The following is a 71,591-nucleotide window of genomic DNA, read 5'->3' as shown; positions in this document are numbered from 1 at the left end:
AGTCCGTTGTTGTGAAAGTACACTTGAGCACAAACATGTTACTATTTTTCACAGACCATTCTGTGTTTTCTGTGTAAGAAAAACTGTTTTTAAAACAACTGACAACTAAATGGGCTCAAGGGAAGCTAGAGTGCTGAAAAACACTTCTTTGGTTACACTAAATGCCACCAGGGGGCGTTGCACTGCATCACAATTTCCTGCAATTGTAACAGGAAAGTCTGGCTGTCCTGCCCATGAAAAGTACATAGTGGTTGTTTTGTTTTTTTAAATGAATCACTTACATAATTTGAGAAGACATATCCTGGGAGAAGAGCACATCTTAATTGTTTGCTAAAGATTAGACTAATCCATATAAAATGTCACCTGCATGATCATACCAGTGACTCATATAATCCCATATACTGTATATTACATCACAAATAACAGTGTTGCAAACTATGCTGGTGTGAACTTTGGTCAAACATTGTCATTGCTCGGTAATGCAATTTCATTGGATATTGGTTTGGACTGGTTTACTCTGCAGAAGCAACTTTGACCAAAAACGATGTCGACTTGATGTTCACTGAAGTTAAGCAAGTTTCAAGAGCCTGCCATTTGATTTTCATGCCCCATGGAAATTAATGGAACCAATGGCTGTCTAGAATAGTAGTAAAATTACAATTCAAAATGTAAAAGTATTCAGCATGAACTTTGAAAATGATCACCAAAAATGTAAAGTACACCGTATATAATTTCTAAAGCGTGATGACACACTGGTATGGTTCTTTGAGTAGGCTTCATCCTCAGTGACAAAGTCGTGGGGCTTTACCTCAGGCACCTCCCAACTTAAATTCAAATAAGTATATATGTATATACATATATAATGTATATATACTGGTTCAACTGAATTGTCTCATCAAAGGTCTATAATGTTTATTATTAAAAAAATACTGGTGTACAAACTGGTGTACAGTTGAGGTATGTCTACAATTACCTCAATGTAACACTAAATTTCTCCAGCACTTGATGTAATTTTGTACCTGTATGTCTCTGTGTTTTCATGACTGTTTGTTAAAGTGTGTGTCCTCAAAGTATTATTGATCAGATAGTCTCTCCATCTTACACGTCTTTATTTTTTTTAAACAATGCTCAAAGGTCAGCAGTCCTTATTCACTTCATCACACAACATCCCCTGAGTGTTATAGAGAATATACATGAACTGTTTTTCTATCATTACTCCACTGTGGTGAAAGCCACCAAAACAAAAAAACTGACCTACCTTCTTCTTCTTCCTTTCACTGTGAAAAACACCTGAAATACATATCAACATTTAAAGCATATTCCTGTGAGTCTGAGCTCATCTGGGTTTTTTTTTTCTGTTTTAACACTAGCCGGAAAATAAAAGGTCCTCTGGAATTCAAAGAGGGTAACACCGAGAGGAAAACACCAAGGCAAAGAGCGACAGGGTAGTTAATTACAGGAGGAGAAAAGGGACTGATGGCAGAGACATGGGTTTTACCATGCAGAGAAAGTACCCAAATATATCACCAGATGCACCAAACTACTTGAACCATTTGTTTTGACCGCCATTCATTTGACTGCAAACACATTCTCTGCAGTTTTCACTTCCTCATGCTGATCACTGAAGTGGACTATGTGTAGTTTACAAACTGGGAAATGACACACTGAGAGTGAGAGGAGTCCTAAAATCACGAGTCTGCTCTCAACCTTTTCAGAGCAGAATTGAAACCTGGCTGCCCCAACTCAGACCTATATTTAGTTTAGATTCATCCCACGGAGATGACGTGAATGAATTTATGTGGACATGAATGTGTTATGTGTGAGAGCTTTTCATAACGTTTTGCTGTAATGAAAGTCAACCAGTATCTTTGTATTCCATCATCTCAGGCCACTGGGTCTCCTGTGATGACAAATCATATTTCTATAAAGAAATCAGCCAATGTTACACTTCAACAGCTGTGAGATGCCACTACAGTAAAAATTCATGTATCATCTCTAGCTCACAATACTTCAATCATATCCCTGCAGTAGAGTGGCAGCTAACGATTATTTTCATCACTGATTAATTTGGTGTTATTGATTGTCAAAATAGTCGATGATAAATCGACTAATCATTTCAGATCCACCCTGTTGCCACCCATAGAAACACACATGCACACACTCTTGGCTCTATTGTTACTTTGTTTATTCCCTATAAACTACTGCAATTGTTGATATTTATAGTTTTTTTTTTTTAAATATTGTAGTTGTATGAGTACTGACACCTTACAGATACAGCTTTCACTACAACTATATACTGGGCCTATATTAACAGTAGAATGCACAAATACTGTGCCAAGACAATTCATTACAACAAATGTATTTAGCCTCAATAACTGTATTTATTGCAACCCCTTTGGTTTTTCCTCCTTGACGCTTTCCCCTTGTGTGCACACTGACACAGGTAAGGACGCAATTAGGTGTGTGGCAGAGGTGTTGGTTCCATTACTGTGTGACGGGACTTTTGCGGGGTTTTTTGCGGGGAGCAGATGTATGCATATAGCGGACCCGGAGGCGGAGTCAGATGATAAATGAGCAGCCAGCTGAAGGGAAACTGTGAGTGTAGCAAGGTTCTCCTTCCGCCGTCCGTATGTGCAGAGAGCAGTCTGATATCGCTGGGAGGGTAAGCTTTTGTTTGTTTTACGAACGGAAACATGTATTTTACCGACTTGTATGTGTGTCCTTTTGGAAATGTAAAACCCTTGCCACGCAGAGGTGCTTGAATAACGATATAAAACGGCGTTTAATGCTTCGATGTGGCTCTCGCAGTGGAGCTGGCGCACCGAGCCTGTGTGAATGCGGTCCTTTGTGTCCTCCATAGCTCTGGTGACAGATCAACGGTCTGTTAGCGGAGCCAACTGCAAGTTCACGCGGTACAACCCCTTAACAAACGGATAATTAACGTTATGCAACTCTCAGACTACAGTCTTATGTGTATCGGTTTGTTAGGCTATTACGTTAACGTATCTATATTAAGCCTCCACCATCTTGAAATAACGTTAACACAAGCCGTCTGCCGTTCATTACGCCATTGCTAGCGTTGCTGTTAGCTGGCTGTCCAACAGCACTGAAGTTAACTGACGCTAACACACCTTGTCAGGCTGTTGATTTGACACCTGGCTTAACTTAAATATAGCGGTTCAGAAGCTAACGATACAAGTCTTTACGGCCTTTTTGTTTTTAGAATAAAAAAACTGAAATTGGCCAGTGTTAATATAAGAATAACGTTAGTAGGTTATTTCTAAGGAAAGCTGATGCTAACTATAAACCGGGCACAGCTAATGGGTAACGTCCTTAATTGCAGGAAGTGCTGATTGGAAGTAACAGTTAATTGGTCTAAAGCTGAAACAGTTGATTAATTGATTAGTCAATTGGCAGAAAATTAAATGGCAGTCATTTTAATAATCAACTAATGGTTAAGGTCGTTTTTCAAGGGGAAAAAAAGCCAAACAAATGCCGACGTTTCTGTTTCTTTTTCATTTGAAACTGACTATATCTGAGTGAACTGTTGGTTTGACCAAACAAATAGTTTGAAGATGCCACCTTGGACTCTAAAAATCATGAGGCACACAGTTGTCTTTTATAGACCAAACAAATAATTGATTTGACATTGGTGTTTGGCAGATAAATTTGATAATGAAAATAATCATTAGCTGCAGCCCTAAACTGGCTGCTCTTTGTTTCTGTCAAATCAACAAACCATATTTGTGGTTCTTCATAGCAGTACAAAGATTTGGTGCTCACAGCAGGATCTCTTCATTTATTTAGTTGAGCGAATTGTCTTTTTTTTTTTTTTCTTTCCCCCTGGTAGAAAATGTCGTGTGGGCTGTGGAAAGACACCCTGGCCCTGGCAGAGGACTACCTGTCCCTGTGCTGCACAAGCCCACGGCCAGCCCCTCCACCTCCCAGCGAGTCAGCCGCTGCCATGAGGCGCCTGGCCCAGGACATGGAGACGCAGCACCAGGCTCGCTTCCACGCCCTCGCTCACACCTTCCTGAGGCAGTGCGGGCCGGACCCCTGCCCCGGCCTCAGGAAGGTGATAGAGGAGCTGGTGGGAGACGGGCACATGAACTGGGGGAGGGTAGTGTCCCTTTTCACCTTTACTGGGGTGCTGGCCAGACAGCTACTGGAGCAGAAGGACGTGAAGCCGGGGCTGGACCCTGGGCAGGAACTGGGACAGGGGTCCGGAAACTGCAGGGGACTGGCAGAGACCATAGCTGATTACTTGGGAGAGGAGAAGAGAGACTGGCTGCTGGAGAATGATGGATGGGTAGGTCGTAACAATATGTCTGCTCCTAAAGTGACTCAACACAAACATTGCAGATAAGAGAAGTGTTTTGATTGTCTCTAGGGCGGCAAGCATGTTTAAAGAAACTGTAAAAAACAAACAAATAATAATTTTAAAAATCCCAGAAAGTCTGTAAAAGTTAAAGTGATGTTTTTAGGCTTTTGGCATTGAAAACCACCTCATTTGATAGGATCATGTTTGCTTCTTGCTCGGGTATATATATTCAGATCTATGTGTAAACGTGGCCATGGTTTAGTTTAGATGCAGCCTTTTTGACTTTGCTGTTTCCCGATGAGAAGAGGGTTCGGACGTCTCATGTGGCTGCTGTGATTATATGAATTGTGGAGTAGCAATAGGCCAGATTCTGGGGAATGTATGCTACAACAAGACAAACCTCAGCAATGTAAATTCGGGGCCATGATCAAACGGTGTTGGGCTTTAGATTATCAGAGTGTTTTGTAACAGCTGGGCAAAATCTGCATTGTCAGATAGTATTGGACTGCATACTTGTGAAATCAAAAGGACAAAGCTAATTTTAAACCTGCTTGGTGTGGCTTATTTAACTGGAAATGCAGGGATAGTTACGATGGACTCCGGGTAGACTAAGGTCCCAGAAGCCCCATCAAACCGAACACAACTACAGTTGAATGTCTGCTTTTGTGAATGGGTTTGCCCTGGCCCACTCCCAAACACCCACGTAACACACACACACACACACACACACACACACACACACACACACACACACACACACACACCCTCTTACCCCTCCTTTCTTCAGCTGGCAGCTGGTTTCAACAGACACGTAACCAGCTCTGCCAGATGGACTTTGTAGTAACAGTCAAAGCTTCAGTGTGTTGAATTTGGCATTAGCCATATTGAAAGTCGGTGTGGTATGACTAGAAAAACAAGCAGCTGTAAAACAGCGAAACACCTGGAGCTGAGAGCAGGTGCACTCACTGGTCAAATGTGTGGCTTCACTTTGAAAACATGTTTGAAATACAGCTGCTGGGGGGCTGAACAGCATCTGAATACCCAGTTTTTACTGTATGGTCTTACTAATAGAGCAGAAGAAGATAAAACTGGTTCATAATTAATAAAATCAAATTGAAAAATTTCTGTATAATTGCTAGGCATACTGGCACATTTTTCTATAACTTCAGGTTGAGACGTATTTTTTGCACTTTGAAGAACTGCTTTGCTGTCAGGAAAGTTGCAGATATCAGCGGGACCCTCGGAGTGCAAATATTTTTCTGTGTTTGTGGAGAAACACGGGGCTGTCAGTGACTCTGACATACTTTCCAAAATATATGGTATAATTGCCACCAGCCGTCAGCTCAGCCACTGTTAGTTGGAAGTCGTTTTGGCAGCTAATACTTGCTCTTTTGTTTTTGTAAAACCTACAGTATATGGAAAAAACCTGAAAGTAGCAGATAAATATTCTCTCTTGGTAGTAAACAAAGTTTCATGCTCTCAACTTAACATTTCTCTTTTTTTCCCTCTTATAGGAGGGGTTCTGTAAGTTCTCCCGCAGTGCCAGAGAGGTGAGTCAGGACTCGTCCATGAAGACGGCGCTGTTTGCTGCTGCGGGCGTGGGCCTCGCTGGACTCACCTTCCTCCTGGTGCGCTAGCGAGCCTTCTACATCCTGAACACATCCTCACCCATGTTCTCCTCCTTTCATTTGGCACAATTATGTAGACCTTTTTTTAAATTCTAACATCAATGCTGCAAAAACAGGCTTAATCTGTAGTGAATTCAGGGTTGTAATCTCAAATCATCAACTGAATGTTTGCACATACTCGAACCCCATTAATACTGACATTTTGTCACTTGCTCCTTAAGATTGTAAAAAATGATCTCAATGCCTTCAGAAATTTTGGAGTAAGTGACCTCAGTTTGCATATCTTAGACAAGTTAATTAATTACTAAAGGTTTCTCAACAGAGTCCTCTTGTTTTCAAAGCTTGTATTTTCAGCGTTTAGCTAAAAGACTTGATTTCAATTTTCCCCACAGCTTCTGGTTTTGATTTTTCAAATTGTCCGCTGCCTTTTATTCACGTGTTTACCTGAGTTGTGTATTTGATATAGAGCCATTCTAGTGTACAATGTATAAATTAATATATTATATTTATATGAAATGAAACTGAAAGCGGTGGCCCTTTTTTCTAACTGATCCACAGCTTATTCAGTTGTTTCATTGTTTTCAAGTCTGTCCTACATTCGTGTGAAATGTCTGTGATTTACACGGGTCAGCAGCTGAATACAGAGCTGGTGACCACACAACGGTGCTATGAAATGTTGTGAAATGTTTTTCATATCAATCTAACAAACCAGGGACCAATCTGACTTAAAACATATTGCTATTAGAACAAACCGTTGCTATGGCATCCCCCCCCACAGATCTCTTAATTAAACATTATATTTTTACATTGTTTTGTTCTATTTATTTGTCACAGTTTTTTTTAATAAAAACAAAGCTATCATGGAGTTTGTGAGTCTTGTGATTGAGTGCAGTGAAGTCTGGTTTTGTTATTTATTTATTTTTTCCCTAAATGTCTCCGCAGCAGGTCAAGAGTGTGTAGGCGAATATGAATAGTAAATGATTCTCCCTCCTTTTTTATTATATGCAGACATATTGTCATGAATAAGATATGACCTGCCGTCTGTCTCTGTGCTCCTCTGACCGTCACAGTGCTCAAGTTACACAACAGGGGCAGCATGCACAAGTCCTGAGGCTAAAATGAACTTTTAAAAGCATATTTTGATGGCAGGTCAGTTAATAAGACTCAAATCAGCTCACCAACAGATTTGAAATGATCCAAAAAGACCCGAGATGAGCTGGATCAACTCTCCACTACAGGAAAAATACACTTTGCAGTGCTGATGAACTTGAAATATCTCAGCCGTCTGTGAAAATGATTCCTCAAACCAAAAATGCATTCTTCAGATCAATATTTGTTTGACAGTTCAATTAAAAAAATAAAGCTGATTTCATAGCCATCGATGGATTACATGTAGAAGATGCACGAATTAGAAATAGTAGAATTACCCCATCGAAGGTTGAATATTTGTTCGGTCAAAAAAACCCACCAATATTTTACTTTGTTCATATATAAAATTTGTGACACAATTTAAAAAATATTTAAAACATTTGTTAATGACATCTATTTTAATTTAATGTTTAATTTGATCTGAAATTTTCTATTGAATCTTTTTAAAGTTTGATTACATTTTTTTAATTTAATCAAATTAAATTTTTATCTAATTAAATTTTCATTTTCATTAAATTTACAGTTTCCACAAGTGGCAGTTTTATAGTTTCTTTAGATGTTGACTTTATTTGGTCTATTGACAAAATAATCTTAACTCAAGGTCCATTTACTAGCTTTTCTTGAAGCTTTCAACCACATCTCAAGGTCCTCATCAGCAGATGAAGTGTAGTTTTTTGTATCCACGTGGTGTTTTGTGATTTGCACAGTTGATGTATACTGAAAGATTTAATTTCATTTACAATGTTTGCAGTTGATACGATACTCAGTATATTATTGACGTACAGGTTCACAGCAGTTTTTTAAATAAACCTCTCAAAACTAAATCAATTAAACATTCATACATGATTCTACAGGCTGTAAACATTTTTACTGTTGCTAAGTTACATGAGGCTTTTGATTGACAAAACAACATTTTGTTCAGAGTGGATGTTCGATGTTTTTGCTGCCACCCAGTGAAAAGTGCTGGACTCCACAATACCAGAGTCGCCCAACCAGATCACCTGTTGCTGTGCCTCCGCAAAAGAACCGCCTTCATCACTTTAATAGAGAAAGAAAAAGCTGCAGGCTGTCAAACCAAATCAGCTTTCTTTGCTCCACCATACACAACAAAATCAGCACACCAGCTACAGAAACACACACCATCATCTTCAAAGCACCTTCTGACACAATCTCTCACCTGAAGGGATCTGATGGATGATTCTGTCGCCCTGTGGTCTACCAGGCATTCAGGTTTATATTGACATATGAACGTCTGTGGAGAGGTTCCACTTAACATTATCTTCAACAGTTATTTAAGAAGCGCACATGCAAACAGGTTTAGTATGCTGAATGGATTGCAATATAAACAAATTACCATTTTATTATTTTTGCTAAATAAGCTGTGCTGGGAACATTTTGTCTTCAGGCCATTAAGCTGCTTTTACAGTTTTGCGAACAGTACATTTAATCAAGTACTGTCCTTAAACACAATTTCAAAATAATTATACGTAACTTTATTCTTCTACTTAGCCACATTTCAGAGGAAGATATTGCAATTTTTAACTCCACTACATTTATTTGACAGTTACTTTGAAGATCAGGATTTTTCATAGAAAGCATATGATCAGCTAAAATATGATGCACTGTTATAGATTTAACCACCCAAAAGTGTATAGCTAATACTAGCTTGACTTTGACCAGCTACAATTGTAAAGTGCTGCTTGCACAGTAATGCATCAGTAATAGTAAAACAATAACACAACAATCTGAAAGAGGCCATTTTGCCACATAATGCACCAACACTTTGATACTTTAAATATATTTTGCTGCAAATATTTTATTCAAGTAAAATCTTTCAGTATTTCTTTCACCACTGTTACGCAGCCAAATAATGCTGTACAGTATAAGATAGCCTCCAAACGTGGGTTGGTTATCTCTAAAACTGGTTTGTACAAATGCAAAAACAGCCTTCGCTCTTTGGCCACTTCCTGCCATGTAGAGGAAAGCAAAAGCACTCATCACCTAAACATAGAAGGAACGTTAAAACCCCAAACTCACAGAATATGAAGTTTACTGTAAATATCAATAAAGCTTTATATCTCACCTGCATTTAACAAACTGCTTCATAGATAAGAAAGTAATATAGTTAAATAATATATATTTAACTGACAGATAAAGTCGCAAACTTGTCTGTTGCAAATGAGGCCATTGTGTGTGTGTATGTGTGTCATGACACTGCAATGAGGCTATTGTGCCTGCATCTCTCAGACAAAGAGCCCATGTGTTGGTCTTTTCATTTAGTTGGAGCACTGAAACCGGGCATTTCCTAAAGTATAGGGGGTAGTTTCAACACACACACACACACACACACACACTCCCCCATGTCGAGTATTTTCTCCATTACACTCACAACACTCAGTTCAGTTCACATTGTGAAACAGAGAACCACGACTGCTTCTGATGTGGGTATCTGGTGCTTCCTGTTGATAGAGTTTTACTCTACCAGTGAAACACAAATGGCAGACTCTTGTTATTACCATCATTACCATCTGTTTAGTTTATGGGTTATATGGTACAGAGACATGACAGCAAGGACAAGGACAGCAGTCCTCTGTAACTGCTTTAAAACTCAATCTAGAGCCACAATATATTTGCTTTTCATTGTGTCATTCCATAAGCTGAATGATATCTGTCCCTTTAAATGATAAGGTGATATTCTTCATTTCTATTATTGTCAATAAATCCCCTGAAAAGACTAAATCAACAGTGAACTGACCCTATTAACAAGCATTGTCTGTGTATCCAAAGCCTGATACAGTTTATTTCTGTGTCACAGAGTTCCATTGATGTCCTTTGTTATGACGAACAGGGGCACTGTAGTTTATTCTGAGTCAGTCCCATATTCACTCTTCTGCTCTTCCGCACCAAACCTGTGGTGGAAATCAGTTCCCAACATATACACTGTTTGCTCCTGTTTGAGTAACTTCTGCTAAAAACTACAGCTGTTTTAGGAAATTGTTTAGCCTTTAAAAAGTTAAACTATATACACATGACCCGTTTTTAAAGATGCATGTCTTCAGTAGGAACCAATGAGCTTGGGGCTGAGAAAGTATTGAGAGTTGGACTGTCACATTGTTGGTTTTGGTCTTTTCATAGGATATCGTTGACAATAACAAAATTATTATAGAATATCGCCAGTGTCATCCTTTAACATGATGATAGGCAGGACACACAGCAGCTGCTCATCAGAGATCAGTATGGCTGGGGGCCATCAATTTCCACATGGGTTTTTCAGGACCAGACCAGCAGCTTTTGTCACATCCTCGTCGATCTGATGTGTTTCTGTGACACCCTCCATAAGAGTACTGAGGAACAGGTTCAACTCTGTGACCTCGGGGCTGACCAGCACAACAACAGACAGACAGCGGGTCGAGTCACAGAGGTTACTGCTCAGTTTTTTCACACATAGGTAACAAAGTACACTCATTCAAGTACTGTACTAAAGCACAATATTACTTTTTCTACTCCACTACATTTCAGAGGGAAATATTGTACTTTTTACTCCACTATATTTATTATGCAGGTATCATTAGTAGTTACTTTGCATTCAAATTTAATGAGAATATTAAATATTAATTGTCTTTAAGTACATTAACCTAACTGACATTATATAAAATAGTTAAAACAGGAAGCTCTGTATTTCCATCCCATGGTGATTTCTCAGATATGATTTGATTTTATCTGGTGGAAACAGAGGGACAGTTCAGGAAGTCTGGCTGATCTCTGTTGAGGTGGATGATCCTGTCAGTCGGTCAGACACAAAGCCGGTACTGTCCGCCCTGATCACTACACAGAGAGAAATCTGAGTACGTCTTTTCCTGAACAACTTAGCACTGTTAAATAAGCAGTGTGAAAATCATCGGAAAAGAGCAGATCATTGGTTTTTATTTTATTGCATTTCAGGACATTTATTGTTTTTTTGTTGGAATCGATGACAAATTAGATAACAAAAGAATAACAGTACAGTAAGTCATTTAAAAAGTAAAATAGTCATGTTTTAAAAGTTTAAAATATGTAATGATGATTTAATGTCGCGGGTGACTGGAGCCTATCTAAACCGGGCCTTAAAATGTCAGTATAGTAACATACCTCATGTCTTTCGGAGAGAACCCACGGTAACACGGGAGGACATGCAGACTCCACCCAGAGAGATTGTGTGATGTTGGTCCGGTCCGGGAATCGAACCCAAACCCACGATCTCCTTATTGGGAGGCATGCCAGGTAAAATCCATTTATATTTTATATCTCATGTATATTTGAAAAAGTAGGGCATACATGGCAGGTATGACTATAAAATAGATATGTTAGAAAATAATGAGTCTGAGTATTTAAGAGTAATTCAGGTGCCAATCTAAAAATACAGACAAAAGTTGAATGGGGTGGTCACCTTGCACACCTTAATAATGGTGTAAGGTGCTTTGAAAATGTCCTACATTAAAAAGCTCAATTTGTTAAAATTTGTTGAAAATTAGCAGTGCATATTATATCTGACTACACAAAGATTAAAAGCATGGTTATTTAGTTCATTTTGGGAAATACATTTATTCGCTTTCTTGCTTAGAGTTAGATGAGAAGATTGATACCACTCCTTTGTCTGTACCTGAAATATGAAGCTACAGCCCCGCAGCCAGTTAGCTTAGCTTAGCATGAAGACTAAAAACAGGGGGAAAGAGCTAGCTGACTCTGTCCAAAGGTAACAAAACCTGCCTACCAGCTCATCTAAAGTTAACTAATTAGCATGTAATATCTTGTTTGTTTCATCCGTATACAAAAAACTGAAGTGTAAAAATGACAATTCGCCAGTTTACCGGGGCGTTATGTGCGGGACTATTTCTTGGCCTGGACAAGTAGCGGAGACTCCAGGAAGTTACTGGTACCGGCCAAGAAGTAGTCCAACACATAACTCCCCATCAAACAGCTAATTTTTACACTTGGGTTGTTGTACGGATGAAACAAACAAGATATAACGTGTTAATTAGTGAGCGTTAGAGGTGCTGGCAGGCAGATTTTGTTGACAGGACAGTGCCAGACTAACTATTTCCCCCTGTTTCCAGTCTTTATGCTAAGCTAAGCTAAGCAGCTGATGGCTGTAGCTTCATTTTTAATGAATAGACATGAGAGTGATATCGATCTTCTCATCTAGCTAACTCTTGGCAAGCTAAGAGCTAATAAAAGTACTTCCAAAAATGGCAAACTATTCCTTTAAGTTTGTGCCCAATCATGTCACAGACCTGAAACTTTATCGAAACAGAGAAAAGCTAAATATGAAATATATATGTGGCTTGATATAGAGTTACATTTTCTGATTTTCCATTCCTAAGTAAATGCCGCTGCAGAGACGTTTTATTTATGAGCACTTGCCAGACGGACATGATGAGAGCAGTTCCTCAGACTCCAGTCGGCTGAAAAGCTTCTAGACTTGCATCGTGCACACACTACATGTTTTTCAGCGTGAACATTCATAAACAGAAGTGCAGATCAGTGCCTGGCTCCTCAGAGTTGTTCTCATCTTCTTCTTGTCTGTATTCACAGTGAAGACGATATATGGTCTGATCTTCTTCTATGGCCGACGGTGAGACTTAAACGTTTTGATTTTGGTCAACAGTTATAATTTGTTTTAAATGTTTTAATGTCATATTTCAATGTTTGAATTGATTTTTGCAGTCAGATACGCGTGCATGAGAGAATGCAGTCTGAGCCACAGAAAACAAACCACTGTTCTTGCAGTGTGAATACAGCTGTTATTTTATCCTCCATCTTCTAATGGTAAGAGCATCTGCTCTTCAGACGCATCAATTTGGAGGTTTTCTCCACTTTTTCTCCATGGACAATCTGCTTCACCATCTCTGCCACCTGGTCACATGAAACACAAAATTCACCATGAAACTTGGTACAGACATTTATGGTCTCCTCAGGATGAATCGTAATCACTTTGGTGATCCTCTGACTTTTCATCTAGCGCCACCATCAGGTCACATTTTTTATTTGTCCAATACTTATGACTAAATGAGCCTCAGCTGTACTTTGTGATTAGTGCTAATTAGTAAATGTTAGCATGCTAACACTCTAAACTAAGATGGTGAACACTCTTGACATCAGTATGCAAGCGTTGTCATTGTGAGCACGTTAGCATGCTGGCGTTAGCATTTAGTGCAAAGAACCGCTGTGCCTAAGTACAGTCTCACAGAGCTGCTAGCATGGCTGTAGACATTTTGGGAAATAAAATAAAATAGAATTAAATTCTGATGTATACTCTAAACATAGAAACATATTCTGATAAATTCTCTCTATTCACGTGTGTCCCGTGAAGTCAGTAACACGAATGGTGACCAAAGACACTCAATCATGGTATTTCTATTATTATTTCTTTATTTTTCTGCCTGAATGAAAGGGTGGCCCAACCAGTTATTAGGTTTAGAGGGCAATCACTATTTCACACAGGGTCATGTAGGTTTGGATTTTGTTTTCCCTTAATAATAACAACCTTCATTTAAAAACTGCATTTTGTGTTTACTTGTGTTATCTTTGACTAATATTTAAATTTGTTTAATGATCTGAAACATTTAAGTGTGACAAACATGCAAAAAAAAAAAAAGAAATCAGGAAGGGGGCAAACACTTTTTCACACTACTGTATGTGATACCAAAACGGGAACTGTCTTCTTATCTGTAAGGTTTTTGTGTGGGTGTGTAGCCCAAACCACAACTTGACTCACTGCTGTGAAGAACACACTCATAGAAAGTATTGTCTTATTGCATTATGTTTTTGTACTAAAAGAGTTTTCTAGATGTAAAAAATCACATTATTACTTGAGATGCAAATGCTATTATGACCCTAACCCTAAGTTTTTAACTGTTATAAGCAAATTACACAGCAGTCCATTAAAACTAAGATCATCTGTTATTTTTAATGCCATACTGTAAATAAGATGTCACTTATAATAAATAAATAATATAATATATGTAATAAAAAAAATAGTGGATATCTATCTCACTAACACACTAACCTGTTCAGGAACAGGAAACGTTCCTGTATTAAGCTTGGAGTAGATCAGTTGACCATTCACTGACACCTCAAAGCTGTCTGTGGGGGTGAAAAACAAGATAGCGAAAATGAAAATGCATCCATGTCAATTGAATATAAAGTAGTCCATTATGTGTATTTACACATATGATCTGTGTTTGGATTAAAACCAGTAAAACAGGTTTCTCTGACAGAATGGGCACAGTACAGTATGTCAATGACACAGCTGAAAGGCAAAGTTAGTACATTTTATTATAAACTCCCGTCAAGGAAACCTAAGGACAAATACAGGTAGGCTATACTTTCACAATAGTAATAATTACATGTTTATTGTCTTAATCTAAGTGCTTGAAATGTTAACCCAGGTTCATGGTGTTTTACAACCACAAACTGAACGTTTCTGTTTGAATTTTTAATATTTACTGATTGTTAGTATAGATACATCCCTGGGTGTAGTATCTGGTCGAAATGTAGGCTGATATGCATGGAAACTGACACTGTGTGACTGGATTACAGAAGACCATTTCTGCCAGAAAGAAAAAACAACAAAGAACAAAACAAGAGTGAAAAGTAAATGCTAAAAATAAAATTACTCATGGTGAGTCAAAATAAGAGCTAGACAGTAAAGGTGCGCAGTGATGTAGGGATGCACTACGGCTAAGTGAGTGACACAGACAGACAGACAGAGAGAGAGAGAGAGAGAGAGAGAGCGAGAGGAAAAAAAACAAAACAAACACCAACACAATGACATGCAGATTTTGCTCAGTAGATTATGTTGTCGATGTAGTAGGCAGAGTCTGCACTGGGTTAGCGGATTCTTACGGATAGTGAATGTACTGTACGGTACAAATTCCTTTATTTCGAGTCAGTTAATACCTGTAGCTGCTTCATTCATTATTTTAACTCTGACACAGCACTGGGATCTAATTTCCAAACCCTATTTCTTCTGGATAATCTACATAAATTCTTGGTGTTAGCAGGATTTTGGGGCGTTCACAGCCACAGCCATCATCTGTGCTTTTAGATCAGGCAGTGGAGGTTGAGGGAGAAATGAATAAATCAGACCTCAACCACCGTCTTTTGAAAATATAAACAAAGTTTTTTTTCCCCCAACTGATCCAAACACACAATTATTATTTATTTACATACTAACTACTAGACCAACAAGTGTGGGTTTATGTAATGGACAGGTTAGCTATAGTCACCCCAGATCACGAAAAGGGAAGGATTTTGACATATAAACACTCAAAAATGTCTTTTGGAAATATATGACTTATAACAAGAGATAAGTGAACAGCTGGAACAAAGAAACAGGGTTGGAACTTAAAAGTCTTTAAAAAGTCAAAGGTTATTTGAACTAATAACAATAATAATAATAATAATAATAATAATAATAATAATAATAATAAAAATATAATCTGCCATGAGAGGGATATTTTTTATGTTTCTCACTCCAATCATTTTAGTTATATTATTATATTTTCGTGGCAGAAATGGGCCTCCATATTGGACTGTGTGAGTGGAGAAAGAAAAAGCAGCTTGCCTGGCCTCCCTTTGACTCCCGTCACCTGCACACCGGGAACCTGCCGGACGACACCGGCCATTTCCTGGTAGCGGTACGCGTAACTTCATCCTTTACTGTAACACAAAAAACACGACGAATAGACACATTAATAAACCTACTTATTGGCTTGGCTTCAACTTCTGATTCAACTTCTTATTTTGAAGTGTGCAGAAATCCTTTCTGGGTGTGACAGTTTCTATGCAGAGAAAAATTCTGTCAGGCTATTTCTGCATTTCTAGCCAACATGAATATGATGAATTCAAGTTTACAGAAGTTTATTTCTACTTCCTTAATCCCCCCCCCCATGAAGTTATTGCAGTCTGTCCTCCACTAATCAGCAGAAAATTAAAAACTTACCAGTATTCAATGGTGACCGCAGCCATGGTTGTGACTTGTGTTAGTAGATGCAGAGCTGTAACCGTTCAGTCCGAAGATGAGCTGAATAAGATACAGAGTCATGATTAGTGTACTTATAAAGTAAACCACACCCAGGGGGAGGGTAGCCAGTCGGTCCAGTTTAGGCATCACAAATACATTTGAACTGACTACCTGACCAACACTTTTGTTTCAGTATAATTACAGCTGTAATGAATGAATTTCACATTAAAATAACCGACTTTAGAGGAGACCAACTTGGTTTGACCATCTCAGGCTGCTGAAGCCTCATGTTGGCTTCAGCCGAACATTAGAATATTTGGAATATTTTTTACACAGGATGAAGCCTGTGGATTTTGTCCTCCATCACTCACATTAACATTGCTTTAGTGAGGGATCTCTTTATGGACAATTATTACAGCAACTAAAAACTCTTGCAATGTACATATGGACGGGGATGAACTTGTCTTTTAAGGTTAAGAGGGAAAAGTGGCAGCAAAATTCAAGCCAAATTCACAAAAACTGTACAAAATAGATTGCAGAGCAAAAAGCTCAGGGTAAACTCTTATTCTCCCTCCCAAAAAGTTAATATATCCACCACTACATCCCTCCTGCTGACCTTGCAGTCAGACCCCTTTCTCCTTTTAGAGCCAAGAGATAACCAGCACAGTGTCCTTAGCTCAACTATCACACAGGTGCACAGGTGTCACTTTGACCAGAGGCAGCTGAACAGAGGTTATTGTGTGTGGATTCAAATACCAGCAGCTGCTGTCCAACTGAAGAATCCGAGGCCTCTGTCCAAACACCAGACCCACTGTCTCCTTCTGCAGGCAGACATCCAAGAATCTACCAGCCCTTTAATCTGCGGGACGACGCTGCTCTGCTGATGACAGGCTCAATGTGATGGCAACATTTTGAACAGTGATAGGCTTTTCACAGCTTGTGAAAAAGTTTGCATGCATGAAAAAATGGGTTGTTATAGACAGACCTCAATGTGGAGATATTTTAAGGCAGCAACATTTTTACAAGGGGCAGCAAATAATGATTGTTTTCTTGATTAATCTAATAATCGTTTGTATATAAATTCTCAGAAAATAGTGACAAATGCCGATTATAATTTCCCCAAGACTAAGGTGATTGATTATTATATCCGACCCACAGTCCAAATCCAAAATATGTCTGGTTTACTATCATAAGTGACGAAGAAAAGCATCGCAGCCATGAAGTTTGGCATTTTTGCTTGAGAATAAGTGAAACAATGATTGAATTGATTGATGACATTCTTGCAGGTTAAAAAGTCGACCAACTAATCAATACATTTTTTACCATAGTGAACTTTGGAATAAAATCTTCCAGATATAAGTGACTGTTGTTTCTTCTTCTTCACAGCCCACTTGTTAAAAGCTGCAGGGAGAAATATCCATTTGATTTGAAACTGAAGCGAGGCCACACATTGAAACAGGCAGTCTTGAGCGATGTTGCTAAAGCTTTTTAACATTTTATTTTGTTTAAAATGATATCCAGTACAAAATGTATACAGTAATACCCTTATGTTTGTCAGTTCCCCTGAATAAAATATTTTAATCTGTTCAGCTCATGCCAGATAACAGTATCTATGAGATACACTAGATTGTAATTTGCTCATACAATAGTTGATGACAAAGATATAGCAATAGTACCTTTGTAACAATAAAAACTATCAGCAATATTTTGGTGGACACACTCAATACAATGAAATTACATACATTGTTCTGTAAAAGTTGCATTGCAATATGCCCATATTTTACAAGATCTTCAAATTCATATCTTTTCATTAGCTAAGAGACAAAAAGTTGTGATAACAAGGCTTTATACATTTATAAAAACGATCCGGTGGCAAACTGCAGTGTTGCAGTGACTGAATCTCAGCAGGCTGTCTTCTGTGAAGCTGCTGTAACAGATGTACAATGCACTTAGATTTGTTATTTTTTTTTGTCTTTTTGTTAAAACAAGGCAACTTCTCAAACTTCATAATAAATAATACACCCTCTGCGATGATATTGTACCTGTCGATATATCCAGTTCGTATATATATATATTTTTTATTATTTATTTTTTCCACCCCCATAAACTTGTACAAAATATATTTTAAAAAGTTTTTTCCTCATTTATGTACTAAAAAACAAAAAGGTTAACATGGTTGAAATTGTGTTCGACAGCATTTTGGTGTGACCAACAAAAACATAACACAGTCTGCATGCACTGGATTCCATGGAAACACAAGTGTGATTCTTCCAGTTGATTGGGTGCGCCTCTCCACTCCTTGGCTTTGACTAAAATCAATCAGAACGGTGTTCCCTCATGATCGTTCACGCTCTCTGTCTCTCTCGCTGAACAGATCACAGCATCAGCCTCACTGATTGGCGGGACTCTTTGACGCCCCCACCTGGGTTGGGAGGGTCCTCTTGTGGGAACGTCACCTTATCTGGTGTGTAGTCATTCCGCTTTAGATCTGATGAACAAGACAAAAGGAAAAAAGTCAACATGGCGTAACAGATTAGAATTTTTATTATCTTAGATTTGGGTTTGTAACTTCTCTCATTTACTGTAAACCGTGAGATTTCTATCACTGTAGAAATACACTGAATTAAAGTCCCCCTCCATTAAAAAATGTGTTTTGCTTATCGTTACTTCGATGTTTGACCTTCAGAATGATGTATGAGCAGAGTTTGACACTAGAAGGCTGTTTTCACATTCATCTGCTGACGAGGGAAAGTTTCTGTGTGGTCACCTTAAGACGTGTACGAGCAGGATTTTGTGACACAGTCCAGTATGCAAATAACACAAGTGTGATGTGTAATGTTAAACCTCCAGTGCACATATAGTAAAAACTGACTTTACAGTTAAGTAGGAGACATCTTGTGTCCAGTAATTAAACCGCTGAAGATTTTTTTTGGGGCTTTTTGCCTCTACCTGATAGGAATAGCTGAAGAGAGACAGGAAATGTGGGAGAGAAAGAGAGGGGATGACAAAGGGCCATGGGCTGGACCCGAACCCGAGCTGTTGCGGCAAGGACCCAGCCCCGATTTTGTAATGAGGGAAAAGGAGAATTTCTAACTAGTTAATTGAAGTTTTTTTTGTGGAAAAACCATATCAGACATTGAGTATTTTTATATGGCTTAAACCACGTCTGGATCTTAAAATTACCCAAATGCTGCCTTGAAGCTTGAAGATTTTGAACACATCTGTAATGTAATTTAGCTCAAGAATAAGGTAACTGAACAGCAGCTGTACAATATCACTCACCAGGAAGTTTGAGTTTCCGACAGCAGGAGTTGCAGTGGTGTTTTGCTCGGAAGTTCCTAATGGCATCATCCCCCAGGTTGGCAGGTCCAAATATCATATCATAAGATCTGCAAGAGTCACACAGTGATTGTTTAGTGCAAAATCACAAAAAAAAGTGGTTGAAATTTCATTCAATATTGTAAGGCTTCTACTAACGATTATTTTCATTGATGACTTGTGTGAGAAATTGAGCAAGCTCACTTACCCCTTCTCACCACTCTTAATAACTGATGGATCTGTCAGAATCTCCCCAACACCTACAGAAACACACACACACACACACACACACACACACACACACACACACACACACACACACACACACAACCTTCATTATCATGACATTAACTATAAAACAACATCAATATCACTCTAAATAGTTAATGGAGAAAGGCTGTTCATTTAAACACATTTGTCACATTGACACATGCAGGAAACAGATGAACTACATCACCATGTGAACCTACATTTAAAAACAAACAAACAATCTCCTACAAATGAACTTGACTGGAGTTTAAGGTGTGGAGTGTGATGACACGTAAGTGCGCTGAGGGCTTTTACCTTGCAGGTCGAGCACCAGCAGCTCTCCGCGGGTGTACTCGTAGGTCCAGTGGCTGAAGGCCAGCATTGTTTCCTCCAGGAGGTTGGTGGGGACGATCTCGTCTCCGTTGTTGTTGTTGAACTTCCTGAACTCCCCAGTGATGCACTCTTCTATAGCAAACCACTGTCCGGCAGAGTGACAGTAGAGCAGAAACACCTCCAGAAACCTGAACACAGAGTACTCAGGTTTCAGGGTACTGGCCCACAGGAAACAACACTTTAGAAAATAAAATCCCCCCCGAAGTCTCCTTTATTACTGGAAGATTTATTTTATATAAAGGCTGCAGCCAGCTGTCAGTTAGCTTAGCACAAAGAACAGTAGCAACGCAATGAGAACCGATGGGTGAAGGAAGGGTTCATGTTTATATGTAAACTACTTGAAATTACTAAGCAAATGCCAATCTGGCCTTGCCAAACCACAATGAGCTAAGCAAAATTCGTAACTTAGCATCTATAAAAAAAAAATAAAACATATCAGCATATGAAAATAAAGCCGTTTTAAGATATGTGTGTGAATGGGATTTCTGTGTCTGTGTTCTGCCAGCCCTCCGGCTATGTGCTTACCTCGGTGAATAAGGAATGGTCTTCGGCCTGATTTGGTTGAAGGCAAATGTCAGCTTCTGAGCAGCTCGTTGTTGTTGAATTTCCTGGAGTGACACATGGAAACACCACTTAAAATAGATTTCATACCTCATCTCTGTTGATAAGGTCTCACATTAGTGTTGTTCCTACTTTGATAATGCAACGGACATTAGGTTAGTGTAGGTGTGAGGGTTGTTAACAAGAAACAACACTGAAATTATACTAGAATAAAAGGTCACAAATAGAGATGCTTAAGCAGCAACAGCAACACATCCTGGTAACAATATCTAACTAAATCTACTGAGCACTGCCAGGACAAGCTTGTAAGTTTTATATCTCAGACAGGTTCTGTGAAGCCCAGCCCAACAGTGCAAGGAATATGCGTAAGATCTTACAGCTAGTGGGGTGTACAGTGGAGTGCGCCTGTGCTCCCTACCCTGAGACAAAGGTGCAGCACAGTGTCCTCCTTGTAGATGCTCTGCCAGGTTTGGACCACCTCAGGAAGGAAGGATTTGACTATATACAGATGTCCTGGTTTCAGGATGTCGTACTCTGACCAAGTGCAGAGCACCTTGAGGGCCCGTCTGAGTCCTCCGCCCATCTCCTCCTTGCTGAGAAACTCTATTTTGGCACAGAGGCCCCGCTGGGCCCAGGAAGACATGCTGTTGTTGATAGTGTTGGGGGAGCTCTCCTCCAGACGGTACACGGTCACCGGCTCCCCTGAAGGAACACAGCAGCAGGTGAGAGTTACACACACTGAAAAACACAGCGCTGGTTTGAAGTTTCTTGAATCAAATGTAAAATTGCTGGCTTTATGTCATATCCCTGTTTGGTGGCCTCGGTCTCCCTCTCACCCGTTTGTGTCTCAGAACAGAAACACACTTAAAATCCTACTGCTTTACAGATTACATCCACCGGGAGGCAAAACAAACTCACAGCTACAGAACATTGATATACTATCTGTTTATCAAGGGCCTCTGGTTGACATCTTGGCAAACATTTGCCTACTTACGCTTATCCAGCAGACACACAGTAGCATGAACACTATATGGCCACCATTCAAATCCTTCAAATATACAGTAGCTCTAATACTCACTGGTGTTGTAATATTTTCTTGTGTTTTATTGTTGATTTGATCCATTAACTCTTTATCATGGGTCTATTTGCCATGCTACGTATTTGACTTCCTTTGGTCACTTTTCCTTTGATTATTTTTTTGGCATTTTTGCCATTATTTGAGAGTACAGCAGAGAATCAGACAGGAAATGTGAGGGCAGAGAGTGTGAAGGAGATGACGTACAAAAAATGCCTCTCGGCCGGATTTGAATTGGGGACAATACAGTTACGAGGACAGTTACGCAGGGAATAAGCAAATTTTTCCAACCTGTGCAGTGTAAAATTGGCACAGAGACAGTTTTCTCTGAGTGCGTCACAGTTAAGCACTGTTCCTGTTTCAAGCTTTCAGTTTTACTTGTAAACCATCATTAGGAGCAGGTACAGGAGAGGTGTCAAAACAACAGCTAATAAATACCAGCTGTGATAGCTGATTGCGACAGATCATTGTTGAAGGAAGGTTTATATCTGCTGATGGCAAATGCCTCTTCAATGAGTAGGTTGTCGCAGTATTTACTTGGTCAGTCATTTCTTGTGTTTTTGTATATTGTCTGTACTGCCCTACAAAGTTAAAACGCAATAACTGCATATTTAGTCAGATCTGAGTTAAGACCAGAATCTTATTTGCATCAGTTTTACTCTAGAACATTTTTATGCCATAAAAATGTGTTTGTATTCTAGTTCTTGAAAATGTTACATGCTGTTTTTTTCAGAGGTAAAAACCAAACCGCAGTGACTGCACTCTGGATAGTTAAGGCTAGCTGGTAGTGATGCGCTATCGGCTCTGATGTTAGCCAAATCCACATGTATGCATATCAAATCATCCACCCGCCACCCACCCGAACAAATTATTTTATTCCGATTTAGAGACCCACACCCGCATGGACATTTCACTCCACCTCTACCGGTAGCGCAAGCTTTCCAGGTGATTTCTTTATTGTGTGTTCTATTGATGTGTGAGTGTTTTCTTTAACGATTTACTTTAATGATTAGAGAGGTTGCTGTCAGTAATGTTTAAATGTTTAAACTGTAGTTATATTCTTGACAAACAGAGGAAACTCTCCAGAGGAAACAGAATTCAACTTTTAGCTTCTGAAAAAGCTCTGATGGAGCTCAGGATTTATCAGGAGGACGGCTGCTTTACTCCAAACAATTTCACTGTATGAACCTGGACTGTATGTGTGTAGACAGAACATTAATTAAATAATCACATTTAAATAAAATCGATGAAATTACGCTGCTGTGCCTCTTGCATAAATGTGTACAGCGTCTCTTCACCCTATTTCATCCACCCATAACCCATCCACTATTACTTAGAATGTTAATTTTATGACCCGGCACGCTCAATCAGCGGATATAACTGCAAACCGCGCACTACTACTAGCTGGTCAAGAGCCTAGCTCATTGGTTTAAACATACAAGAAATTCAAAGTATGTAATATTTTGTTTGTAGATACTATGTTATCCCTGTGCCCTTTAAATGATCCAAATATGCAGTGTCTTAATGTTATATAAATGTTATTAGGTTTTATGTAACGGTAAGGTCTGTGACAAAGATTAATAATCAGCCTAAAAACGTAGATATCTGTTACACAGTTTGGCCAAGAGCCTTCAAACCCTTTTTTCTCAACTTCACTGTTTCTGTAGTTACAGCTCTCTGCCTTTGTAAGGCAGTATAGATCATTGTCTCTTTACTCTTTAGATTAAATGATAATAGTTCAAATAATGCTTAATGGCATTTGAGATATTACTCATACTAAAAGCTGGTGCCATGTTGCTGCCCATTTCTAAGACATACTGTAACTGTATGATGTGTTTGTTGCAAATATACTAACTATAACACCACCATGATGAAATGCCTAGACACAGCATGGGTCACATGACTCACAAGCACTTACACTTTAAGACATTCACAGTAACAACCATAAAACTGTGACAACAACATGACTGCCACTCAAACCTGTAACATACAAATCATTAAAATCAGGAGTTCCTCTTCATGAAGGAGAGGTAGTGAATTGTGAAGCAGAAATAAATAACCAAAAAACACACACACACACACACACACACACACACACACACACACACAAAAGACAGCACCTACATACTTTGCTCATCAATAGCTTGAGCATGAGTTTGAAGCAAACAGCCGCAGATGTGAGAGGGCAAAAACAATGTAGAAACCACATTTATCTGGCTCCATACTTCCTCATTCTCCAACTGCCTGCTGTTGTTTCTCAGAACCGTCTGCGGTGTTTTCACCTGACCCGACATGTCTGGGAATGCACAGTAAGCCTGACTTACCTCTAGGGGGTACAGGGGTGAAGGGGATACTCTGGGACAGCCTCATCAAGTTGTTGCGCTCCACAGCTACAGGAGGAAAAGTACGCACACACACACACACACACACACACACACACACACACACACACACACACACAAGAGTTTCCCCTCGGGGATCAATACAGTATTTCTGATTCTGAAAAACAGGTTAAGACAACTGCAGAAGAAGAGTGAACAGAGGTAAAACTACTTTGTAGGATTATACATTGCTCTTTGCCTCAGTGTAACATCAATTTTCACTCTAAATTAAATGCCATACTTCAATACAGCAAAAAAAAGAAAGAAATCTACAGCCATTGATGCTGGAAACTAAAATAATACACGAAAAATCAACTTATTTTCCATGTCTCACCTGAGTACTGGTAGCTTTCCATGGGCTTGAAAGGTGAGCCAATAGCTACGGAGAAAAAGAAGAGAACTGTTAATATTTTTGCAAATCTTTTAAAGGAATTAGCTGAAGTTATTCAATGAACATGCCAGTGATAGACGATCATATGGGCACATTAATTCAACAAAAATACCCTGAGCTGTTCCAGCATCCACCAGTAGATGTCTCTGTACTACTACACAACAACAGAAGCACAGACACAGCTCAAGCTTAATGTAACAGTTTTACTTCCTGTAAGTTATTTCTGTTGCTAGGTAAACATAGCGCAACATTCTGCTTATGGATCTGTATAAGCTGGATAAAGTATTGGTTATTCCCTCTGTAATTCAAAGTCAGAAGATACATGCAGTATATTAATTTGATCTTCATATATATTTCTTTGATATTCCTTTTTTCTCATAAATAATAAAACCAACATCTACCTGGCACTCAAGTAAAATAGACCACTGTTATCTCTGCATGTATCATTTTAACCAGGCCCGTCTCTTATTATCATCAGTTTATTGGTCTGTCAAGACACAGAGCAAAATATCGGGAGTGAGGCTGCAACTAGTGACTATTTTTGCTATTGATTCATCTGCTGATTATTTTCTTTATTACTTTATTAATTGCCTAAGAAATAGTGAAAAACTATCCATCGCAATTTCTCAGAGCCTAAGATGACGTATTCAAATGTCTTGTTTTGTCCAGCCAGCAATCCAAATCCAAAGATATTCAATTTACAATAATATAAAACAGATAAAAGCACCAAATCCTCACATGGGAGAAGTTGGAACTAGCAAATGATTGGCATTTTTGCTTGAAACATGACTGAAACCATTAATCGATTATCAATCTAGTTGCCGGTTAATTTTCTCTTGATCCACTAATCGATTAACGGACTAATCGTTTCAACTGTAATTGAGTTGAGACAGTCATGGTACGAGTCGGTTGTACTGTTTGGTCAGTCAGCGTGGGTTACTCACAGTCCTTTCTGGTTCCGAGGTGGGTGTGTCGTGGCGTGTAGAGAGAAACTGCGGCTGTAACCACAGAAGAAGAAAAGCAAAGTAACGCTTTCATCCAGAAACATGAGTAAACATACATAAAGTGTTGTACAGCACAGTTCACACTACTGATGTAATGTGAAATCCCTTTTTTGTGACATTCCATAAACAAAGATTTTCAAAATGACTTGCAAAAAAGTTGGCCTTTCAAATCTGAAAATTTTAAATATTTTTGATATAGTTTTGATATTCTCTGACTGCTCCAGATATTGCATCAGCTTCTATCAACCTTTCCTTGTCTGGAATAAACCTCCTAAAAGTCTATAATATTGTGAAAGTGCTATGACACGTTCTCCTTTCTGATTTTCTGAGATTGTCTTCTGTACCACAGTGATATTGCTAAAGACAAATCACAATCAAAACATTACACAACTAATGGACAAACTGTATTTATGGGAGAAAAAATTAATTTTCTTGTTCTTGGTGATGCCTGTTGTTACAGCATGGATTGTATCACACACCAAGCACACATTGGATGCAAAGGAAGGGAAAAGGTCAAATGTCACTTTGATAACAGCGTCCGTGTAAATGCTGCTAGATCAGCTGATCCAGACAGAACGAGCCTGACCTGACTAAATCATGCAGATGGTGGAACCGCAGTGAAAGTACATATCTTACCATTTAGTGTATCTTCCCCTGGGGCTCGTCTGACGGAGACACAACAGAAAGACATTAGTTTAACAAAACAGATGCAATGGAATACTTTGTTTGTAGATTTGTTTGTCAGTCTAGTTCATGAATCTACACAGGATAATAATGCATTTACATGTAGTGGTGTGAATCAGTGTGTGCTGGCTTTAAATAAGTGTAAAACAAACAACTTAAATCAGACAAACTGGTCTGACTTTCTCTTGTATCTTTATGAGTCCCTATAAAGTTAAGAGGTAGTGTGGGTGTGTGTGAGTGTATACATGTTGTTGGCAAGTCACTTACAGGCTGCTGGCTTGGGCTGATTTGACCTGAACTCTTTCCTGGTGGAGAAACAAGAAGTCGTTAAACAATGACAGAACCCAGCGTTAATAAAGTTAACAAGACAAACAGAATTGTGTTGGTTTTATTTACTTTGTAAAAGTACACACAAACACACACTTCTTACCAGTACTGCAGCCCTGGGGTCCTCGTGGATGAGGATGTCTTCAGCTGACACTCTGCTCCTGTCCTTCTTCATCAGAGCTACAGAAAAATAATGAACAATCACCAACCGTAATGTGTTACCTGGGACACTGAAAATGTAAGAATACACTGTCAACAGATGCAGCTGCTGGTTTTTGGCTTGCAGCGAATTGAATATCTTCTTCTATCTTTAGTATTATTTGTGTGAGCTTACTGGAGTCCGGATGGAGAAAAGCCGGCTTTCTGTCAAACTCTGTGAAGCCAGCGTAAGAGTTGACTGCTCTGATGTGACCGTGACCTTCAGGCTGAGCCTGTGGCCACAAAAACAGACAGAGACAAAGAGAGACACAAAAAAAACGTGAGAAGGTAAGCGTTGTTCTGAAACACTGATTAATAGTGAATTTCAAGTTTAACAAACTCCCTGTGTCACAGCAGGTCAGACACCAGGCTGAAGTTAGTTTGATAATCACCAATTGGACACACGTAGCAAATAGAGTCTGCATCAAGTTGAAGTTGGTTTGCAGTCTTGTATTAAAACTTCTGCTAATTAATTTCCTGGAGGAAACCCTGTGGTTCATTTAGATGTGACACATTTTGACTAACTGGCAAATAATGCTGAACACTGAAAGGGGCTGACATCACGGTCTCCTACCAATGAGTTTTTACTTGAACAGAAAATCTACTTGACGGACCTTGAAAACAAGCGTTTGACTGATCATCAATAAGCTACAAAGTGTTCACATAAAAGGAAAATATGACAGCAACACACGTTGAACAAACACACCTAAAAAAAGATTTTGATGTCAATATGATTGACACACACACACACACACACACACACACACACACACCTGCGATCTGCTCTTTGTGGCCGGGCTTTGCTGTCTACTTGAGGTCTCTTTGGGTGTAGAGTGCTGGAGGTCCAAACTGTCTTTATGCCCTGAAACCAAAAAAATATTGTCAACCCACATTAGGGCAATTTCAACTGCCATGTCACATTATCAAAATAAAATACTTTTTTCCTAGTTATTTGCCTGATGTAACAATATCCCACCACAACAATCATAAAGAATGATTTGCTAGAACTATGTGACAGAGATTTGTTTACTACTCTCAATGTGAAATATAAGGCAATTGCTGTGTAGCATTCAGAACAAGACAAGTAAACGCACTGCCCGATCTGGTGACATGACCATCACCACAATGGTGAAATAATCACAGTTCAAACTGATTCTTATGAGAAACTCCGCCCCTCACCTCCACCTGCCAAACAAATCCTTAAATCAATCTCAGTTAGCGCTGAAAACCTCAACCAGCCAACCAATAATTCATGCTCCAGTCACTTCATATGTGAAAACCTCAGAACCACCTGAGAAACAGAATACAAGTCAGACAAAAGGTTCAGACAGAGCAGAGAAAGGAAAGGAAAAGCCACCAGGTTTAGTTCTACTGGGATCCTGATCTGAAGATAGACAGGCCAGAGCACCCGGCAGACGCAGACCTAAGACTAAAACTCAAACCTCTTATGTTCGGCTCTCTTGCTGTGTTCCTCTTGTCAAGTGGGACTTCTGACCCACTTTGACCCTCATAGCAGGATGCTGGAGGGGCAGGTGGTCCCGACATATTCCATTCCCTGCTCCTTCGTCTGTGTGGTCTCCTGGGTGCCACAGCAGGAGCATGAGCACAACCTGGCAGGCTGCTATTTCCATGGGTGTCACCCAGTGATGATTCAGCTTCAGGAGGTAGTGGGACTTCAGTGTCTGTACTCTGTCTACTCAGAAAGCCTGATCTGCCCTCGTCGTCGCAGAACGCCTCGTTCACATACCCCCAACTCACCTCCCCCTCTCTCCCCCCCCTTCCTAACCCCTGTGTGTTCTCAGGCTTCGCAGTGCAAGCAGGCAAGCAGGCAGGCTGAGCAGAGCCTGAAGTCTTAGAGACAACGACAACAGTAGGATACACACACACATAGTTTTCACCCTCCTCTTTTATCTTCTCAACACCAGATTCACTCTCAGTCTCATACTTACCAACAAAAGCCCCAAACTCTACAGTGGTGCTGCCTGGCTGGAGGGGCTGCTGGTAAAGGCCAGCTAGGGTAAGTTCTGGGTGGCTGGAGCCACTGGGCTGGGAAGGGGTGCTGCTGATGTGGAACTGGGCTCCGGGGGAGGGCACATTGGGCAGGCTGGATGGGGAGTCGGAAAGGCCCGGCTCTAGTGGACGGGTCAGCTTACTCTGGGTGAGAGAGTGGCCTCGGAGACGCAGCTCCGGAGGGGAAATGGCACTTTGGACAAAGGAACTGGAGCCAGCACTGCCTGAGGAGCCAGCCTCTGCAGCAAGATGCCCGAGCCCAAACAACCCCCTCCTCTCTGGACTCAATGCTGGGTTCAGGCTGGGGTCCAGCCCCAGTCCTGCTCCAGGGCTGGGCCCGACTCTCCGGCTACTTTCCGTCCCAGCCCCTCCCCCTACACCAATCCCAAAAAGAGAATCTGCAATGTTGGCTCCTGCCTGGGAAAAAGAGGAGCCAAAGTAAGCCCCCACACTGCGTTTGCCTATCATGGACGATTTGGAGTGGGGGCCAGTGTCTGTTGCCACAGGGGCGATGCTGGGGACCACGTTCTTAGAGAGGCTGAGCTCTCGGGTGATCTGATTGTGGACCTTGCTGGCCTCCGATGCCCTCTGAGCAGTGAGGGTCTTTAGAGTGTCCACAGTCAGAACAGAGAGGTCCTGCAGGTGGCCGATCTGGGAGTCCAGTGTGTGCAAAGAGCGTTTTATAAAGTTGACCTTGTTCCCAACCTCCCTCAGCTGCAAACACATGGTCTCAACCCTGGAAATGACAAACAGTAGCTTCAGTTAGCTTGTGTTACCTACTGTTGTTAATGCTAAATGAAAAAATAAAAATGACATTAACATTTTATTGTTAAAATGAAAATGAGTAGAGATTTATACTCTGAAATAATGATCAATGCTGTAGCATGGCATATTCACTGACTCATTTTGAGTTTTCTCATTCATGTCTAGTCATTTAAGGAAATTTCATAATTACTGTATATTCAGTAGGTTATCACTCATTTGATTATATTTTAAACACTGCATCTTACTGAACGTTTGCTTTTTGAAAGCCTTACACAGTGCCTTTAAAAAGATACCCTGTGGCGTTTTGAACTTTTAGTAGCGCCGTGGAGCCGTATTTTATGAGTGGGGGCCCATTTTGTTTGTCTCGTGCATGCACACCTTTCTGAGGTATGACGTATGCGCTCCTCACTCCCCGAGTGAAACTGATCATCCTTTTCATGAAAGTATGTCTCCACACACTGCTCCTCAAAATCATGAAGCTTCTTTTGGTCTTCCTCTGTGAGAAACAGCTCTGAAAGAAAGAAAGCAGACTTGCTACTGTTGGAGATTTCCTTAACGACCAGTTAAGCAGCAACACTATGTTAAATAGTTTTGTTTTGTACACAAACATTTAAACCCCTGATCCCTGATGTGTGTTCTTGAAAAATATATATGAATGGCATCATGCACCACTCCCCCCCCCTTAATAATTTACATGTAGGAGACATGAGGTTTCTGCCAGAGAATGACAGCAGTGTGGTCATACTTGGTCCGTAGGTATTCTCCTTCTTCCTCTTTCTACACATACAGAAGAGGGAGTAGATATGGCAGAGGAGGATGAAGGGGGGTGGGAGGACAGGCTTCTCATGGTAGGCCATAATGAAGTGGTAGCGCTGGTACTTCCACACCAGATTAGAAATGGACTTCACTTGCATATACACATTGCTGGAAAACAGTACAGAAATTACATTGAGGATGATAATGTTCCCCACATTATTCTGGAAACACAGCTGGATTTAGCACTAAAATGTTGTGCACTTACTTAAAGAAGGCGATGAGGAGGTTGACCATTAGTATATACTGTACAAAGAGGTAGACTGCTTGTAGGAGAGGAGTCAGCCACACTCCTGCCGCACACAGCGACTTTACTGAGGGATCACTGTTATTGGCACACACTGTGAAGAGGAGGAGCCTTTTAGCATATGCACACATTATATATTAAAATCCTGTTTATATTTTTAGCTTATGTACTCACTGTTCTGTTTAAACTGTAGAAACAAATAGCTAAACTACAAAGATGGTAGCATCGTCCCTATACATTAATTGATATATAAGTTGCAATGATGTAAACCCCCCCTCAAAAAAAACATTTACTGTGAAGTACTTTGGCGCTAACAGGTACAAGAAATTAGCTGCTTAGTGGTGCTGTGTTGGTGCACACTTGAGGTATGGCAAAACATACTGCAACTAGGATTTGTTCAGAGGAATATTTTGAATGTTTGTTCAAAAATTAACCTTGAGCATTCAATTCCTTTTTATTTCTTCTTTTCTTTTCATATGACTATTCACCACTTCCTCCCTTTCTATGACAAGGTCATAATAACAGTGATAAACCATGTGATAAATTTCAATGGTGTGTGAAACTTTGGGATGCCAACTCAGGTTATGGAGCACAGCCAGGTGTTTTGTTCCATCTAAGCTTCAAATGCGCCCGACTCAAGTGATGATCACTTAATCGTTGCCTTTTATCCAGACCCTTTTTAGCTGAGTCGAGGCAGTCAGTGCTGTGGTGAAACAAAAAGCCCTGCCCTCCCCAAAGAGACCTGCGTTGGCTGCTTCTGCATGTAAACCATGTTGTGTGACAGAAGCTGTGGGGGGGGGGATGATTAGGCCATCGTGGGTTTGATTTCCAGTGCTTGTTTTGAGTGACAATCAGCTATCATGCTGTGGTGATAAGCTTTGAATAAAACTGTTCTTACCCTCATAATCTCCCCTACCATCCTCATCGTCCTTACCATCGATTTCATAGGCATATACTTCCCCGTACATCATCCAGTACGGCTGGAAGACCACATCTTTGGCCAGCGTCCAGCTGGGCTCCTCATGTGGGTACAGAATGGCTTTCCTGGGTACGCCATAGCTCAGCAGGACTATAGCCATTATTACCACAATATAAAACATGTTGGCCACCTGCAAGAGATGTCACACTTACAGAATGAAACATATAATTGATGGTATTATCGCTCCTTCAAATAAAACTTGACTTATTAAGTACATTCCAGAGAGTTTCTTTTGTGCTCACTTGTCTACTCTGGGGATCCAAAATCAGCACTATTTTATTACTTTTGCTTAGAAAAAACACTTTTTATATAACAGCTTGTTAAATAAGGGAAAAATAGAAACATGACAATGTTCTATTCTTTGATTTGGTCTGGTGTTGCCTGTTTCAATACAGTAACTGTAACTGCTGAGTAAAAAATCTTTATAATGTCTGTATTGAAATCACCAAGCCAGACACAGTAATGTCGAAGGGTTTATGATCACTTAACAGCTATGAAGGTGCACATTATGGAAACTTCATTATGTTCTAATTACATCTAATGGCACTTAAAGGAAGAGTTCGATATTGTGGGAAATACGCTTATTTGATTTCTTGCTGAGAATTGGATGAGAAGGTCAATACTCTAATATCTACACACTAAATATAAAGCTAAAGCTAGCAGCTGGTTAGCTTAGATTAGCATAAAGACTGAAAACAGGGAAATAGCTAACCTGGCTCTGTCCAAAGGTAAAGAAAACCCACCTACCAGCACCTCTAAAGTCACTAATTAGACTTCAGGAAGTCAATGGCCCTGCCAAGAAATAGTCCTGCATGTAACTAAAATGTATGTAAGACCACAACTTGTCATTTCTGCGGATTAAACAAACAAAATATAGTTTGTTACTTAGTTAATTTTTTTTTGCTGGTAAGCTGATTTTTTTTTGCTTCGGACAGACGCAGGCTAGCTGTTTAAAGCCAAGCTAAGATCATCGCCTGCTGGTTCTAGCTTATGTAAGCGTAAGCAAATAAGTATATATTAAAAATAGTCAAACTATTCCTTTAGCAAAATTAAATCAACCAATTCTTCACATGATTTTAACATAATTTCATCCAATATTCTGTTGATGGTAGGCAATAACTCAAAGGTTACAGAAATACTTTGTTAGAACTATGACATGGAGCACAATAAATGGAAAAAATAACAGTAGGACAGGTGAAAAGTCTGTTCTAAAACTGATGGGGCAGCTCAGGATAATATAGTAAGTTACAATACCTGGTAACATCATGTAGATGATTAATGCTGTTTAAATGTGAATGTTCAAACTGATTAAATAAAAACATGAATATTAATATGAGCAATTTGTAATGCAAAAAACATAGCAACAACGCTCTCAAAGTATGTTTAGACTATTAGCTAAAACGTTACCAAAAAATGAAGGCAATCATTTAAAGCTGTCTGTAATACTGTCATGACCGTATGTATCATACAATAATCACTATTAAACACTTTATTATTATTTCTTAAGTGTTCTTGACATCATTTTGGTTACATCAAGATACAGTAGTGTTAACTGAAAAACAATAAAATATTATTCCTATTTCATTGTATCTCCTCCTGGCTCTGTTTCAGAAGAATGTACAATATATGACTATAAAGCAGAATTTCAATCTATTTTATTTTTTGTGAGAGCACCTTCAGAAAAAACACATGGATGGAAAAATAATGACAGCTTTTACACTGTGTATAAAAACATTCACGGCTGCATCATCCAATGGTGTGACTTCTCTTAAGTAGTAGCAGTAGTATAATCTGAACAGACGGCCACAGCAAAGTTATTTCTCTTCAGGCACGTTCAAGACCAAAACATGAAACTCTGGGCCAGACTGATCTCGTTTCAGAATCAGAAATACTTTATTGATCCCCGAGGGGAAACTCTTTTGCTACAGATACAAAATAACATCATCTGAGAGGTGCACAAGCCTGGACGCACAGTTTGTCTTTCATCTGAGACGCAATCTGCATGTCTTTTGCTGAACGTTCCTAGAAGGCAGTCCCAGTACTGACTGCATAATTGGTAAAACAGACATTACTCATACAGACTACAAGCACAGGGCATGTAAATCTGCCCCTCAGTGTCACCAAGAAAGTTCCACTACTACATGTCAATTGTGTTCATGCAAATGAGTATTCCAGTTATAAAGAACTCACCATTTTAGCAATCATCATGACGTACGGACCAGCTTGCTGATTGACAGCCAGGATATCCAGGAGTCGCACGTACCAGAAGATGATATTGAGACAATACACCGTCCTCCCGGGGACAAAGGCTTCGCCTCCACCCAACCTCAGGCCAAAGCCGATAAAGAAGGTCACAATGGCCAGAAAGTCGGACACATTGAAATAGTCACTGAACCACACCTTTATCTTCTGGCTTATTTTGCCTGCTTCAGACATAAACATCTGGAAAAAAGGAGATGAGAGAAGAAGCAAAATGTGAAATAATAAGGAGATTAGTTAATTTGCAGTTAATAGGACACACAGACGAAATTGGTATTAAAAGCTACCATCTGTGTCTTGCTGCCATATGTATACATTCTTTACCTTCATTATTTTTAACAACACGCATCTAAAAAATTGTCTAACACAGGGCTACACAATTAATCAAAATTTTACTGAAATCGCAATATGGCCAAGTGCAATATCCAAATCGCAGAAGCTGCAATTTTCTGATAAAAGGTAAAATGTGTGACAAAACAGCATTATAATGAAGCACTGTAGCGCTGCAGAGATGCTCTGGCCTACAAATCTTGTTCTCCAGATGTAAGAAAACATGTTTGTTTGGCGCAGAGCCCAACAAATGTCACATCATCATGATTTTAATAGTTTTTTCAGTGAAAATGAAAATTGTGATGCAAAAATGATCATTCCCTCTAATCATGAAACTTATCGCAATCGTAATATCTGTCAAAATAATCGCAATATGATTTTTTTTTTTACCATATCATGCAGCCCTAATCTGACACACACACTTCTGTTCCACATACCTCTCGAATTTTCTCAATGGCAGAGGTGAATATGTAGAGGATGACCACCCACTCCTGAGGAGAAGGCCATTCGGGCATTTTTACAAGGACCACATACGAGTAGAACATCAAGAAGCCCAGGTAGAAGAGCTGACAATGGGAGACCCAAAAAACAATAAGACTCATTAACAACTCCAAAAACATTCTATAAAACACTTATTCAAATGCAAGTAAAATGATTAATTCTTCCAAGAATGGGAATGCTGTCATTTCTTTAACTATGTCATAAATGTGTGATAACTGTTGACAGAGAGCCTCTAAATTCAGACAGTTCCAGAGAGGGGCTTCCTTTCTCTAAAATATTTTGAGACTAGGTCAGCTGAGGCCCTCTGAAGGGGCTGAACCTCATCATGTCATGCCCAGCTGGTGGTTAGCTGTGAGGATGAAGAAAGAGAAATTTCATCTTCTCTATCACAGTTCCCAACAGAGTCTGCTCTCAGGGAGAGAGGGGGAGGGGCGTATATAAGAAATGGAGATGGGACCAATCAGTCATTTAAAGCTACAATAAATCAGTATTTTTATAGTAACATGGAATCAAGCTACTGTATGTAATTGGACTGTTCACCACTCTCATCAATCCCATGTTATTCATAACTTCTACTATAAAAAGGTGATATCAATGTTGTGAGTATGTCAGCCTTTTTTAACAGTTCTTCTGCCCCCCACTGGCCACAAATTAATTAATGCAGTATTAAAAACACAGGGGTCGTATTAGCCAACATCATTTAAACTATAATTGGCTATTACCCATGCTGAACATGTTTTTTCCTGCCTCTTTGTCCTGTTTTAACAAGTAACTCCAATGAAATAAGTACCAAACAAAGTCACTGTACATAAAATAATTTCCTCTCTGTATCGTTGTGTTTTTAGCAGCATGGCTCTAGGGATGGCAATATCGGTCAGTCGGTCGATCCACAACTTTGGTCCAGATTGAAATAGCTCAACAGCTATTGGATGGATTGCTATGAAATTTTGCAAGGACATTCATGGTCCTCGGAGGATAAATCCTATTGACTATGGTGATCCTCTGACTTTTCATCTAGCACCATCATCTGGTCAAATTTCAATTTGTCCAACACTTTGGTTTATGACCAAATACCTACAAAACTAAACATTCCCAACCTCAGCTGTACTTTGTGTTTAGTGCTAATTAGCAAATGTTAACATGCTAAACTAAGATGGTGAACATGGTAAACATTATACCTGCATGTTAGCATTATCATTGTGAGCATATTAGCATCACACAGCACCTAGCATGACTCTAGACTCTTAGTCTTGTCTTTTTATTAACTATTTACATAACAAATAAATAAGGTGAGAGATTACACAGTAAGTACTGTTATTTATCAGCTTTTTTACTTTGTGGTGTAAACTGATGAATGTTCAAAAATGTTGATCTGAACAAGGCTTAGATCACTTAAATACTTAGCACACCTTAGTTCAAATGAAAACTCTACTTGATTCTATACAGGAAAAGATAAAAACACAAGGCAAATAACTGTCTCCCAATGGTACACAAACTCCCCACAGAAGTTTGTACAGAAGAGCTCCTTTCTGTTTAAAGCACCGGTCAACCATACTGCAGACTGTGGGAAAATATCCATATAGGCAGGTAACACACACACACACACACACACACACACACGTCCAGTTTCTTGGTACGAATTGGATTAGGTCTATGGTTGAAAAAATTGCTGAACCTTGACATGCAAGGTGTGAACTGTTGGAAAAACAGTCATTAACACTCCCATCTGATGGGTAAGTCATTGTTGACCGCTGTACTGATGTGTTGAAATTGGGATGGAAGCAGGTACAGCTGATGTAGATAAGCTTGGGCACAGGATATATTACGTAGGCTAGCAGTTTCAGTGATGGTATCAGCTCCTCTCAGTCTTGAACAGCCTGAAAAACAGCCCTGTCCCTGCAAATAAAACCCTCAATGTTGACTCCCAGGCTCATGAGAACCAGCCTCAGGCTTGTGTATATAGATAAACATGAGAGCAAGTGAGAAAAGATGAGTGATAATCCCATGCATGAGTGTGAATGTTGAAGTGTGTATTTAAGAAAATGTGTAGCTTTAACTGCTACCACTGCGTCTTTCTTGACAAGTCTGTGGTCCTTAAATTAGTGATTTAAAGTTAAGTTATTAAAGTTTAGTGCAAGGGCATAACGCATGCATAAATTCATGCTATCGATCTCAGATTCTTCCTTACTCCACAAAGCCAACCAGTAGGAGTGCTGGTGCAGTGTGAAGGAAATGGTCCCTCAATGGCCTCCTACCTGTGAACACTTCCAATAGAGTTTAATGGAGCGCAGACAAAGAAGTGGCTTTAATTTTGTGAAAAAAGGGGACAGGATGGTGTTCCAATCAGCCAGGAAACACATTTCTATGCCACTCTGGGAAAGCACATGCCAAGGTGCTTGAAAGGAATTTGCAATGGACTGCTGAGCACTGGATTCTATCCCCAGTCTAGAAAAATGCTTCTCACAAATAATCGAGGGGTCTTAACTAGATGCTTGCTGTGGATTGGGAAATGTTGTTGGATCATGTTCCCTGAGGTTTCCTGTGGGCGGTGCTGTGGGAATATCTGCCCACCCATTCAGTGCTATATTACAGAGAGTGAGACAGCTGTGTTTCCATTCTTAGTGTCTCACTACTTTCTGTGTGGGTGTCTGATAAGACAAGGTTGCACCTTGTCCCCCTCTCCTATTTGTGGTATACATGGATAGACTATCGATCACAGCCAGAGTCTGCAGGGTTTTGTATCAGGCCGTGCTGGTGGAGAGAACATTAAGCATTCAGCAAAGCTCTCAGTTTCTTGTTGATCTTTATTCTGAACATCCCCAATGACTTCATGTAATAGCACCTCTCATGTGCTTGTAGCTGCCAAAACATAATGAAGTATATGCATAATGAAGTATAAAGTATAAATAAGAGTGACTGTAATGATATTGTGTAATGATAAAAGCCTGGAGAAGTATTAGACTTCTCTCTGTGTGTGTTAGACACTTCCCCATGTGTCTGTATGGAAGTATCCAATCTGCATATCAACTGCATGACAACTGTTGACGGGCTGACAAGACTGCAAGCATGGGATAGGAGACAGCAGCGAAGAGGAGAAGTACAGATAGTAGAAGAGAGTGTTATGATACCAGCACCCCGGAACCGGGTGTTCTGTAGTCTGTGTTTTGACCTTGTTGATAAACATTCACTTGTTTGCAACAAAGAATGATTTTCAAGTATAAGCTGCAATGTAACCAATTTCTCTTCAGTTTCATGTGCGTCTTCCCCGGGCGTACATGGAGGCTGTCGTTTATAAGCAGTAAATAATCCTTTGGAATAAGAGACAAAGACAGATATTGTGTTTGAGTCTTTAATTACTTTAATTACTATTCATCTCACCCTAACTAGACAAGTCAAGTCAAGTTGCCATGACACCCCTTTTGACTGAATTGTCCCAGGTACTAAGTAACCAAAGGAACTAAGCTAGATAATAAAGTTCCTTTTGCACATTCCTGCTTTCATTTCCACCATCTGAAGAACCGTAAACATTAGGCAAATTAGACTGATTACTAATGTTATGCCCTATAAGTAGGAACACATCTGTATCTCTGCAGGGTGGTTGGTGTTACTCTTCTTTTCAGAGCAAAAACTTAAACAATCTGTGTTAGGCTACTGCTCCCTCTTTTTGTAGGTCCCTTTATACAGAATCCTACCCAGACAAACCACCATAAAATAGATGGTTGGTTGGATGGCAAGATGACTGTACAGTATGTGTGTGTGTGTGTGAGAGTGTGTGTGTGTGTGTGTGTGTTCTCTTCTGTAATCTCCATACCGTGTTGGACCAGAACTTGACAATGGGAGCGTGGTAGAAAGCATAAATTTTCCTGGTTAAGGGCAGCTTCCTGGAGCGAATGTGTGTCTCCATGTCGTTCTTTGCCTCCACATGGTCGTGGGATCTGGCCTCCTTGAACACATCCTGCAGAGAGGTTAAAAAGGCCCAAATTAGACAACAGCAGGCCACAATGTGGAGAGAAAATGAGAGAAAGCTGAGTGAAGAGGAGAATGTGAGTGAAAGAAAAAAAGCAAATAAATGACTAAAGAGTAAAAAGAAACACATAAAGAAAGGAATTTAAGGCCAAAAGAGCAAAAAAGTATTTATCAAACTTTTTATGTGAATATATCTCTTGCTACTTATTACACAACAGACTTACAACATGTTCACAGCTCATAAACCTTTAACAATGCCTAAACTATGGACGATTTTTGATCTTTAAGACTCTTGTGATGAATTTGGACATGATGTTTTCATTGATTTATTTCATCGTAGGACTTCTGGACTGCTTTGAAGCTAGGAAGATGCCACATTTTCAAAAGAAAGAAAAATGAAGAAAAGGAGACTGGATAAAAATACAAAAACAGAAAGACTGAGTAAATCTAACCATTTGGATGTCTTCAGCTATGTTGTGGAAGTTGTGTTCGCTGTCTTCCATGGTCATCTGGTGGTCGTCCTGACTCTGAGGGATGTGAGCCATCTCAGCTTTGGATTTGTACTCCAACAGTAGGATGGCAGGAGGCACCAAGATACTCAGAATCACCTAGAGTCAAATGCACACTTATGTGGGTGGATGCTGCTATATTTGTCAAGAAAGTCCTTTGAGTTACACAAACGAATGAATCCCAAGAGTTTTATTGCCTAAGTGCACGTCTAATCTGAAACGACAACTATGGTGCTAACTGCACATATACAGCACACTACACTGTCCCAGTTCTTTTCACTAATTTAAATATTTTCTGTCTTGATAGTAGCTGAAAGCTGTAAAAGCTACCACACTGATGCAAAAACTTGAAATCGTTTGATATTTTTGGTCAGCCAAAAAAAAAAGGGAATTACAACATGTTCATTTCATGTGAGTAAGAAAATAAAAAAAGAACTTCTTCTAAAACACAACTGAGATTTAGGCAAGACATCTAAGAATAATACTTTTTTCAGTAGCATAATTACTCTATTTATTTTGATATTTACAAAAAAAAAAAATCAATTGGTTTCAAAGTACTGTTTTTACAGTGCAGATAGTTCTGCAGGTGTTACGAATGGATTTTAACCTAAAATTCAGGAAATGCTTAATCTGGGAAGTCTGAGATAAAGCAGAACATTCCCCAAGATGAACTGTTTATTCCTTCACCATGAATCATCCAACTAAGTGGCATTTTAACACCTCAACAAGTACTTGAACTGAGATTGGGATTAGATATGAAAGCAGACCTTTGTTCAAGCCCCAGGAACACTACACCTGTTAACCAAACACAAATATTAAACCATTACAGAATGGTATAATATTTGTATTAAGCTGTACATAGACTAATAATTCATACTGTGGAATGTCAGCAGCCACTGAAAACAATTTTTCAGCACTAATTCCAGCACTTGTATTACCCCGGCTTCCCGTTTGTTACCAAAAATAAAATCGAAATGGAACATGAACCTTGTACCAGGAGTTCTTGCGCATGTTCAGCCGCCCCATCCACATGTCTGACAGAAGCATCTGGGTGCAGGTATGAGCCACAAAGGGCCGTAGGTGGGAGGAGACAGCCAACTTCAAACAGGTGGAGTTGCTCCAGTTCTTCAGCTCATAGGTCAGCAGCTTCATGGCCATGGTCTCATCTTGCCTGAACGACTGCTCCAACAGGTCCACTGCTAACGTCCCAAACTCACTGAAATACATCAGCACAGATGATTTAGTTCATACCTTTACTTTCATAAAGAAATGTGATGCATGTCAGATAGCTATAAAATTCTCAAAGCCACAGAAAAACATACTTTGAGTACTCCTTGAGCTCCTCTGAGGTGTCGTCCACCACATCGCTCTTCTTGGCCTCGTAGCCCATAGATCGGCAAAGCTTACAGGCCACCAGGGCCTTTGCCATGTTCTCCTCGCCGTGCTGCCAGAAGAAGAGCGACATTTTCTGTCTCTTCATCAGCACAGCCCACACCAGCAGCTCATTGAAAGGGTAGGGAAAGCGCCGTGTCTCTGGGTCATCTATGTCCACAATCTCTTCTTTGCTTCTCTTTTTGTTCTGCTCAGTGGCAGACTCGAGCTAGGAGGAGAGGGAAGGAGCAGTGAGAGGGGTGGAGGGAGGGAGACTTTATTTTTCCCCATTTAACAGTGACTCCTTAGATGCAGAGACAGATTTTTATCGCTAGAGGTTTTCATTTTTAGGCATGTGGGATGCTCCAGTCTAAAGGAAGCCTTGTTCCTTTTAATGAATCGCAGGAGTTTACCTTAGGTTTGTACGGCTGTGCAGTTTTGATAAAGTGGTTGTGCCTCGTCTTCTCCTTCTTGTCAGCCTGCATGCTAAAAGACTCGTGACTTTTCCTTAAATGAGAACCAGGACCTGCTGTGTGGCGCCCCGACCTCTGTGCAGAACATGAATAAATATTCAGATTTACTTGACTGACTTTAATTACAGTTCACAATACATTCAATAACAGTTTCAGGCCTAATATCATGAGTACAATGTACGAAATGTTGCTGTAGTTTTAAAAAAAAAAAAATTTTTTTAATACTACATCCACATAACATGCCGGGTTGTAACCTCAGTGCATTGTATCCCTTTAAATAAAATTAAAACACAGAAAGACGTTTCAAATATTAACACCATAAACAACATTTTGGACATTACCACAAAGACACTAAAGGAATTGCAACAGTTCGAACTCACCCTATTGTTGCCATGGAGATTGTTGTAAATGATTCGAAAGCGTTTCCTGGTGTAGTTGCACCTGTAAGTCCCGCCCATCAGGTACTCAATAACCAGGCCCACATCAATCAAAGTGATCTTATAGTTTGGAGGCAGATGACTCTGTAAGAAGGCACAAGAAACAAAATGGTGAATGAGATTGAACACATTCTGGTTAACACCAACTGATAAAAATGATATGAAGTGGGCTGACTCTACCTGTTTAACATCTCTAACCAAGTGGAGGAGAGTTGGGTTGTTGGTAGGTTGTTTCTAAAATAGAAGATACAAAAAGCTTTACAACACTCAAAAACATTTACATAAATTTTTTTTTTTTTTACAAATCTCATCTCTTTTATTCAGTGGCTGGTGCATGTTTCATAATGCTACCGTGTTGTAGAGCTCCTCCAGCCGACTGATTGTCAGGAAACGGTGCATGCTCACGCCGTTTTCTATGAGCAACTTGACAAAATCCACCCTATCCATCACGAGTGCATCCAGCATCGCTTGCTCCAGAGAGCTCACCTATACACACAAACAAAGATAAACATGCATGTTATGAAACTTTTTTTTTTTTAAACAGCAAATCATTATTTCTAAAACAAACACAAAGAGGGAGAAGACCAAAAATATGGTCAAATTACAAAAAAACAATCTAAATAAATATTATCTATCCTCTCATTCATGCAAAAAGCCAGGATTCCCCAAGTTTTAAAATAAACATAAGCACTGAGTTGCAGCTTTCATGCTAGGGTTCATGTTACAGTCAAGACAAGCAGTTCCTGGCAGCCAGCCTGAATCCAGTCCCCTGGCTCTTAAGACTGCAGATTGTGGTCAGCAGAGATTCTGGGATCATTTTGGGCAAGTCCAAAGGTTTAGAGCTAATGCTGAGCTAAGCAAACGTCCCTCGACGCTGTGGCTCACACACACAACATGAACAAACAAACAAGCACGCAGACGTACCAGGAGCTGCTGTCCGTACACAAACACATGATTCTTGGCAATGTCTACTCGGTCCCAGGCCAGAGTCAGGACCAGCTGATCGAAAGCAGACGCGTTTGTGCCTGAAATACACAGGTACAGCCATGAGGAAACACATACACACAAAACATAAACAGATATGAATTCCCAGGCAAGTAAAGCCTTATTAACTGTGTATTTCCAGTTAGCCAGCTAGCAGGATTAGAGGGGGTTAGTAGAGCAGGGCCGGGGCAGTTAATACAGTCAATTACACACTAATACAGCAACACAGCAGATTAGACTACAAAGTAAATCCCTGTTCAGTCTACTGCTCTCTTCAACAGTAATCTGCTTTATTGTCCTCTAGGAGCCATCGGAATCAAACGATCATAATCACTGTACACAGAATTGTGTAAAATTGATTGTTTGGATGTCAAATAAGAATCTCAGTGGGAATCTGATTTCACTAAAGTCACCAAATTGACTTCCAAATAATCGGAGCTTTCAGTTAGTCTGTCTGCTTAAAAATCCATACATGAAAAAGAGGTTGTATTCTACAGTATATTCAGCTTTTAACAACAGTGATGGCATTTCTAGTGACTTCCCATTTAATATTCAGACTGCCAAATGAATTGAATCACAGTGGAGGAGAGAAAGATCTTTAAGCAGCACTCAATATTCTTTAAAAGGTTTGAGAGTTTTTGTAGTCCAGGGTCCTTTTGAGGATGAGTTACTGTATGAGTTACTGTACATAGGTCCAAGATGACCTATGAAGGTATTATTGGAGCAAAAAACTGAGCACCTGTGACATTGGAATCTGTAGTTGTAGAAAACAGTCACACATGTGTATCAGTATATTTGAAGTCAGAGAAAAATGCTTTAGGAGTTGCAAACTTGTAGAATTTTTTTCTCTCACTCAAACACAACACAACAGTTACATGTCGCTATTTTCCAAGCTATATGGAAGTGGGCGTGGTTTCATCTAAACTGTGTTGGAAAAACCATAGATGGACAGGTGCCCAAACAAGCTCTTTTGATTGGCCAAAAGGGTTCTGTGATCTCTGAACAGTGCCCGCCCCTGGCTCTACAGGTTCACAAATCAGTTTTGCTCCACATTTCACTGAGATATGTGGTGCAAAAGTGAGAGCACGTAGAACTGCAGCAACTGTAGCAAAACTGTGAGCGCAAGTTTCTTCATTTGTGATTCATAGTGTTTGAGGGAGAGAAAAAAAAATTCTATACAACTACAGATTCCACTGTCACAGGTGCTCAGTTGTTTTGCTCCAATAATACCTTCATAACTACTGTGCCTCAGGCCGACAAATATTTGCCTGACCAGTCACAGTCAGTCAGTCTGGAGAAACAAGTTCGATCACTCAGTAGACAACCTATCAGCTGCAGTCACTCACAAATTCCTTGCTTGAAAAAAACAAAACAAAAACAAAACTAGAAAGGGGATGAACAACCAGCACAGACCTGCTGCAACCACCTACATTCAGTACAACACCATTCCTTCAGGTGAAAAATGTGTTCCTTACTTCAAATGAAGGATGCCTATGTTCACACAACTGGTCATAAAGTAGGTATTTTTCTTCTTTTTATTTGAACTGCATTCATACAAAATAGATAAAGCCCTCTACAGAATTGCTCAGGAGAATGTCTGGCTTTTTCTTTTTCTCTAACAGACTGCAGAATTGAAGAGGAATAAGACTAAGACATGCAGCTCAGTGACTGACAGTGTTGGAATAAGGAGGCCCTGTGAATGTAAGCAACATGATCTCCTCAGGAACACAAAGAGAAGGGCACACGGGGCGGGGGGCGGGGGGGGGGACTCGGTTCTCAAAGCATATCTATATCAGAATGAAAACATTACGAAGTCTTGAAATCTTAATCTCCCAATGCCAACAACCTCAGCATATGAATAGACTGAATCAACTTTATGTGACTTTTACTCTCAGTTCCTTTATTAAAGATGTTGGGGAGAAACAAGGTTCAGAGAGAAGTCATCTACTAACCTTGGAGTAAAGCCCTCAGAATGGCTACGTCAATATCCTGGTGCTCCTCGGAGCTGATGTGAAACACAGTGATCTGTTTTCCAAGAAACAAGATAGCACTCATTACCATGTTCCCACAGACATTATCCAGATGTTTCAAGAGCTTGTGATGTGTAATATATATCAGTTTATGAAAACCAACAGTGGGACCATCAGCTGATGTCACTGATGTGTCAGTAAAAGACCAGAGTAATTCACAGTTGTCTCTGTGGCGGTGCTTAAACTGGTTCATTTAGTTGGAAGCTGCTCTATTTTCTCTTACACCTCCTGAAGCTTTTGTGTTTGGTTTTCAGGAAGTTTATTAAATGATTCTGATGTGCAAGTATATTTCACTTCTGCACTCACTGTCATTGAAATGGAAATAAATAAATAAAAAACTGAACATCATGAATGATAAGAAGTGTATGAAAGCAATTAAAATATGTGATTAAAAAATTCAATGTGCATAAATGTACCAATTCTTTGCTCTTCATGCACTCCATAAGAGTCTGAAAGAGATGGATGGCATCGCCCTGGCTGAAGTTGAAGGTTTTCTTGATGGTTGCGATGATGTCAGTCTCCACTCCATCAGGAAGACCACTGTAGAAGAATGACATTATAACACGGTTACAGGCACACTGCTCAAACCCACACAGCTGCAAAACACTTAAAATATAGGTTTGATTCCCGCACATGTCCTGTCTAAACATCCATCAACAACACAGTGAACTCAAGGCCTTCAAATCTAAATATTCTGTCGACAAAACAGAACAGTATGTTTTGTATTGTCTCGCTAAACACAAAGTAACACACAGACCAAATGATACATTTATCTGAATGTGATCTAAGTTCTATGCTCCATAGTTGCTGAAGTGCTTTTATCTCTAGAGAACGCATTAATATTAGGCCACTGGTGGCAAACTATGTCACCAAATTTTGGTGTAGTGAGAAGTTGAAATTTTAAGTTAAATCTAGATCTTAAATATTGCAAATATAGCAGTTTGACTTCAGCCTCCAGGGCTCTGCCACTTGAAATAAGATTAGTAATACAGTGAACCACCTATGAGATGAACCTCAGCTTTTTTGTCTAATGACAGTCGCTCGTTTTACAGTATTTTTAGCAATATTTTTGAGTATTTCACCATGGAGACTTGGCCTGAACATAATAAGCTGTGGAGTAGGTTAGCTGTGCAGCCTCTCTGATCCAGATGTACAGTATCAAATTTCCTAACCATTCAACTCTCAGGGAAAACATGACGTCATTCCTCCAAGAAGATTTTAATAAGATGTGCTAACTTTCATTCAAAGATGAGTGCAATAGACTGAACCTAGACTCCCATTTATGCAGTGCATGTTTGGTCTTATACTGCTTTTATGAATTAATTTGAATATTATGTCCTTTTTAAGAGAGGCGTGTAAAGGTTTGATTTCATTCCTGCATAGTCTTCTCCTGCAGTATACATAATGTGCTTCAGCAGCATGTTTATATACTGCAGCCGTACAATCACTCATTGTATTTAAATGCTATATTTGTTTAATTATATTTAAGCGCAGAAATAGGTAGTTAAACTGGATCACTATTTGTATATTGGATCACTGCCCAAAATCATCAAACTAGAAATCAAAGAAAATACAGCAGCTACATGCTAGCTGAGGTGGCATTTACAATAGGATGAGGGTATATTTCAAGTTCATAGACACATTTACAGGTTAGACACTAATTGCAGTCATGTGTGATTGTGTCACATTTTGCAGCAGAATGTGTAAATTTAATTGGCTGATTAAGCCCGTCAACTGATAATTTTTAACTGCACTCTGTCACAAGTTCTCTATTTTCAACTCTTTTATAACAGACTGGGCTGCGGTTGGGTTGTTAGAAATCCTTCTGGGACCGAAATAGATGAGAGCCACCACCAACACTGCCAAAGGAATTGCAAAATAAAAAAAATTGTAAAAAAGAGGAACATCACGTCTACAACACAGTAAATGATTCATCAGCTACAGCATCATACTGCCATTTAAAAACTTTTTTTTTAAACAAATCTAACTTTAACAACTATTTTTAAACCACATCTAAATATGTAATGAAAGCTTGATTTTATTAGATTTTATTAAAATCGACGTAGGGCACCTAATTCTTAATGTTTATCCATCTTTTCCCTCCTTTCTTATCTTCTGTTCATTATTTAATTTGTTATTACACACACACACACAAAAAAAAACCAAGACTAAAACAGTATTTGGAAAGACTGAGCTTCAGGACAGCAACCACAGCAGTCATTTTCTTTCCCCCCGCCCACCCCTGTCCTCTGTGCTTGTGTGTGTCCTACCCTCCCTCCTCGGTCTGCTTGTGGACGTAGGCCAGTATGTCAGCAGCACGGCCGGTCCCCTCACACACCACCACTGGCACGGGAGGGCTCTCCTGAAGGTACTCCAGCACAGTCAGGATCACATTGGGACCCCCCTCAAAGATCAGGGCCACAACAGGAACACCCTGTCCAATTCCTACAACAACAAAAAAAAGAAGAAGACGAAGAGTGTGCTTAAAGTTTAGGTTTATGTTACATTATTCCCTTCAGCTCCAATGTCATTCACATAATACAGCTCCACCCAAGTGACAGTTTGAGAGAGGTTGAGATGATAATGGCCAGCTCGCTGTTATCACCTAGTTTCAAAAAGGCAAAGGCACACTAATTTCATAATGATTACACTTTGGGGTTTAGTCCTATCTGACGGGTATGTCATGATAATTCACTATTATACATAATGTCTAAGATAGGAATTAATTATGTGAACTGTCAGCCAAATTAGCACTCAACTTGTTTCCCTGTTATCTGTCTCAAGTTATATTGGTTGCACTTCCTGAGCCTGACTTCCTGAAGTAAATTCAACCAAATCGACAAAATACTTCACTCGTTAAAGAGTTGTACAAATGACTATTTGGATTTATTTTAACCTACATGAATATTCAAGAATGGGTTTTACCACAAAATGTAATGTATGACTTTCAGAAATTTTAGATTGTCTTGAACATCTTAATAGCTTACCTGACACCATCTGAATTACCCTGCTGTATTTAACATGGCTCAAAGTGGTATTGCCACACAAGTTATAATACACACTACAATTATCTGCGCATACTGTATTTTGTTAACCAGATATGACTGTTTATAGCTGCTAATGAATTATTTTCCAGGCAATCTCGTGCCTGGGCAGAGTTAACCTGCTTAATACATAAAATAGGCAGATAATCACTTTTTTCAAGGAAGAAAATCATGTCACTCTCTGAGTCCCAAACTGTCCAGTAACACTTTACAGCCAGCACAAATTGTCAAAAAGAAAGAAATTAGTCAACTCTATTGCTTTCAGTTTAATGTAAGTAACTGAGAAGCAAATGCTGTCTGGTGCAATTTGATGGTCATTTTATGTCCCGTTTGGTGGAACAGGGGCTGGAATGGAGTTGTTAATTTGCTGTGTGTGTGTGTGTGCGCATTTTATTTCAAGGGCACATTAGACTGTGCATGTATATTATTAATGAATAATAAATAAATATTTAATTGTCCTTGTCTATGGTCAGTGAAGCATGACCAGTCAAACAAGTGAGAGGAGTGTTATTCCAGTCTGTGGGTGATACTGCCCTCATGTTCACTTCTGAGTATTGGTCAATTTTTCACATTTCAGAGAACTAAAAAGTGACAATTTTATGTTTAAATGCACATCAACAGAAGAGACAACACAGAATTTACAGTTTGCTGTTTTCTTTTCAGAAGGGGCAATTAGCTTGGATTTGAAATCACATACAACACAGTGTGGAGTTAAATCTTTCTGATGTCCCACTTCAAAGCCCCTACCAACAAAATGCCAATAAAATAATAGAAAACATAAACTCAAATTGTTGTTTTGATGTTGTTATTTTGACGCTATGGATTTCAGTAATTTAATGGGCCAAGTGTGATATTTTTGACAAGGAGGAGATGAGTACATGAGTAGGGCAATGTTTTTGGCTTTCCAAGACACACTAACAATCTCACTGCATTATCTCAGAAGAAGATCCCCAGACTGCTTTCGCAGATCTAAAGTGATCCCGTATAATCTCTTGTTTCTCTGGAATCCAAGCAATGGAAACTGTTGCATTGAAGTCTAAGTTTCTGGTTTTACTTACGTGCATGTATTCTTTGGAGGTTGATGTGCTTCTCCAGGTCCCGCCGCAGACTGACCTCTGCACCGTACTTGCCCACTGTTCCATCATCCACCAGGAGGAAATGGGAATGCAGATTGTTGAGAACGTTTAGTTTGCTAAGAGGGTTCAGCAGCGTCTGATACGGAGCGATAATCTGCATTGTGGCCATGAGAAGGCAGTAAAAGGGAAGAGGATAGGAGAGTGAGGGGGGAAAAAAAAGAAAAAGAAAAATGACTTTTGCACTTTAACAAAACATTCCAAACTATGACAAAATCAATGCTGTCATGAAAAAAACTCAGCATTAAATAGATATACAGGTTATTGGGTACTGTAGTACACCAAAGTACCAGAATCTTTCGAGATAATCTTGCAATTACAAATTAGATTGCAAGAGTTGTGTCTTACGTCTCTGCCGATGAGATCGTTCCTGTTTTCAATGACTCCCCAGGGTGCGATCCCGATAGTGCAAATTTTTTTTGATGATCTTGAACAGTGCTCTTTGAGAGCGTCTCCCACATGCTTCGCCACACCTTTGGGAAGGATGCATTAAACAATCAATAAAACTTTCATTATTTCTTGGACAGTAGTGTAAAGTTTTTATTGCTACTTAACCTTTGCCATACCTAACTTAAAATTCTGACTGGCAAGTAATTAAACTGACCCTTTAACATATATATTTCGGTATAAATCTATGACCAGTTAAAGTGTGCTAGATACTGTAGGTACCATTAACCATGCATGTGAATAGCCAAGACACCTGAGCTTCTGCAACCAAAATGCTGCATGCAGGGCAAGTCCACAACAAGTACATTAGTCTTGGGGTTGTTTGAGAACCGCAATCCCCAACTAATGGATCTCATGGATTCAGCAGTAATTTGTGAGCCAGGAGACCATCCCAGCTGGCCAGGGTGCCAGAGAGGTATTAAAAGTAATCACTGGTCTGGGTAATTGACCCTGTGAGTAATGATTTAAACACTATGATCAGACCACACCATCTTAACGCCGAGCTGTGGCTACAGACACACCTTGGCCACGACACACAGCTAAATGACACGCCTAGAGCCCGGTATTACAACTTCTGCTACAGCGTGTCACACTGATGTGTGTTTGTGCAAAAAAATAGAAATTATGATTTCATTAAAATAATATTTCATTAAAAGGGCAGCTGTAACACCTGAACACTACTGTACCTGTTGCAATTATGTAGGAGTGCATGAAAACTAGCTAGGAAGTGAGCACAGAAGTCTAAACAGGTAGCTAAAAGTAATGGATAAATGGTTGAAATAAATAGCTAAAAGTAATGACTAAACAGTTCAAATGATTAGCTAAAAGTAATGGATAAATGGTTGGAACATTCAGCTTCACTCCAAGTGGTAGCATGATTGCTGACCAAACCAACCTTAACAACCTCAACACACTTCAGTTGTATGAAAAAATTATTTTAACTAGCTACACCTTAAATAACACACATCCACAAATAAAGCAGCTACTAACACTGACATGTCTACTTCTGCTGTGGCCATTATGTTCCTTTCCTATATGTTGACTAGTGTTGTCAAAAATATCGATATTTTGATAAATATCGATACTGAAATATCTGAACGGTACCAATACTAATTTCCCGAAGTATCGATACTAGCCGCACTTTCACTTCTCTCCAAAGGCACGTTGACGATCACCACACGCGCACTTGCACTTGTCTCATTCGCTCTGGTTAGCAAAACTGAAGTGAATGGAAAGATGGCGAGTGCAACGCCCGCGCGACCGGCTTTGGTTGATAAGGAACACAGCAGGAGTGCTATCTGGAAATATTTTGCATATGAGGCAAATGAACATGGAAAGCCGAAGGACACAAGCAAGCCAATATGCAAGAGATGCTACAGAACAGTGCTAACAAAAGGCGCTAACACCACTAATATAGCAAAGCACCTGAGAGACCGACACCCGGATCTGTATAAAGAATTTCTCGAGGTTGGTATTATTATTATACATTACTGACACTCTATCCTCCAATTTGATACTGTTAAGAGCTTTGACACAATCTGTATTGTTAAAAGCACTATATAAATAAAGGTGACTTGACGACTTCATGTCGATCCAGTGAGCACTGTTTGCGCGTGTGATGCACGACGCGTTATGTTTAAATCTGTTCATCAAATAACGTTAATGTATTAACCAGCTTTTATGACCGATGAGCAATGCATTTGTTACAGTATATTTTAATCTTTGATAACAGTAGGTATTAGGTAATAAAAATGTAACAGATCATGTTAGCTCTGGTCCAATGAAAAAATATTAACAAATAGAACTTTGGATTTTAATTAGTACATGTATTAGTGAATGTTAGTTTAAATCAACTTTTAACTTTGATTAACAAATGTTTTGTAAGTATTTTCCATTGCTTATTCATGTTAACAAATATCTATTACCATTAACCTAAGTTCTTAGATTAGTTCATTCAGTTCATTTTAAAAGTGTGGTCAAAAACTGCAGCAACAGATTCCATTTAATTATTTTGTTTACTAATTTGATACTTGATGCATAAGACTGCACTGATTTTGTTTTTGCTTGAAGTTTAAGTATATTTTATTTTTGATAAAATGATTTTACTTGGAAATACAAAAGATTGCACTTTTTGTTTTACTTGCACTTTATTGGTTTTTGAATGTAATGCAATCTGAGAGGCTTTTGAACAAGTGCACTACCTCAGGACAGTTTTGTTAATGTAAAATATATGTTCTAGACTTGTTATATTTAGCTTTAAATAAAAAAATAACCCCTTAATATTGTGGCAGTTTTTTTCTCCGTGGTATCGAAAATGGTATCGAATATCGATATTTTTCAAGGTATCGTATCGAAGTTAGAAATTCTAGTATCGTGACAACACTAATGTTGACATGTAACTGGTTTCACAATGACTGAACAGCTCAGTGACTGATGAATCTGCAGCCTGCAAAATGTGAATCTGTGAGTTTGTGAGAGAGCTACAAGCGAGCTCCATTAAGTGTTTTGTATCTTAAAAATTACGGAAGAGGTAAACAGTCACTTTTTCATTACTTTTGGGCTTGCTGTGGAGAAACACAGCTGAAAACCACCATTAAATACATTTGAAAGTTGGCAAACAATACATTCTGGTATATTCTTGTAATATAAGAAATACAATGACTTTCTTTCTTATTACTTTGCTTGTCTGGAATACTTTTGAACCTCTCTAAATTACCCAATTTTCCAGAAACAACACATCCAGGCTCCTTACATATCCACAGGATGACTAAAATAATCTCTCTCTGACTACATACCTGTGTTGACCCCTCCGGTGAGAATCCAGGCCCCGGTGGTGACTGCAGCTTTGATGAGGCCCTTGCCCACCACCTGCTTGATGCGTGGGTGCAACTCAAAGTTTTGAACTCCTCCATGGACAGAGATGAGGATCTTAGGAAGCTCCATATGCCACTCCTTCAGCATCAGCCGCAGGATGCTCTCTGGCCGCGCGTCGTGGGACAAACGCACATACTACCCACAAGAAAAGAAAAATCTTCACATGAACACATAAAGCAGAGAAATGCAACATAACCTCACATATGAGAAGCTGAAATCAACGAATGTTTGGAGTTTTTGCATGAAAATGTACTTAAATCATTAATAGATTATCAAAATAGCTGTCAATTAACTAATTGATCAGCACTAGATGTTAATAATGAGCACCAGTAATAAAGACTGAGGATAGACTTGATCCATTCATTTCCCTTTTTATTTTCCTTTTTTTAAATTTTAAGCTTGAAGTGGTTGGTTAATCACGGGTGAGTCCACACAAATCTACATTGAAGAAAACAATTTTTCCACAATCCATACCACAGTTATCAAGACTCGCAAGCTGTCTTTTTACATGAAAAACGTGCCCTCCAGCGGTGAAGAATCTGCCCTCCTACCTTGGCTCTGTATGAGTGAGACCCTCCCTGGAAGTTGACGACACCATAGGCGTCAGTGGGGCTCGCCTCTGTGTGTTTTTCCACCGACCACTCCTCCACCGCGGGCATGGACAGGTTGGGGTTTTCACCCACCTTCACATCCGAGTACTTCGTGGCCAAGCTGGCTGTGAAGCCAACATGCTGCCGCACCAGCCGCCCACAGCAGCACCTTGAGGGTGAACAGAATCATTTTTAATTGATAGTACAATAATATACTTATTCAATTCTATTGCTTAACAGTAATTTTGTTGCAGAACACAGTTGGTAAAAGAGAATACTAACAATAGTACATTTAAATTATGCTTAATTTATGACACACAGTATGTTTGTTTTGCTTTTCCATAACCAAAAACACAAGAGCTAAAGTATAAAGAATGATCAAACAGTGTCTTTAACTGCTCTAACACAAGATGCAAACATTAGCATGTTCGTCTGACACAAGGTTAGCTTACAACAGTAGTAAGCTAACCTTGTGTTATAGGCTAACTAACATTTCTGGTTACACTACCATTTTTCTGGTTACATTTTCAAAAAAAAAATGCACAAGCACTGTGTAGTATTTCTCTACTGTTTAGGAGCCGGTCCTGAATGTTAATATATCAGAGTTTAGGCTAATGTTTGCAGCTCTGTCGTTATTGGATTTGTCTGTCTAAATAAAAAAGACACATTGTTTCAAGAATGACTAAGAATTTCAAATGGTAAATCTTTCCCTATTATCACTGCAAACCGCATGCGACATGTGAGAATGTAAAGCTTGTGGACTATTTCAAGAGTAACATCTGAAACAGCCAAATTCCTAATTTTCCCCTTTACAGTATCTCAATATAATATTAACCAGGGCTGCACAATTAATCGAAATGTTATCAAAATTGCAATATCCAAATTGCAGAAGCTGCAATTTTTTGATAAAGATAAAATCTGTGACAAAGCAGCATTATAATGAAGCATTGTAGTGCTGCAGAGATGCTCTGGCCTACAAATCTTGTTTTTTTAAAGATTAGATTAGATTTTCAGATGTAAGAAAATGTGTTTGTTTGGTACAGACCCCCAACAAATGTCACATCATTCCCACTAATCGTGAATCATATCGCATTCGTAATATCTGTCAAAATAATCGCAATATGATATTTTTTTACCATATCATGCAGCCCTAATATTAACAAAAAATTTAACTTTTATCCTAACAACCAATCATGATGACAAGGTCTGACAGACTTGACAAACACTGTAGGTGAGCTTTACTTTTAATGTATCTCTTCAATGTATTATTATTACAATTAATGACCAACCTAAGCTTTTTTGTTTTCTCTCCTTCTTTAATTACCTTAGGCGAGAATGTGCATTCTGACACACAAAGCCTGGAAGTTAATTGTTTCCTGAGGAGGATTGCTGTTCAGTGGAATTACACTGTAAAAGAATTTGCCAGCAGGCTTTTTCTGGTGTAAAGGAACCGGTTAGCATGGATTCTCTCAGGCTAATCCTGTCTGGTAACAAAGAATGAGTGAAACAAAGACCAAACAAATACTTACCGGACTAGCTGTTGGCAAATCTGGCATCCTGGAAGGCATCTGGAAGGAATTTCACAGCCACACAATTAATCACTGATTTAAATTTAAATAAATATGGACCACCTAAATGTGGAGTACATTTGCAAAGATACAAAGAAAAGTTTTAATGGTCTGATCTCTACTAGCGAGAAGGAAGTTCTTGGTAGACATTTGAGGACATTAGGGAAGGTTATCTGTCAGCTGGGCAGGCAGCCCGGTTAAATTGGCCTTTAACCAAGAGAACATTATGAAACCTGCCAAGGGGACTCTCACTTTGACTGCGATCACATGCAGGCCTTTGGCCCAATGTTAAATGGGCCCACGTTCACTTACACCTCCGAATCATCTTCGAGCAGCAGCACGTACTGTAGTTAGTGGAGAAAAGCCAGTGGCAAATAATTGATGCAAAAGAAAACACAGGGAAAAGAGTAACCCAGTGTCATTGTGAGTTTACAAGAAGGAAGGAAGGAATGCAACTTCTTGAAAGTGTAACTAAACACAGAAATGGCTTACACACACAGGAGGTAGTTAAATAGTAAATATGTGTTACTGTGGGAAACTACTTAAAGAAAAAAACATGTTGTTTGTAAAAATTCATGGTAATTTAATATTGTCTATTTCTTTATAAGTGGATGACTTTTATACCAGCTGCTGTACCTTTAATTGAGCTACTTTGTGTGTGCATCTCATGCACACAAGGCACACTGTAAATGAGCGGCATTTGCGCCAAGCCAATAAGAAGCCTTCCATACAATTTTAACACTGCCTTGTAAGATTCCAGTAAGTCCGCAAAAAAATCCTGCTACATTTGAAAAAGAACTTCAGTTCTTCACATACACAGAAAATAATCTCTTATTTTTACAACATACAAAGGCAGTCAACAAGGAAATAAATTGTGATTTCCATTGATGAAGGATTCAGATTTCACTGAAACTAATAAGTCATAGAAATGATGAAATCCAAACTTCCTAAAATAACAGACTGATTAGAAATTAATAAAATTCCCTCCCTAAGACTGGAAGAAGATATGACACACAGCTTCATCACTAGTCTTCTCTCTTACTTAATGCTGTAATTATAGTGACAGACATAAACATTGAAATTATGTAGAAACAGACTCATTTACTCTTTGGTGAGAGTAGTGGTTAGGGTTTGGGCCTACTTTAACACACACCATACAATTACACCGTTTCCATGGCTATCACCACACTGCAGTACTTCTAAGCACATACCTGTGGGGGTCCTTTGACACTGGAAGTATGTACACACATTCCCTCTTGGTGAAAGTGCTTTCTATCCAGGGTTTCTGGGACTGTGAACAAAGAGAAACAGTTGCATATTGTGAGCAGTGGACAGCAGTTGATGTTCCTCAAGTTTGTGTTTACGGCTTTATTACGTTTACATGTAATACATTCAAGCTGCTAAGCAAATTGTCCCCTGAGGATGTTAAAAAACAATGCTCCTCTGTATAGTATTTGAGTGTTTGTACAAACAGTGCTGACATTATATCCATTGTAGTTTCACAAAGACAAGGAAAGCAAGTAAAATGAACATGGGGATAAATAAAAAGTGGTGAGCTGTCTGTTTTACTTCAGTTAGAACAATTTTCTCTGAAAATAATAAACTCCAAACATCCTAAAAGGGAGCTTGTAACCCCTTAATCCAGGATTTAGTCTATGAAAATCAAAAGGGATTAGAAGGTTTATTAAATAAAAAATTAAAATTTACTATAGAAAATTAGGACAACTACAGTTCAGGAGGCACATCAGCAACGTGTGACAGCCGATGTTATAAACTGCAATAAAATAATCTCATCCTGTATCACTATTCTTTTAAAAATAAGGAATTTTCAATCAATGGCTCATGCCTTATTGTTCCCCCAGTACAGCTCAGAGGGACCCATGAGCGATTAGCACTATTAATCCCTCCCAGCACAAAGAGGGAAACCTGCAAACACAGTCACCTGCTTTACACCAAAGCTTTTCAAATATTCCTAAAACTCAAACAATAGTGTTACAACAACCTGGGATGGAAAAGTTGTGAACCAGGCAGTTACCAGCAAATTTTCTGCTGGAGCTAGCTGCAAATGATGCTCACTAGTCAATGTTTCCATCTAGTTAAATATAGACTTTATGACTTAGCATAAAGGAATAGTGTCTAAATTTCAATCAATCATTTCATCTATCCCTAGGCACCTATCTCTGGTGCCAAGAATCCCGTCCATAGTCCCTTAGGTTCTATGCTGCCTACAACAAATGGCGGTTTTACGGAAACGTCTAAACAAACAGGTCATGCCACCACTTGACCAGTGACACCGAGCCACTGAGTACGTACCTGGATGTCCTCCTCTTCATCTCTGTGTTTAAGGGCTTTGTACAGGAACATACCAAGGCTTCTTCATGCATCTCCTGGACAAACCACAGTTACCACAGCCTCCCCTGAACACTGGATCATCAGCAACAAATCACTATACTTCTCTCAATATCCGTCTCTCAGAAGAAATTTCCATACAGGACTCAAAGTGTACAGCGATGCTGTTACCCTACAGATCCAGCCTGAGTTAAAAGCTGAGTGATCATTGAGAAGTTGCAGCCTCCACACTCCATCCACTGTTAATCTATAAGAAGCCACTCAGGGGGAAGATGAATGTGTCTGGGACCAACTAGATATTATACTTAGGCTGGGGAGAAAGAGACAAGGGAGGCGGGGGTGTGGGAGAGGATTAGTGGATGGGCAGAGGCTTCAATGATATATACCTAGTTGTCTACTGAAGACACACCACCAACTGTGATTCATGCCGTACACACAAAACAACTCGGGCCCCGCACTTACACTTCAAGAGGCCTCTTTATTTTGAAACTCATTTCCAAGAGGACAGCATTTAAAAAAAAAAATTTAAAAAAAAACTCATTCCAGATGAAACTGAGGGCAGCAAACTAATGTTACCCCTGTGGACTAACGTAACACATATTTACATAAGGCGGTGGCACATCACATTAGGGTCTCCCATATGGAAAAATGTAGGCGTGTCCACACATGACATAGCAATCCTGAAAGATGAATCATTTTTCTTCTCACAATAGTGCACTTCTGGAGAACATTTATGAGTTGGGAAATGATGACAGCAAACACAAATGTTTCAGAAAGGTTACATTTTAAATGCAAAAATCAAGTATTTTGTCTCTCATTTCCATTTTGGTCACCTGCTGCTGACTTTGTATCTATAACTGTTTTGCCAAATTCTTATCCTGCAAGCTGTTGACATGTCTGAAAGTTTAAATTTATTGTGACCTCCTGGCTGATGATCTGATGAGTGTGATGTTTTTTGTAGGTGTGAATTATTATCTTGGCATAGGGAATTATTATCCCTTTCAATATGGATTTATGTTTTGGCTGAATCTTGCTCTGAACCCTTAGTTACACAGTGTAGAGACAAACCTTCAATTTAGTTATATTATCAAAACCACTTATTTAGAGGTGAAAACAAAAAGTGAGTTCACCTGGAAGACTGATAACAATCCCTAAATCTACACAAAAAAGCCACGTGCACATGCACAGCTCTAAAGAGGCTCTAAAAAAAAGTTAATGTTGCACTTTTTAAAAAGGAATAGTTCAACATTTTCTGGCTCTGTGGTATTAATCTTCTATTCCTTTAAGTTTCTGTATTTGAAACTGGCAATAGTGTTCAAAAGGAACGTGCATCTAACAATGCACATCTTGTACATGATAATTTCCTGTTAGTACAAAAATGGCACATGATTCCATTAATTTCTTGTACAGTATACTATCATTACAGTCAACAATAAAATAGGATTTGCTTATAGGGTACAGTTTATAGTCTGGTATAGAACGTGTAACTACAACTCTGCTACTGTCACAGCAGGGTAAACATTGATTCATTACCTGCTGAACTAGTGACAGGTGTGAGACACACCCTACGACTTAAGGGAGGTTTCTGTGCTGCGCTGTGGAAGAACGCTTTCAATAAAAGCGTTGCTGTCGTCTTGGTCCAAGAAAGTGTTAATGAGGCAGATAAAGCCGGACTGTGTTCTGCTAACCTGTAACCATGGTACCTGAGAATGTCAGGCAACAAAAGACTTAAGCACATTAGAGCCCCTGCCAAAAACACACACACTCTCCCACTTCCTCGCTCCCTCCCTCTTCCTCTTTGGCTTCTTACTCTAAGCGCCACGTTTTATGATTACTCTGTTCCTGTAGGAAATATAACCCAGCACCTTTCCATCTCTCTGGGTTCAACAATGTAGGCGGCTGTGACTTTTGTTCATGGGCAAGCGCATGCATGCGTGTTCATCTGCACCAACTTGTGTTTGTGGGAGCAAATGTGTTCATATGAACAGACACAGATTTGATCACATGCTGATGCTGTCGCTTTATCTTCCTACTGTCATCTCCCAACGCACACACAAAAAAAACCCCTCAACACTGTGAACTTAGAAACCTTGCCAACTGAGCTCTTCCTTCCCCCTCCATCTTATCCCCAACAATGTAACAAGGCAGGCTTGTCAACCCATCATTCATCTGGCCCTGCCTGACATAATATGCGGTGAGATAACATCTGGCTTAGCAATTCCATTACCCATTAGAAAGAGCGGAGGCTATGGGGTCAACACTTTAGTGTGAGCAGTAGACAAAGAGAAAAGTGGTTCTCAGAGAACCAACAGTAAGAACAAAATGATGTTTTGCTGTTTTTCCCCATTAACTCTGAGAAATTTGTATCAAAGTGTACTGGCTGCGATCTGGCTTCAAAGAGTTTGTAATGGAAGACAGAAATAAGTTTGGGTTTGAAGAGATAAGTTTCAGATTATATAACAAGAATTACAATTGAACCACTGGTATTTCGCTATATTTATAAGCATGGATACAGAACTGGGGCATCCTCCACGGTACAGTGAGCAAGAGGCTCCTGTCATGGGTTTTTCCATGCCATAACCTTAATTCCTCACCGCTGTTCTTGCTCACTATAATGCTCTTTGCATTAAGTCACATCACAGGAGAACTGCAGTTGTACCGCACAACCCCAGAGGTACTAAAAATCTACATATAGACACAGACATCATATATTTTGGTACTGCAATCAATTACAGCTGAAAGAGTAGTAGATTAATTGATTAGACAGAAAATTAATCGGCAACAATTTTGATAATCGATTAACCATTTAAGCAATTTTTCAAGGAAAAATGCCAAGAATTCTCTGGTTCTAGTTTTTAAAATGTGAATAAATAACGTCCCCATATTGGAGTCACAGCAGCCTGTTTTTCCACCAGATACGTTGAAAGTTTCCCCTGAACATTTATAGCAGAGGAGCTGTTTATCTCTTGACCCAGCAGCAGCAAACCATGAGTTAATGTTTGTGACCGTTACATTAACAGCGAAATATTGTTACAGATGACATGTTTTGATTAGCAAGAAAAAGCGTTTGAGAGTTCAAGCCATTGAAATAACGGTTCAGAATCTGAACTAAGCTGTAGCCTGAATCTCAGAGTTTGACAGAGTAAGTTATAAGAGAATATGTGGTTTAGTAGTGGTGGAATTAACTAAGTACATTTAATACCGTACCTTTACCTGAGTATTTCCATGGCATTTTCTGCTACTTCAGCAACTGACTGATACTGAACAGTACTGATGTTTATTTAGCTATTTATTTTTATTTATTCATTCATTATTTTCTCAGTGTTAATTTCTACACTTGTTCGACAATGTAATATGCATTGTCAAACAATTTAGCATGTTAAAAAATATTTAACTTAAATATTCTTGAATAAAGTTATTTGTTTAAGAAAGCAACCTTCTGAGTACATTTGTATAGGCATGTTGGTGCAAAATCGGTGCACAATCCACATGGCCTAGAAAAAGTCTATTTTCATTCTAGCTCAAAAATTCACTATATCGGCTGCCATATTGGTAATCAAAAATCCCATACCGGTCGGGCTCGAGTTTTAGCGGATTTGAATATTTTCCTTTCAATAGTGTTTTTTGAATGGCTGAGGCCGTGTTTTAATGGAACCTTTATTTGATAAAAAGGCTGTGCTCCAAAAAGAATGAATGAGTGCTTCTTAATTTTGCACACTTGACTTTACTCAAACACAAAGGTCAGGAGAGCTCAGAACAAAATGTTTCGAGGTGGTCCCATGTGCCTAACCCTCTAAGGACACAATGTCAGGACAATCATAAATGTAATCAATGTGAAATCTTTACAATACATCTTACAGCAGGCAAGTCCAAGTCAGATAGCAAGTCCCGATTTTGGTGACCTAAGTGTGGCTCATATCCAAGTCTCAAGTTTACAGCTCTAGCCAGTACTACCAGTAAAATGTGTTCAATTCCTGACATGAAATAGTGTGCTAAAGATTTTGCTATCCCTTTGATAGAGTCAAAGCAGGATCAAAATAGGCCTGGCTTCATTAAAAGAGAATGTATCACACACTATGAGACATTTTAACACAGACAGGCCTTATCAATTTGCAATCCTTGCCACATCACAGTAGTTGTTCTGAGATCTAGACCTATAAAAGAATTTGTGTGTGAATGCAGCCGAAGCCACGCTTCATCCTGTCCGCCTCTGCTCTGCTTGTGTGTGTGTAGCTCAGGCCCGCCCTCGGTCAAACAGACACACAGACCTGCAGCTCTTTATACATCCATGACACAGACAGAGAGCAGAGGAGAGAGATGGAGACAGCAAAGTAACCTGGTCGCTACGTTATAGAGTCCAGGCTAATATTTTATGAGAAATCACAGAAGTCCTCTTTCCCATTTGCGCTAACTTCACAGCGGAGCATTCAGGCCCAGTCAAAACAATGCAGCTTAGCTGGCTTATCCAGTATCAGCTGTATGTGTAAAATACAGCGACTGTGGATGAGAGGTGAGTTGACTGCTGGAAGTCAAAGACATCATATTTAAAAGAAATCATGACCCGGTTACTCAAGATAACCAGACCTTGTTGTGAGCACTGATAGTTAATACATGAAACTACTCACAACAAGGTCTGTGGATAATCTTGAGTAACTGGGTCATGATTTCTGGAAAGAGACTTTGCTGTTGAGTTTTTCAAATGTATTTTTGGCGCTTTGAATACCACAAGCAGAGTGCCATATAGTCCCATTATTTTACAAAAAATGCAGACATTTCTACGGCCGATATCTCCAAAACTCGGCAACTCACACCAAAACAATCTAGATGCATAAACAGCAGTACAGGTGAAAGGAAAAATATGTATTTTTTGGGGGGTGAACTGTCCCTTTAAGTTTATGTTCTGCTTGTTCAATAGTTGTTTATTAAATTGCTATTAAACACATTCGGAGAGGATTTGAATTGCTACTTTTATTCTCACTTATTGGTGCTGGTGATTTTCCTTTATCATAGGCTAAAACCTCTTTGAGGGGCGCCAAACATTCGTGTATGCAGGAAAAACTCTGTAGAGCCTTCAGATAAGGAAGGCTGCAGACAGAAGCAAAGTCAGTTCATACAGTCATGAGACCAAAGTGTGACAGCTCTTCAGCTCTCACACTTGTGCCCCCTGGGCATAGCTCTGAAAGACTGCACAGCATGGGCTGATACCATGCTAGCATGGCACCCTGAATCCTAGCAGCTGTATAACCTAGTAATGTCAAGCATGTGATAACTATTCTTCTCAACATCTGGTGCTCATGGTTATGTGAGCCTATGTAAACCCAGGTTAAACCAGTCTAAGGATAGGAGATAGCAGCAGGGACAGCGCCGAGTTACTGCTTCTAAACCTCTCTGCTGATATAACAAAGAGAGGGACTACTATAAATGCATACCTCTCTTTGCACATATCGTACAATAACTGCAACATAAGAGACAGAAGATATACTGAGTTGGTGTTCCCTCCAGTGCTCTTTGGGTAGTACACAGCACATGCAAGTCAGCCGAATGCTTGACCAGGAGCTACAGCTCTGCAGAGTTAGGGAAAGCAGTTGGGTGGGGTCAGCTGGATAAGAACTACAGGGGAGCACTCCATTCATAAAAATCAACAAACTGAGAGTGTAACCAAATTTTTGAAAACCCAGTCCAGGGCCACTGGAAAAACTTAATCAGTCATCTTCAAATGGGCTTGTGTGTGTGGTGGAAATGGATTAGAGTGTGAGATAACAGAGCTCAGAGAGGCATGCCACAGTCACTCTGCAGGCTGAAACATGCAAGCAGTTAAACACACACACACACACACACACTCACACTCACTCTAACATACTAGTAGTGCTCGAGTCAATTCTGGAGCACAACAAAGTGATGAAAGATCATTTTCTACCAGCTCATAGAACACTAAAGCCCAAGCTGATGACCAGTTCAACCATCCACTATTACGTAAGAGACTGTGACTTGCAATAATAAAGCTCTATTACGAATTGGTGATACAGATCAAATCATGCTGACTGCTCTAATAAACCGGCATTGGTTTATCAGACTGCTATTAAGACTGCTCAGAGCAGCAGCACAGGAGTGTCCCTCATCCAGGGGTAAGCCGGAGCATGTGACCGGCTCAGGCCAGCACTGTGGGAAATAAGGCAGTTTTACACTGAGGCAAAAGACAGGCACCAGCTGCTCTGGTGTCTAAAGGAACAAACCGTGGAGGGGATATATATCAATACCTTAATGTGAGATTAAATATCATCTGAGATTTGGGTAATGATATTTTCCTCGTTTTACACAGTTAAATTATACCATCTGTTGAATGTATCTGACTGTTCAATTTGATCTAAATGAACGACAAATGTCTGTAGCTGCTCAGCCATCACATCCACATGATCAATTACTTGTTTTTACTTATAAACATTGTGTGTGTCTCTCCCTTTAATATCTCGGGGTGTATGAGGCCATTTTGGGCAAGACTCATCTATAGCAATAACATCATTTTTACATCAGTGTGATGAAGATTCTTTATTTGTCCAGTCAGACATTCCCATCTGGTAATATTTTCTAGAAAATTGACTAGCCTATATCACAACATGTATCAATATCATGATATGAACTTACATATACCATGACAGGATTTTGTCCACGTAGCCCACTCCTAATCTAAACTATCATCTCATTGTTAATACCTGAGTACTGGGTTTATTATGATAGTAGACGTTGTCAATATCACCCAGCTCTCACACACTGTGTGGTCAAATCTGACTCACAGCTTTGGCTACATAGCATCTTCTCTTTCTGTTCACCCTGAGCTCCTCAGTCTGCTAGATCCGACAGGGCTAGACAGGAAATTCTTGGAAAAAGAGGAGGCCGTGCTTGACACGAAGAGGAAAAATTACAACGCACAAACACAAATGTTGAGACAAGTCTTCAGCAATGTCTGCAGCAGGCCTAAAACATTTAACTCTCACCAAATAGCAAATAGTTATGAGTGGGCGCACAGAGGTCTAACAAAGGTCGGAGATAATAAATGCGCTATTTCAACATCACTTAACTTTTCCCGGCGCTGGCGGAATAAAGAGCATTCAGTTTAAACGGACTTGGCAGCCACTCAAGGTGGCATTGACTTGTTACTGGCAATGACAGCGTGCCTTGTCCGACATCTAAGACAGCTGGCAGAAATGTGTCTTAAACAAGTACCAGCTGCTCTGAACTGCACTCTTTTATGTGTTTAGTGTCTAGAGGACTGTCTGGTGAAGAGAAGCCCTGCCTCTGTTGTCTTATGACAAAGAAACCGCTGCTAACATCAGCCAGCTACCGCAGCTAGTTAGCTTAGGTTAAGTCCCTAGCATTTAGCGCTAGCGAGCTAGCTATTTAGCCTGCTAACGTACGCCCGTGTGTGATTTGGGGGTTTTCTCGCTAGACAGTGTGTCACCGTGTACACTTCAATTATCACGTCCGAGTCACAGTATTTTAGCAGTACAGTCAGCAAACACAGCAAATGCCACCGGGATCTCGGCTGGGTGCCTGACAGGCAGGAGGGCAGCATGCACGGGGAGGAGGAGGGGGGGGCCTGCCACTCAAAACCCCCGATCAGTCACGACGATCCTCAGCGCCAATTTGACAATACTAACGTTATAAAACCCAGAGGAAAGCAGCGGACTACTGACAAAGGACTACATACCATTCTCTTCACCGTTGAGACTCAGGAAGAGCTGTGTCGTGGCTTTTATCCATCTATCGGCGGTGCTCTCGGTTAGCCTTGGAAGGAAAGCCCGGTGGACGTTGGAGAGATCCGCTTCGGCTGCAGCTCCAACGGAAGGTTGCTTTTTCATAATTGTGCGACTCCAAACTGACGCTGCATGACGAGCCGCCTGACTCAGCCAGCACACTGTCACATGGCTGAGGCGGAGCCAGCTGCGACATGTGCGCTTTGTTTTAGTTCCTAATAATTACAAATAGCCAGCAAAAAGATACATTATTTTAACTAACCTCTTCTTGTCTCACTTATTTAGCCTGGCTGACTGTTAATATGCTGACAGACCCGCTATGAATTGCTCTAAAATAACAAAGCACGGCTCCACTCACTCGTAGGCCTACACCATTTACCGTTTATAATTACTGACTATAATGTCTTTATTAATGGTTAATAAATCATATACTTATGCTTTATAAATCAGTCAGAGGTGAAAGATTTGCAGAGCACCTAGATCCAAAAAATCCATTTAATACATAACAACTTTTACATCCGCAGACTAGATTATTGTAATCAAAAAGTCCTAACCTACTAACCCTAACCCTTTATTAATGACTTATTAACATTTATAACAGACTTTATGACTTGTTGCAAAGTGAGAAACTCCTGAACATTTATTAATGTTCCAACATTTACAACTGCGTTATTATCAAATAGATCATAACCAGCCAAGGGATTTTTTTAACACCTAGCAAGATTTAGTAAACTGGTAACCAAAACCTATTATTAATGGACTCTAACTGGTCTATAAAACGTTAGTAAAGTATTTATTAACCATTAATAAAGCCACGTTAAGGGTTCCTCATTAGAAAGAAGTACCCTATAGGGGGTTCCTTAGTTTTATAGGTCAGTTGATATCAACAGTCATTAATGAGTCATGTCTCAAGGAGATAGTGGTTAGTGTTTGGAAAGAAAGAAAATCCACACAGAATATTTCATAGCTGCAAGTGTAGTCTCTCTTTCCTCATGCTTATTTTTAAGTAAAAATAAGTCAAATCCAATTCAGAATGAAAAAAATTCCAATTATAACAACATAACTGCAAGTTACAGAGAATTAACTTAAATAGTGATACAAGATTTAAAATTACAAGCACAATTTGTTCATTATAAACCCACTAATGGGAAATATATACATCAAAGACTTCAGAAGTATCATTTTTATGAGTGCTGGTTGGAGGGACTGTGTTCATACAGGGCTGCTGCTCCTCCTCAGGACAATAAAGAACTTTTACCATTTTAGTGCACTTGCATTACTGTAATTCTTAAGTCTTTCAGAGATTGAATTGTAGCAGCTCTTTTGTATCCTCTCCACACTGGCAACTTCCTTTGTTGTAATTCTAAGAGCTTATTGATTAATGCTTGGCACTGTGTCGCCCCTGGCTACCTCACAGAACATAAAATCCCCCCCGTAAGTCCTGTAAAAAACAAACTTGCCTTTCCTCTCAGTTCATACACATTATAATAGCTGTATGGATTTCTTTCCAAACAGAACAAGTTACTGTTTATATAGAGATGTGGGGTTTACCTACAGGAAGATTTTGTTCACTTAAAATATCTGTGTGGAAGTTTCGACAGGGAAAGAAAATACACATACAGGAACATTTAATAGAAGTTGTTCAATTTAATATAAGGCAATGAAAGAATTCACATCATACAAACAGGTTACACAGAAACCCCCAAACAGTTATCAAAAATGTATCATATTGTGGCTACAAGTAATTAAAACCCCAGCCCCCAACCCTCCCTTGATGAAACAACTGTCAAGCTAAATATTATAAAGTGCTTTCTCATTTTGTTGTATGCAATCATCACCAAGGCAAAGTCATTACAGTTTTCTCAACATGAATCTAACAGACCTTACAGGCACTAAACAAGCCTTTCAATCACTTTCTGTTCCACCTACACAATATTTATTAGCCTTCTAACCATTCACAGGAGTCAAATGAACCCATACTGTTTTAAGAATCTGTTCATCAATAACATGTGTTCCCTTGCTTTGCAAATGTAATATTAAAATGTAAAAAAAAAAAAAAAAAAAGCATCCAGCAATTGGGTCCATTCACTGTAAGTCAGCATTTTTCTCCTTCTACGGAGCAGTCAGTTCTTCCCTCTAAAGAAAAAAAGAGAAAAAGTTAATAATTCTTCAGTTTAATGTTTTTGTTCACCAAATGCCAATGATAGACAAAGAAAGACAGTCACATAGATGGGATTTTACTTTGTAATGCATACTGCATATACAACAGCATACGAGCGGTACGTTCTACACCAAACCACAGAGATAACACATCCCAAAAATTCATGCCACAGCTCTCCCAGGTTAACTGCAAGCAACAACATGCAGAGGGCAACATGGACATGTTGGTAACTGCATGAAGGATGGAGTGATGACAGTATTAATTCCCGTTGGTTGGAAAAGACGGATGAGTGGAGAAAGAGAATGATAAACCAAACTGCGAATAAACCAAACTGCAGAAATAAAGAGATGAAGTTAATGGTATTCCAGGGCCACGGCTTTAACACAAGTCCACTTTGGAGTGTGGCTGAGAATCTCTTCAGACATATCAGAAGATTATTTTCAATCAACTAGAGACACCTAGTGGTCAGTTAATGCAAAACACTGTACTGTCCAAACTTAGGTCCTGCAAGATGTTTGTATTTTAAAAAGGTATAACATCTGTTGTGTCTTTGAATATCACACTGACCCTGGAAATCAGGGGTTAAAATGGTCAAAAGAAAAGGGGACAAAAAAGAAGCTGGTAAGAAAAGACAAGGCACTGCGGTAAGCAACTGTAAAATGGCAGGAGAGATGCAGGGTGAGGTCTGGTTTGGAGGGAAGCACACCTGGCAGCAAAGGTTCCCTGGATGAGTCCAAGACCTGGTGAAGATGAAGCCAGGTCAGAATTTTATCTTTTTCCTGTTCTGTTTTGTCTCTCACATACACACACAAGCATATTCACACATCCACACACGTCCAGGCAACTTTATCTCAGAATTTTGCAGTTAACCTAGAACCTCAGGGTGAGAAATGTTATTTTTTTGCATTATTTTTGTTGTATATCAACTACAGACTGTGTAAATCTCTATATTAATGCAGACCACTTCCCAAAACATACTACAGATATTAGGTACATTTCAAAACTTACAGGCTGCCTTTTGATTCAGTTCATGCTAGTTAGGTATGTAAACCTGCAGAGACTTAACTGAGAGAAAACACCAGCATCTGGTGTAGTGTGCTCAAACATAATGGCAGGTGAATTTATGGTCCTAGCTGTTGTAATACTCCTATGCTCCAACAATAATTTAATTTAAAAGCAGATTCACTTTCCTGTTCTCTAGCATATTTGATTAACTTTGTTTTCCTTGTGGTGGTTTTTAATTCCATGTTTAACATACAAACACGTTCTGTTTGTGTGTATTTATATACGTATGTCTATATACTGTATTTTTTAATTAAGTGTGCTATTTAAATAAAGTTTGTGTGTTAAGACACTTTTTTTTGTTTTAAACATCATAAGCATATCTCATGTAATGCCACTGCAGGACATTCTGGATCCATTTGTGGGGCATGTAGGTCTTGGGATATCCAAACCAAATCGCACACTGGTCTTCTAAGTAGCAGCCTATGATGGGCCCATATCCTCAACGTGACCTCATAAGCGAAGATATGTTTATATACTAATCTTAGAATTCTTATCTTCAATATCACATGTCCTTGGCTCATTGTAGGTGACATCCCAAAACAGTAATGACTCGGTGTTAACACACACACATCGTCACAACACACGCCAGGTTAAGGAGCGTGTAAATGACAGATGTCTTTCCATTGCTGTACATTCGGTTCTTCAAAGAAAGCACAATATACTGGAATAGAGTCGGTCTATGTAGTACAAGTGGGTGACTCATAGGGATTTCTGAAGTGTAGGCCTGAATTAAGTGCAATGACAGTGTAGTGATGCAGTAGTGTTTGCTCAGTACATATAGCTGCAGAGAGCTGAGTGATGTAAAATGAAGGTCAGGTGGTCTGGTGTGACCGATTTCCTCTCATTTTATTTACATGACAAGACAGTTGCTCTGCAAATTAAAAATGATGCAAGCTATGTAGCTGCAACTGCAACAGTGAAGGTTTTTACTGTTTTGCAATTATAGACCAAGAAAGTCTGCAAGCAAAAAGTAAGTTCAGTTGTCTGGACTGCAGTGACTTTGTGGAGACAAGTAATGAAGCAGCAAACCCTCAGGGCTGACCAGGAAAGGGCTTTTTTTGCTGAACAGGTAAGATGCTTTTTTTATTATTATGTTATGCACAGGCAGCTTGGCACTAAAGCATGTAAGCCTTGTTTGTATTAGTACATATTTACAACATCCTCCTAGTTACTAGCAGTGAGCATACGTCTCAGGAATAAGCCTTGCTGTGTATATTTGGAATAGCACTGTGGTGACTTTGGCTTCATGAAGTGTGGTGAAAAACTTACATCACAGATAACAACAGGTGTGACGTTTTTCAGAAATACAGTGAAACCTGTTTGAAAGCAGTGAGGAAGTTCCAACACGACTATCAAGTACCACTACTCTGCCAAACCTGTACAGATTCACTTTGAACTCTCTCTCCGGTCCTCTCACCTCATAGGTGGTTCCTGCCCAGAACTGCCTCATCTCTCCCCTGCACCCAGCCACCACGGCGGAGATTATCAGGGTGAAGGGCACCAGGTAGAGTAGGGCAGGCTGGCCCATCCCTGACAGCAGCATCACAGCAAACGTGGCTATCATTCCCAGCAGATAGGCTACAGAGAATGAGAGAGATGGACAAATACAAACACAGAAAGAGAGTGACAAGGTAAACCTGAAACTTGGACCACACACAGATATAATCAGAACTTGAATGCAGCGAAAGTCTTTAAGTAAACTGCTTAATCTTGGGAAAAAGAAAAGACCAGAGACACCTAGTGGTCAGCAAAAACAATGTCAACATTTCACTAAGCAGAAGTATTAAAAACTCTTGCTAAAGATCTTCTGATACACATGTACAACATGAAGTCATGTAGTCATCTGGACACTGTTTTCAGAATCAAGACGTTTCGGCTCCCATCCGGAAGTCATTCTCAATTGTGAAAAATGGACCAGGAACTCAGAAATTTAAGCTAATCTGTGTTACTTAAGCCCTGCCCCCAGGAAGGAGTCTTCCTGAGTATCTGCTGATTACTCTGCCTAGTTTCACCTGAAACTCACCTAATTGTTTCCATGATGGCCCAGTAATCAGTAATCAGGCCTTTTGTTTTCTGGCTGCACCTCCCTCATCACTGTTAAGTACCTGATTAGCATATGATTGGCGTTACCAAGGTGCTAATACACGGTGGTCTGAGTTTCAATCTGCCCAACGTTTACCACAATTTCTGTTCAAAGAGGAGTTTTCTTTTTTCACAAAAATGGCTTCTTTGACACCTCTTTCAAACCAACTCTTGTACATTTAGCTTTGAACATATTTGTTATTCCTTTTTCCCCAAATATGCAAGTCAAATTAGTCTAAATACGATCATCTTTACCTGTGATCATGCATCAAGTTACAACATATAACAATAACAACATTATAGTTGAGCTGTGAGGTACCTATGCAGCAGCTGATGAAGTAGATCTTTTTGCTGCTGTTGATCCAAACATCAAACCTGCTGCAATATGCCACCAGGAGACCTGTTGGACCAATGAGGATGCAGAGGGTGAGTGATACATCACACTACAAATGTTTGCCTTTATTCTTTCTCAGCTCAGAAACAGTGCTGTCATTTCACATTTCTGCTTTTTTTTTTTTAAAACATAGGTGGTTTAAGGACTTTAAAGCAAAAAAAGAAAGCAACACATAATAGCCATTGAAACTAGCAAGTAACTTAAATTACACACACCCCATCCAGCCTAAACAAATGAGAATGTTTTTTTATGACTTGTGGGAAAAAAGAGCCTTGTCGGTACTGAACTGTACACATCATGTATTTTGTTTTTCCTTTGTTTTCCTCAGTGGGCTCATATGTATTGATATACTGTGGTTAAAATGATTGGTGACCAGCAGCCACTGTTTTTTATTAAAAATATTTACCAGGGTCGGTTTATGTAAATACTGACGGTGACACTTTAACCTCACCTGGAACAATGATATCTCCGTAACCCAGAATGGAGAACTGCATCCCACACAGGTTCTGAGCCCAAGCTGAGAACCGTGGGACACGCATCACCACTGGCAGCTGAGAAAATAAAACATTTTATGTTTAAAATGACAAAGTGTGACAGCAGAATTGTTGTGCTGCATGCAGCCAAATAAAGTGAGCTGTACTTTTTTGTTACACTGACATTTACTTCATATTAATTTCTCAAAGTTGTAGCTGACATACTGGTGTATATTGCTTTAAAATATCTTGTTTTATTTCTAACTCCCATCTGATTGCCATCTCAGCTACACCTTGGCTTTGCCAATTTGACAAAATCTGTATGGTCTGTGTGGGCAGTTAAGGAGGCAGCTGGGGTGAAGCTCAAATCAGAGGAAACAATTCAGACGAGAGACAGCTCTCAGAATGTCTTATAAATAATATGATTCCAAGAGATTTGTTTTCAGTTAGGGTGTCAGTAAACAGTTCTGTTCTCAAAATTTTGGGTGATAGTCTTGAGGTGTGTTTGCTGGCATTTTTTGCCACAGATGTTTGAAATCAACACAGTCTACTCTGAACGTTACTTGAGACTGTTTGCTTAGATTTCATTCAGCTCATGTTATAGTAATTACAGTAAATACTTTTTTGTTTAAAGTTACATCTAAAACATTAACAAACTGCTGTTTCCACAATGTGAACAAATATACTATGCAAAAACTTTCACACAATAACTTGCTGAACACGATTTTGTTGTGAGTGCACAGGTGTGTGCTTCTAGTGTATAATTTCCCACTGAAAACTGTAAAAATCCAAGAACATAAGCTCTGCTGCAGGACGAATCCTGGGAGAAACACTGCTTCAGCTATCCTGCAATGGCTTAACATTCCTTACTGAATCCTCTCGGCACCTCTAACTGCAGAGCAAAACACTTACAGTTTTCAAGCTAAAACAAAGTTTTACTGAAATGGAATATAAACAAAAGACACGTCTATATAAACAAACCAACAATGGAACACCCTGAAGGCCAAATCCATTTTACAATGATACAACAACATGAAAACACTGCTCATAAATATATATAGTTCAAAGAACACATTTTAATCATCACTAAAGTAAGACACTTTAATTACTTTGTCGTTTTTTTAAACCAAATTTTGACAGTTAGTTTGGATGTATCTGGGCGGTCCATGTGTGTCTATATAGAAGAGTATATAAAACAAAAGAAAGGCCTGATACAAAACTTTCCTCATCATAGTTTTATCACATAATTATCTGAGGAGTGTAAAAGTGGGATTCTGCTCATGTCTATCTGAGACCAAACAAC

At 39.4% G+C, this 71,591-nt stretch overlaps 4 protein-coding genes across 15 annotated transcripts in view; 1 reads left to right on the top strand and 3 right to left on the bottom strand.

The window, feature by feature from the left end:
* The first annotated feature begins 2,513 nt into the window (after positions 1-2,513).
* bcl2l10 (BCL2 like 10) lies at positions 2,514-6,814 on the top strand. Its single transcript, XM_044200207.1, has 3 exons — positions 2,514-2,662; positions 3,851-4,309; positions 5,836-6,814. Exons 1-3 carry the CDS (start codon positions 2,630-2,632, stop codon positions 5,956-5,958), a joined length of 615 nt encoding a protein of 204 aa, XP_044056142.1. The 5' UTR covers positions 2,514-2,629; the 3' UTR covers positions 5,959-6,814.
* A 4,727-nt stretch (positions 6,815-11,541) lies between these two features.
* LOC122879243 (migration and invasion enhancer 1-like) lies at positions 11,542-16,241 on the bottom strand. The gene is made up of 4 exons (XM_044203152.1): positions 16,082-16,241; positions 15,704-15,798; positions 14,144-14,220; positions 11,542-12,990 (listed from the first exon to the last, which is right to left on the bottom strand). The coding sequence occupies exons 2-4, from the start codon at positions 15,762-15,764 to the stop codon at positions 12,898-12,900; spliced, it is 231 nt and encodes a 76-aa protein (XP_044059087.1). The 5' UTR covers positions 15,765-15,798; positions 16,082-16,241; the 3' UTR covers positions 11,542-12,897.
* Positions 16,242-17,581: 1,340 nt separating this feature from the next.
* Positions 17,582-64,246, bottom strand: trpm7 (transient receptor potential cation channel, subfamily M, member 7). Of its 9 annotated transcripts, none has more exons than XM_044201803.1 (41): positions 64,068-64,246; positions 55,225-55,304; positions 53,975-54,013; positions 52,407-52,614; positions 51,777-51,990; positions 48,883-49,007; positions 48,460-48,631; positions 46,628-46,802; positions 44,774-44,897; positions 44,280-44,352; positions 42,268-42,368; positions 41,695-41,829; positions 41,524-41,577; positions 41,287-41,427; positions 40,847-40,981; positions 40,385-40,662; positions 40,050-40,278; positions 39,006-39,161; positions 38,399-38,542; positions 34,524-34,652; positions 33,688-33,939; positions 31,417-31,627; positions 30,480-30,612; positions 30,204-30,382; positions 29,837-29,969; positions 28,126-29,429; positions 27,457-27,545; positions 26,820-26,916; positions 26,589-26,665; positions 26,426-26,463; positions 26,111-26,139; positions 25,415-25,468; positions 24,583-24,624; positions 24,414-24,458; positions 24,023-24,088; positions 21,042-21,325; positions 20,588-20,670; positions 19,985-20,190; positions 19,629-19,680; positions 19,385-19,491; positions 17,582-18,590 (listed from the first exon to the last, which is right to left on the bottom strand). In XM_044201803.1, the coding sequence occupies exons 1-41, from the start codon at positions 64,068-64,070 to the stop codon at positions 18,478-18,480; spliced, it is 6,309 nt and encodes a 2,102-aa protein (XP_044057738.1). In that variant the 5' UTR covers positions 64,071-64,246; the 3' UTR covers positions 17,582-18,477. The 9 variants fall into 9 exon arrangements, with proteins under 9 accessions (XP_044057738.1, XP_044057455.1, XP_044057546.1 ...); XM_044201520.1 differs by lacking the exon at positions 64,068-64,246 and adding an exon at positions 56,327-56,534; XM_044201611.1 differs by lacking the exon at positions 64,068-64,246 and adding an exon at positions 56,327-56,532 and having other exon boundaries at positions 31,453-31,627.
* Positions 64,247-65,740: 1,494 nt separating this feature from the next.
* Positions 65,741-71,591, bottom strand: part of LOC122878866 (signal peptide peptidase-like 2A) — a 12,359-nt gene continuing 6,508 nt past the window's right edge. For 2 of the 4 annotated variants that reach the window (XM_044202380.1, XM_044202539.1), the window contains 5 exons: positions 70,267-70,366; positions 69,741-69,821; positions 68,757-68,917; positions 66,981-67,014; positions 65,741-66,249 (listed from right to left, as the gene is read on the bottom strand). In XM_044202380.1, the coding sequence (XP_044058315.1) occupies positions 66,209-66,249; positions 66,981-67,014; positions 68,757-68,917; positions 69,741-69,821; positions 70,267-70,366 (417 nt within the window). In that variant the 3' untranslated portion in view covers positions 65,741-66,208. The remainder of the gene's footprint in view (positions 66,250-66,980; positions 67,015-68,756; positions 68,918-69,740; positions 69,822-70,266; positions 70,367-71,591) is intronic. The other 2 variants (XM_044202456.1, XM_044202617.1) reach the window with 1 other exon arrangement.

The sequence above is a fragment of the Siniperca chuatsi genome, linkage group LG1, assembly GCF_020085105.1.
Source record: "Siniperca chuatsi isolate FFG_IHB_CAS linkage group LG1, ASM2008510v1, whole genome shotgun sequence".
NCBI lineage: Eukaryota > Metazoa > Chordata > Actinopteri > Centrarchiformes > Sinipercidae > Siniperca > Siniperca chuatsi.
This window is presented reverse-complemented; position numbering and strand designations above follow the sequence as displayed.

What these genes read in the sequence shown, in the direction of transcription:
- bcl2l10 (XM_044200207.1), top strand. Translation starts at nt 2,630, where the DNA reads ATGTGCAGAGAGCAGTCTGATATCGCTGGGAGG. An exon ending in AGTCTGATATCGCTGGGAGG is followed by an intron (nt 2,663 to 3,850) that starts GTAAGCTTTTGT and finishes TCCCCCTGGTAG; the next exon opens with AAAATGTCGTGTGGGCTGTG. An exon ending in TGCTGGAGAATGATGGATGG is followed by an intron (nt 4,310 to 5,835) that starts GTAGGTCGTAAC and finishes TCCCTCTTATAG; the next exon opens with GAGGGGTTCTGTAAGTTCTC.
- LOC122879243 (XM_044203152.1), bottom strand. Translation starts at nt 15,764, where the DNA reads ATGGCCGGTGTCGTCCGGCAGGTTCCCGGTGTGCAGGTGACGGGAGTC. An exon ending in GGGAGTCAAAGGGAGGCCAG is followed by an intron (nt 14,221 to 15,703) that starts GCAAGCTGCTTT and finishes TCACCCCCACAG; the next exon opens with ACAGCTTTGAGGTGTCAGTG. An exon ending in CGTTTCCTGTTCCTGAACAG is followed by an intron (nt 12,991 to 14,143) that starts GTTAGTGTGTTA and finishes TCATGTGACCAG; the next exon opens with GTGGCAGAGATGGTGAAGCA.
- trpm7 (XM_044201520.1), bottom strand. Translation starts at nt 56,377, where the DNA reads ATGTTCCTGTACAAAGCCCTTAAACACAGAGATGAAGAGGAGGACATC. An exon ending in GAGCTCAAGGAGTACTCAAA is followed by an intron (nt 40,279 to 40,384) that starts GTATGTTTTTCT and finishes GATGTATTTCAG; the next exon opens with TGAGTTTGGGACGTTAGCAG. An exon ending in CCATTGAGAAAATTCGAGAG is followed by an intron (nt 33,940 to 34,523) that starts GTATGTGGAACA and finishes CCTTTTTTCCAG; the next exon opens with ATGTTTATGTCTGAAGCAGG.